The 71328-nt window shown below is 40.2% G+C and overlaps 5 protein-coding genes and 1 long non-coding RNA gene across 6 annotated transcripts; 3 read left to right on the plus strand and 3 right to left on the minus strand.

Annotated features, from left to right (window-relative positions):
• Window positions 1–4326: 4326 nt before the first annotated feature.
• On the plus strand, window positions 4327–6915 carry tbxta (T-box transcription factor Ta). The gene is made up of 8 exons (XM_073463461.1): window positions 4327–4511; window positions 4853–5117; window positions 5531–5665; window positions 5788–5849; window positions 5935–5996; window positions 6153–6326; window positions 6422–6545; window positions 6657–6915. Exons 1-8 carry the CDS (start codon window positions 4327–4329, stop codon window positions 6913–6915), a joined length of 1266 nt encoding a protein of 421 aa, XP_073319562.1.
• An 8592-nt stretch (window positions 6916–15507) lies between these two features.
• Window positions 15508–21970, minus strand: nudc (nudC nuclear distribution protein). The gene is made up of 9 exons (XM_073463483.1): window positions 21799–21970; window positions 20924–21001; window positions 20590–20799; window positions 20424–20498; window positions 20220–20333; window positions 18448–18642; window positions 18248–18331; window positions 18024–18142; window positions 15508–15847 (listed from the first exon to the last, which is right to left on the minus strand). Exons 1-9 carry the CDS (start codon window positions 21871–21873, stop codon window positions 15796–15798), a joined length of 1002 nt encoding a protein of 333 aa, XP_073319584.1. The 5' UTR covers window positions 21874–21970; the 3' UTR covers window positions 15508–15795.
• Window positions 21971–24374: 2404 nt separating this feature from the next.
• LOC140993690 (nuclear receptor subfamily 0 group B member 2-like) lies at window positions 24375–25457 on the plus strand. Its single transcript, XM_073463200.1, has 2 exons — window positions 24375–25010; window positions 25110–25457. The coding sequence occupies exons 1-2, from the start codon at window positions 24461–24463 to the stop codon at window positions 25349–25351; spliced, it is 792 nt and encodes a 263-aa protein (XP_073319301.1). The 5' UTR covers window positions 24375–24460; the 3' UTR covers window positions 25352–25457.
• Window positions 25458–25564: 107 nt separating this feature from the next.
• On the minus strand, window positions 25565–33848 carry LOC140993935 (keratinocyte differentiation factor 1-like). Its single transcript, XM_073463491.1, has 4 exons — window positions 33647–33848; window positions 31615–32564; window positions 31431–31517; window positions 25565–27785 (listed from the first exon to the last, which is right to left on the minus strand). Exons 2-4 carry the CDS (start codon window positions 32543–32545, stop codon window positions 27691–27693), a joined length of 1113 nt encoding a protein of 370 aa, XP_073319592.1. The 5' UTR covers window positions 32546–32564; window positions 33647–33848; the 3' UTR covers window positions 25565–27690.
• A 447-nt stretch (window positions 33849–34295) lies between these two features.
• zdhhc18b (zDHHC palmitoyltransferase 18b) lies at window positions 34296–45036 on the plus strand. The gene is made up of 8 exons (XM_073463388.1): window positions 34296–35141; window positions 35878–36038; window positions 39332–39481; window positions 39709–39846; window positions 41031–41082; window positions 41179–41281; window positions 41596–41705; window positions 42663–45036. Exons 1-8 carry the CDS (start codon window positions 34891–34893, stop codon window positions 42859–42861), a joined length of 1164 nt encoding a protein of 387 aa, XP_073319489.1. The 5' UTR covers window positions 34296–34890; the 3' UTR covers window positions 42862–45036.
• A 9449-nt stretch (window positions 45037–54485) lies between these two features.
• LOC140993434 (uncharacterized) lies at window positions 54486–56779 on the minus strand. Its single transcript, XR_012178666.1, has 3 exons — window positions 56761–56779; window positions 56549–56662; window positions 54486–54945 (listed from the first exon to the last, which is right to left on the minus strand). It is a non-coding gene; the product is annotated as an uncharacterized lncRNA (long non-coding RNA).
• Between the last annotated feature and the right edge of the window lie 14549 nt (window positions 56780–71328).

Genomic DNA, 71328 nt, shown 5'->3' on the forward strand with positions numbered 1-71328 from the left:
TTTATTTCACAGAAAGAAAACAAGGATACAGTTAGGGTAGAGCTTTTATTTTGAAATTGACATTACAATAATTTTTACTCTAATCCAATATTTCTTTTTTCATTGAAACTTTATTTAATCAGGAAAGCCTAATTGACATTAAACATCCTGGCTAAGATGAATACAGAATTCAATATTTCTTTGCTAGAATTTCTTTTCTTTTCTTTTTTATTAGTTTATTTGACAGGGACAATACATGTAGACATTGTTACATCTACATACATACAGGACTTCCAGCCATGGCTAGTTTACAGCCCTTGTCCCTAACTGAAAGAAAAATAGTAAAGAAATGATAACACTGACAACAACAACAACAACAACAACAACAATGAGTTACAGACTAATAATGTAAAAAACAACAACAGATAACAAAATATGTCACAAGATCAGAATTCAACAAAAGAGAATCAGAACCATAGAAGAGATTGTTTATCTCACATCTTGTAAATATAATCCATTACTGATCTTTAATATCACACTCATTATTAGATTATCAGTTTAATTATTATTAAATTTATTTTAGGTCCATAACAGTCAGGTGGAGCCTGAGTGACTCTGTTGTTTTGTTCAGGAACGGACTTATGTCATAAGTCATGAGTAAAATGACTTTGTGACTGTGTTTGTACCTGTGTGTGTGTGTGTGTGTGTGTGCCTGAGTGTTTTTTCTTCCCAGGGCTGACTCATCCGCCTCCCTTGTGTTTACTTATTTAGGCCAGCAAAGTCCTCTGGAAAATATGCATCGTTATAACTGTCCCTTTGTGAAGCACCAGACCTCTGCAATATTTCTCACCTAGGTGAGTGTGTGCCGATGCCAGAGCAGGGCCTGCGTCGGTTAACCCTCAGCTCGCCGGGCAGCGGCAGCAAAGTGTGTGTGCATGGGGAGGAGAAACGGTGTGGGAAACCTCTGCTGGCTCTTCAAGTAAACTTCATATTTCAGAGCAGACGTTCGCTCACCGTGTGGGACTGAGAGGCTCCTCCTTTACCTCCACCTGTGATTCTCCTGACAACCACAACAAGAGAGTGTTTGGTGCTGCAGCTACAGGCAACTCATTCCTGATTTATCAAGCAGGCATGACGGCTGAATAAAATCTTAATTTGGAGGGATGAGGCAGCTTCCTGTGAGTGTTAGTGTGTATCGGGGGTTAGTGGGGCCTGCAGGCCTGGTCTGTGGGGGTGAGGTCCTGTATGCAGCCACTTTTTAACACTCTCTGTCTCTCAGCCGCCAATATTAAAAAACACACTCACACACTCAGGGGGAAAAGGAAGAGGCTGCTGAATGATACGGGATGGAAAGGTGTGAGAGAACCCCTTTACATTTATGGCCTCTGTAGAAGTGGAGGAAGTGGTGCAGTAAAGTGGAGTCACGCTCCAAAGAGCTCACTCAATTCCAAGTACATCACAGACAGTGGAGTCAGAGGCGACGGGAAAAAAACACGAAGGAAACAGGGCAGCGGGGACAATGTGAGCACTGTAAGGAATACTGTAGTCAGCTGACGGCTCGGCAGCAGGGAGATCAGCTTTAATACACACTGTAGTGTCCTGAAGTGGAGGGAGAAGGATTTACATGTTGTCCTGAAACTAAAGCAACACCACTCCATTACAACATTGTACAGATCGTACCTGTCCAATGCAACCAAGTTGGTTGGTTTGTGTATTTGTGATAAAGTGAAGGATTAGGTGTTCTCAAATCATAGGCCTACTTCTGAAACTAAACCATTAAAAACCTTGTGTTATCTGAAAGATGCACTGTAACAAAGCTGAATGCAGCTGTTTTTTCTGACCTCATGTAAAGCTGACATGTTTTTTACAGGACAGTGAAGAGAAGTATAAGCAACAGAGGTTACACTATAAAATTGTCTTCAAAATCCTGTCACTTGTCTACAAATCACACCATGGCTGTCGGCTGAAATCCATCTCTGACATGCTTTTGCTAGGACATCCAGGACCGGTCTACTGGTCTCCCCAAGAGTCCGAACAAAACATGGCAAATCATCATTTTGTTATCAGGCAACCCAGGCCTGGAATAATCTCCCTGTTCACATGAGACAAGCCACAGCTCTGAACTCTTTTAAATCACAGCTAAACACTGTCTTTGTGCACTGCCTACAGTAACCAGTAACTGCTAAAAATTAAATCCTCTTAGCATGGCTTTGAAATTTCCTTTATTTTTAAATATTTTTGAATCACCTAATATCTTTTTAAATGATTTTAATTAGATTTATCAGTGCAACAAAATATAGGCGTCTTTACTGTATTCTTTTATCTCTGATTATCCCTTGATTTCTATGCTTCCTGTATTTCTTACCCGTACTTCTACACTTCTGAATCACAAATCTAACACTGAATTGCTTTAATGCATTAAAAGTGCTATACAAATAAAATTCCCTTTCGTTGCCTTACATTGTGACAGTATTATATCCATTATATTATTGGATTAGTATAATAAATGCATGACTGTGTAAAGCAGAATTCTAATGATAAAGCAGGTCGAGCTGGAGTTAATTTAAACCACGTTACACTGTCAGATAGTTCAGTCTGTAACAACACATCATCATTTATTAACTCATCATAGACTTTGTTTATGAAACCTGATCTGAATATGGTCTATCAATGCTCCAACATTATGTCTTCTCAGGTGTATTTTTCCTCTTTTGACAAGCACACTGTTTTGCTTCTTTTTGTATATGAATAAAATGTTATCATTATTATTTACTGTAACTGTCAAATGAATGCAGTTATTTCTGCGGAATAAAATTATTTCTAAAATTCTTTCTGCTTACGTGCAGTGCTTTTGTCAGACTTATATACAGTAGGTGCACGTTTTTATCAGCGGGTCAGCTACCAAAGAACATTTTAGTTTTTCAATAAAAAAGTTAACGTTACTTAAAAACATTAATATTACCATATCTCTATACAAAATATTGGAAAAGCTAGAGCAGATAATAAACACACAAAATGCTTAAAGACGAAACTTGTGAAGGAAATCCACTCGGGATCAACTACGACTATTACATCTGTCATTTAGTTATTTCAATGCTCTCCTCTTTGACTTTACATTCATTAAGCTTAGGTGGTGCCCAAAACAGCTTATACTGGCAGGGAAAACCATGCTTAATGATATGTTAACTTTAAAAGAAATAATAAGCACAATATTTCCCTCTGGGATGTGGTGGAGTAGAAGTAGTAGTAAAGAAGTAAGTAAATAGAAGCAACTCAAAATGATACATAAGGGCAGTACTTGAGTAAATTCATTCTGTTACTGGTGAGAGAAGACAAAGCAAAAGAGGGGAAATCTGTCTTTAAAATATCACATTCACTGCAGCATTCAGTGCACTAGTCTGATCAAGTTCAGAGACATCAGTTGTTGTGATGTATGACACACTGGATCCTTTTTTTCCAGCCACAAGCTCCGCTTTCTGCCCTGAAGAGTAGCTGATAACATTTTGCTGAAGTATCTCAGACAGAGACATTTCCTCAGCTTGGTTCAGTAAATGAATGTCTTTGTGTAAATAGTAGAAATCGCCTCTCCGGAGCCCCCAGCCTCCAGCTGGCTGAAATATTTAATATCAGAGTCTCAGAGGGAGCCATGCAGGCCCATTATGTAAATCCAGGCATCACTTGTGGGCCGTCCACACTTTGGCACAACAGGAACACAGAGTCTGCCCTAATGGCCCATACTCAGTAAACACAGGCCCTCTCCCATGTGGATTTGAGACAACAAAAGATTAGCACTATTTGCAAATATACAACTGAGTTCAAAGGCACAGCTCTTCCCTTCGCTTCCCTTCTTTTGTTTGAGCGCACAGCTTTGAACATGTAGGGCATCAACTGCAAGAGATAAACAGATTTTTAGGTATCAAATTATAAATCCCCAAATTCACTTCAACAGCATTTTCAACAGCAAAGTCATTCTGTTAACAGCTATACAAGTTGTAAAAATGTCGATTTTTTGAGTGGAGTTTGGTTGAGGAAACCAGACTTCAATTTAAAAGGTAAAAGTTGTTTTCTATAATTTCTAAAAATCTGTTATATTGTAGAGAGAGGTTCAGGATGGTGTGGGGGCGGCGTTTGGAGACGTTGAACCCGGTCAGGGAGGCGAGATGTGTGCGCACAAACCACGCCCCGCATCCCCATGAGGTCCCTGGGGGCCCTTAAATGATGAGGCCTCAGGGTTTAGGAACCCAGAATCACTCGGGCCTACTATCTCTCTGTCAGCGACAATCTCAGAGTCAGTGAGCCCCTACACTAAACCTCTTGGATTTAGGTCTAACTACACTGCTTGGAAATATGACTTCTTCCAACCCCGACCAGCGCCTGGAGCATCTCCTCAGCGCCGTGGAGAGCGAGTTCCAGAAGGGCAGCGAGAAGGGAGACGCGTCCGAGAGGGATATTAAACTGACGCTGGATGATGCAGACTTATGGATCAAGTTCAAAGAGTTAACCAACGAGATGATTGTCACCAAAACTGGGAGGTAAGCAGCGACCTGTCGGGAGGCCGCGGTTGCGTCTTTTGCGCACAGGCCGGGTACATTTTACGCGCTTTTTACGCACGGGGTTTTCGGTGTGAAGAATTAAAGTTTGAAAGATGAATAGATCGTTTTTAAATCCAATTGTTTCACACTCACTTGAGTGCTATGTCAAAAGTGCTGCTCCTCAGGTCTTAAGAGGCCTGAGGTGGTTTTCTAAAAATGGTAACGAAACTTGGTTCTGTCAGTGAGCTAAAATAAAATGATGTTTCAGAACACTCTAAACAAAATCAACTCACAAACTGAATCAAAAACAATTCTAACAAATCATCCTTGTTGTTTTCCAGGAGGATGTTCCCGGTGCTGAGGGCGAGCGTCAGCGGCCTGGACCCCAACGCCATGTACTCGGTGCTGCTGGATTTCGTGGCCGCGGACAACAACCGGTGGAAATACGTGAACGGGGAGTGGGTCCCCGGTGGCAAACCGGAGCCCCAGAGCCCCAGCTGCGTCTACATCCACCCGGACTCCCCCAACTTCGGAGCGCACTGGATGAAAGCGCCGGTGTCCTTCAGCAAAGTGAAACTCTCCAACAAACTCAACGGAGGCGGACAGGTGAGGAGAATAATGATAATGCGCAAAGAGTATCATTAATTATGGGGACTTTACTTTGTATACAATTTAATCTGTAGCACTATTAATTTAGAGAAGTTATTTAATCTTTACATAGCCTATTATTTTTAACATTAAAATATACCACTGGAATATAAAATACACTTGTTTCCAAAACCCGTTCACTTATTTGAATTATTCTGAAACATTTCAAAATAAAATGTATCATTATTATCAAAAAAGTCACTAAGTTCAGCCTATTGCTGTGATATTTACAGGATACCATCGGTTTTGTGTCACTTTACGGCTCTATCCTCACCTGATCTGAGAAAAATACTATACTGGCTGTGAAATAGCATCCCTGCTGTTTTTTTAAAAATAATAAATACTAACATTCATTTATATTTTTCCCACAGATCATGCTGAATTCTCTGCACAAATACGAGCCGAGGATACACATCGTGAAGGTCGGAGGCATCCAGAAGATGATCAGCAGCCAGTCCTTCCCAGAAACACAGTTCATCGCTGTCACCGCTTACCAGAATGAAGAGGTCAGTTGTGCACAGAGCACATGCCAGTCCTGAGACCCTATTGAGACCCTATTAACTCTAACTTATCTTGAATATACAGTATATTGATTGAAATGCTAACAGTTGTCATGTCCTCCTCACAGATTACTGCCCTGAAGATAAAGCACAATCCCTTTGCCAAGGCCTTCTTGGACGCCAAAGAAAGGTAAAGACTCGAACCTAAAATGTTCTCTCAAATGATAAAGTAAATGTTCTGATAGAATGGCATCTAATGTTATTTCTGATTGCAGGAGCGACCATAAAGAAATCACCGATCACAGTGCAGACAGCCAACAGTCTGGATACTCTCAGCGTGAGTTTTTAATTCTACATTTCTGAACAATCACAAGAAAGTTCTTCTACTGTGCATCAGAGAATGTGTATAAAGAGAAGAGCATCTGAACCGGCTTCATGTATTCTCATACAGACATATGTTATATGACTTAATATTGTGTGTTTAATCCCACAGTTGGAGGTTGGTTCCTCCCAAGCCAGAGTCCCATCTGCCCCAGCAGCAGCCCTCCTCAGTTCAGCGGCACGGCGGGCCACTCCTCCGGCTCCTACTGCGAGCGCTACTCCAGCCTGAGGAGCCACAGAGCGGCCCCGTACCCCGGCCACTACGCCCACCGCACCTCCAGCACAAGTAAGACATGCACAGACCTGAAGCTCAACATGTCAGGACTCAAAATAAACAAGAGAACTGATATTAAATTGTGGTGTGTACTTCATTTTTTCCAGACAACTACATGGACAACACTTCAGGGGCTCTGCCCTCTCATGACAGCTGGTCTGCTCTTCAGATCCCCAACTCCACAGGCATGGGCACTCTGTCCCACACCACCAACTCCACATCTAACTCCAGGTAAACATTTCTCAGCTTTCATTTTTGTAGTTTTATCTAAAGAGGCAGAAAAATGGGAACATTAACCAACATGATTGTAATAATAACCCTCTTGTCCCCTCTCGTCCACAGTCAGTACCCCAGCCTATGGTCAGTAGCTGGCACCACCCTCACCCCTTCTGGCTCGGCCTCGGGCTCCATACCTGGAGGTTTGACCTCCCAGTTCCTGAGGGGTTCCTCCTACACGGGCCTGACCTCCTCGCTGCCCGTCTCCTCGCCGTCCTCCATGTACGACCCCAGCCTGGGCGAGGTCGGCGTCGGGGATGCTCAGTTCGAGAGCTCCATCGCCAGGCTGACCGCATCCTGGGCACCTGTGGCTCAGAGCTACTGAGCAGCAGCTGAAACTTGAACATTGTTGAAGGCTTTAGGAGCAGGACTAAAGACATATGAAATAAAAGATCCTGGAGAAGATGTGGAATTATTCGCTCCAGAGCCTCTAATTTAAGAAAGGTGTAAGTTTAGGCTGGAGTCATACTGAACAAAGTTGATGTGCAAAGACAGGACTTGAATGACAATCATCTCCTTCCATGTTGGACAATATCACCCTAGAATATTCAGCCTTAGAACAGCTTCATGGTCAGAACACCTTCTTTGCTCTTAGTAACATGTTTATTTCACCTTTTTAAACTCATTTAGCTCCACACAAAAAAAGAACTGAACAATCCTTCATATTTTTGTTTTTATTCTTAGATATATAAGATGAAAAAAAATGGTTCTGCTAACATAAATGTGTATATGTGTGTAAATAGAATAAATTAACGTCCAGTGTTTTCCGTATAAATGTGCCTTTTCTGATTGCAATAAATGATCCGAGTTCGGACTGAGAGACACAAGTGCCTTCTGTATCTTGGCAGGGTGTTGTTGGGCAAAAAGACCCCTCACCCCTGTGCAAACACCTGTACATAACTATCTATTTGTATTTGAACTCCCTGTGAGTTTTATTTATGTCATTTAATAATAAATTAAAAATGTTTGTTTTCTCAAACTTGGGCTTCATTTTGTCTGTTTGGTGCACGCGTAGTACCTTGTAAAATGACTGAAATACCAGGAATGTATTGTTTCTCAGCTTTAAGGGAGACGCTCATCCAAAAATGAAATTTCAGTCATTATCTACTCACCCTCATGCCAAAAGAAAGCTGGGTGAAGTTTCGTAATCCACAAAACATTTGTGGAGCTTCACAGCAAAACAGCATTGCAGCATTCTCCTCAATAACTGAAGTAGATGGGGACTAAAAACTAAAATATAACAAAAAACAAAAAAACAAACAGAAAATGGCTCCGTACAGCTTTTCTAGTGTAATTCAAGTCTTCAGAAGCCCTGAGATCCCAAATTGATTTGAAAAGATGCTATTTACACCCTCCACGCATGGTCGAGCTCATCAGACGCTAACGCTTTTAGCTCAGGAGTGTTTCATCTTACAGAAAGGTTGTAAATAAGATATTTTTGGATCTAAGGGCTTCTGGAGACTTGATTACTACGGACACGCTGTGTGTAGCCATATTGTAGTTTGTTTTTTGGTTGTTTTTTTTACATTTTAAATTTTTTAATTCCCCATCTACTTCAGCTGTTCAGGAGAAAGCTGCAAGGTTGTTTTACTGTGAAGCTCCAGAAATGTTTTGTGGACTAATAAAACTTTACCTGACTATCCAGCGGCATGAGGGTGTGTAGATAATGACTCAATTTACATTTTTGGGTGAACTTTTCCTTTAGGCACTTTAGGCAATACATTTGTGTCTTTTTTAGTGAAAACATAACTTCTCAATACGCAGAGAAAAACAATAAAGCATAAAACACCATGTACATTAACACTAAAGTCCTATCATCCGTAAGGTCAAAGGTCAAACAAAGTCCACTGTGGTTTTATTAATTAAAATAAGTATCAAGGGTCATGCTGCAGACAACTTAAAAAACATTTCTCATGTTGAACCCGTGGGTTAATACTCGTGGTGTAACTCTGTGTAACCTCAATCACCAAACATTTTCGCCCCGTGTTATGAGCTTTCCTTAAATAACAGCGTCTGCACGGCTACGCTAAGTGAATGTGGCTTCTCTGACATGTAATTGATATGAGGAGGTGATGGAGAAGTGTCCAGTTTAAGAAATCTATTGGGGTACTTTTCCATCACTGGCACCCTTTTGTTACAATCTGCATTATGGTGCGACGTACGGCTGACACATTCAGATCAGCATGTGAGGAGAGTCTAAGGTACTGAATACGGACCCAAAATGGAAACACCTGGGACTGAATATTATAAAGTGAAACATTAACACAGCTTTACATTATTAGTAGGAATGTAGAGGACGCAGACCAAACTCAGATTCTCAACATTTTTATTTTCAAACACGACTTGAACCACCATGTTAGAACAACAATGTCTGTGTGTCACAATGTTTTTATATTATATGAGTAGAAAAAAAATGATAGATGAAAGAAAAATAATTTAGTAATATGTTTTATAGATGTCATAGTTATGATATGATAGTTATTATAAAGTGTTACCAAGGAGGAAGGAAAAATGCATATGGTGAAGGATTTAAAATTATCCATAAAAAGTAATTTGTTTTTGTGTGGCTGATGGTTATATACATTTTGATCATTAAGGACTCGAGGTCACAGCTTACACAACGTTGTATGTAACTCTCAATATGATATAACACAATGCAAATTCACAATAGCATACATGTTAATGGTAAAGTGCATGAACATGTATAAAATTTAAAAAAAAATTTAAAAAAAATCTAATTTGACCAAGTACTAAATCAGATTTGTTTTGGGGCTAATTTTAAAAGTGTCATGAATTTGCATTTGGAAGAAATTAAAATTAAAAATAGCATTTGCAGTACTATGCTCAACTAACAAGGGGAAAAAAATACAGTAAAGATTACAGTTAAAGTAGCCCACGGTTGATTCAGCTCCAGCTCATACCTGAGGCCGCTGGCTCGGCCGTACACTCATGATGTCAGTGGTGTGATGTGTGTGTCAGGCCCACAGAGGCTCGGCCCCTGAGCAGTGATGGAGTGGTCCTCACCGAGGTGCAAATGAAGGCTGGAGGGTCACAGGGCCACAGGCAAACAGTAATGAAGCAGCAATGTGACCTGCAGCTGGCGGGGCCGATCACTCGGACCAAAGGTCTCCTCATGAAACGCTGACATTTCTGAATACCTCCACTTTACTGCCTCCCGAATGTAGGTATTTATCTCCGTTAGCTTGAACAAAATACAGGAGCTGTCTTTGTGTCAACTGTGGACTGTGATACACTTTCACTTCAGGTTATGAATATTATTCAGATGAGAAAATAAACATAAAGCTTTATTTTTTCTTGTCACAACTGTATTAATGGGATACGTCAGGCCAATAATGTATCCACTGTAGCAGTGGTATGCAGATCTCTTACTTACATTACAATAATTTGTATTCAAAATTGTACTGAAGTAAGTATTAAACATACAAGTACTCATTTAGCGAATTCACATATTATTCCATTTACATATTGAATAACTAGTAACTTGAATTTAAAAAACAACAACTTTGAATTGTAGTGAATCAGCAGTATAAAGTTACATGAAAATGAAATACTCAAGTAAAGAACAAGTGTAATTAAGTATAGTAATTGACTAAATGCACTTTTCTATGGCTGCTTTTCACTTGTCGATGAGCACTGAATTAGAGGCTGATATTTAAAGCTGCATCAGTCACTTTTTAACCACTTGGGGGCAGTGAAAAAAAAAGCTGAAAATAAATGATCAGACAATCACTTCAAGTTGTCGTAAATATGTGGACAGCACATCTCGCTGACACAAAGCAATGTTTACATTATTTAGAGTCGATTTGTGATCACTTGATAAAAGTAAATATAGGCTGTCATTTTATGCAGGGGTTTATCAGGGTTGTCTCCCTGCTGCTGTTAGAAACAGGGTTGATGAAAACCAAAACAAAGCTCTAAAAGAAGCTAAAAGGCCTTCTAGAACTAGCGACCCTGGTCACATTTCACATATGACACATTTGATCCAAATTTATACAACAAGAATACATCAAAAACCAAGCTAGTAGCTCTTTGAAGCTGTGGGGTACTTACACACAGTGGTGCTTTGAGCTAAATGCTACCATTAGCATGCTAACATGCATCAGTGATGATAAAGCATGGTATAATGTTTACTATCTCAGTGTGTTAGCAGACTAGCTAAACACAAAGCAGGCCTACAACTAAGGCTGAATCAAATGTCATTAGTATTGTAAGTACTTGGTCATAAAATAAATGGTAAACTTTTGTCCTGACCTACATTAAAGGTTAAGGAATAAGCAAAGTTAATCCACTTCATCCTGAGGGGAATATAAATGACTGTACCAAATTTCACTGCAGCTGCAATTTCATTTCAGTATGGACCAATATGGTGGACTGACCTACAGACAGGCCGAGGTGCAGACAGCGTGGCTCAAAACATGAACGGCATAATGAGTCCATAAGAAAACATGAACAGTACTGAACATATACTATAATTAACATATTGAGTTTCTGCACAGTAATCCAACTGATTTGTATTTAACATGTCTGTATTTCTCCATTTCCATATTGTCATTTCTGTACTATTTGAAAATCTGTGCCACTGGACGATTTACACTTTTGCTGATATTAGCCAGTGTGTGTGAATTATATTGGCCTATCGTTACTATGTAACACGTGTGTGTCTATTATATGGACCAAATACAGTGAGTATAGCCTTGAGGTTCTTCTCATTATTAAATTGGAGTTTGAAGTTGAATGACTTCATTTTGTTCAGTAAACAACAAAAGCCCAAAATAAAAGAGTCAGTGAGCCTGTGTGCTTCATCTTCAGTGTGGTTTGTGTGTGTGTGTGTGTGTGTGTGTGGCTGTTTATGAGCAGTTGTCCAGACTTGGTGAGGAGGATGTTTGCTGATGGTCTTTGCTCAGTCTGGAGCGATAAACAGGTCCTGCTGGGCCCACGGCCATCTCTGCCCTCTCCTGTGTGTGCTTGTGTGTGTTGATCTGAGGACGCTGAGCTGACTGAAGCCTTTGTCCTCCAAGATGGCTGATCTGCTCTGTACACCTCAGCCCGCAGCCTGTGTTGGCCTTCACTAATTGACAATTGGAGTTTGACTTTGCACACCAGCCAACTCTCCACCCCTGGAAGTGTGTGTACCAAATACGCTTTACAGAGTGTGCTCATCACCCAGGTGTGGAGGACGGAGGGCTCTAAACAACAGATGCAGATGTTGGGTCGGGTCACTGTTGCCTCATCAGGGCTGTAGTTATTAGTTTAAGCTGTAGTGTTGGGGAAAACACACCAAAATGGGCTTACAATCAGAGTTTTTTGACAGAATTGGAGTGTATTCATTACATAAACTAAAAGTCATTGAAAGAAACAATGCTGACACAAACAAGGACCAAAGTTAGACTGGTGCTCCCCATCCCATCTCTGTCCTGGTGTCCCCTCACGTATCCCTCCTCCACTTCCAGGAATAAGCCTTATGGAAGAAGACAGAAGGGCGAAGCGGCCTCCACAAACACTACAGATTATGACGGTGAGTCACATTGTGCAGGGCCTTGCGGCTGATTTACGAGGGGGCCGCTGCCAAAAAACAAGTTGTCAAGTCTGGAACAGCGAGTCAGCGCAGCGGCGGGGAGGTGTGTTTGCAGACCGCCCCCTCGTCCGCCCCGAAACCCCAACCCCGTCCCTCTGATGTCTGTGTGTCTTCGTTAATGAAGAAATTCTGGTACCTTGGTGAGACATTGCTCTCAGCTGAGCAGACTCTGCCTCCTCAGTGCCCTCATACAGCCACCCCACCCATCCGCAGTCCCATCAGGCCTCTGGCTTCACCTCCCCTGCAGTTAATGGAACTAACTGGAAGTTGGGCAACTACAATGATCCCCAGTCTGTGACAGAAGCCTTGCATTTCTTATCTTTTGAAATAAATAAATTACTAAAATGTCTAGAAACAACTGATGGCTGACAGCACATTTTCTTTTGTCAGTGTGATTATTAGATGTTGGTTGCTGTGAAGCTTTGAAGCAACTATGGTCTTCAGTGATCCCTGGTTTTACTTTCAGATACATTTCTGTCTAATTCCAATGAATTCCACTGTCAAGATGTTTGCTACAAGATGACATTTTCCAACCCAACATATACTTGGGTTCTGCAATGGCCCAGCCTGACTGGATCTGACTGGTACGACCAAATTTGAGACCCAAAACTGACCGAATCTCTGCAAATCTCTTTAAACACATAACATACATACAGTACATACATGGACACCAACAACTGGCACAGTCAAAAAGAAGAAGGGAGATATTTCTCAATAAATAACACTTGAAATAACCAACCCAAACACAAGCTTTACACAAAAATGCTCCCAAACTGATCTCAAACCTGTTACCTTCTGGAACCTGTCTCTTCAAAGCAGGTTCAAATCATAGTGTGGCAGAAATCCATCAGATACCACAGTGTGTTACATTTTTAAAGAAATTCTTTAAATCTGACATACATTATTTGATGAATGATATGCAGAATTAGTGGACATGAAAAAATAACTGGTACAGTCCTTTAAATCAGTCGTTGCCAACCTGGGGATAAGGACCTCCCAAGGGCCCCAGTGTTAACATCATGGATCACAAGATGAGTAAAGCAATAAGGTAAAAAAAACAAAAACAAAACATAAAAAAATACATCTACACACAATTCTACACAGAACTGCCCTGTAACCTGCCCTCTGTGGTTGTATACCTCACGGTGTATAAATCAAACATGGTGGCTCTCACTCTGTAGCAGGTCAGTCCTTTAAAACACTATTGTCCCGATCAGACAGACGTCCTTAGTGTTTTTGAACTCCATGAGCAATGTCACACATTAGGAGGACTTGCTAGGCAGCATAAGCTAATGTATGTTTCCTCCGGTCGCCACAGTGATGGTGACAGCCTCTCACCATCCTGACAGGCCAGTCCAGTTAGCTGTGGACGGTCACACAAGCAGGAAAGACTTGTAAGCAAACTGGTCCTCACTGAAGTAACATTTAGCAGAGGTGCATGATATCCAGTGTGGTCTGAGTGAGAAAGCGTGTCTTTCACTCATTGGTAGCAGCGTGCTGATTATTCTCAGGGTTCAGACGACGTGTCGGTTACTGCATTCACACAAGTCAGTAACATAACAGCACCGTTTGGAAACAGTAAATAACTGTATATAAATATGTCTGAATGATGTGACAGCCGGTCAGCTTTGATTAAAGTTAATAGCGGCTTGGGTCAATTTCACTCACAAACTTAAAGGGGAAATCTACAAATGTTTACGTCTGTTTACAGCCATTACATTTAAGTGAAGTATGATAAGTTGCCTTTGGTGATGTCACCTGAGTCAGCATCTGTTGGGGCTGAAGGCTCCAAGTTTGAAAATATAAAAAAGTGAATTGAAAAAAGTGCTCTAACCACACTTGCTGTATGTAGCCCGCTCCTCACCTCTGCTTGAGGCTCCAGGCTACCAGCACATCACACCCAAATCCCTGAGTACTGAACTGTTGGCAGTTGAGTTGCATTGTGGGTAACTTAATCAAAGAGTCTCTTTTCAAAACAAAAACTTTTTTTTATTAAATTTCTTTTAATTTAAAACGTTTGAAAATTAAAGTTACAGTCCTTAAATGGTTCATGAAATAAACCCTGTTCTGAAGTTATTGATGGTGAGCATTTTTTAGCAATAGCCATTTAATGTATATACATTCATTATCTCTCTATATATTGGTGGAGTCCGCCATTCACACGCTGGATTCAAACAGCTTATTTTCACTCAATGGAATCAACCAGATACAATGCAAACATGCAATCCAGTGTTACTGTTGTTTTTAATTCCATCTCACTGATATCACCGTCATTATTTTCCCTGCTGGTGCTGCTTCACATTTCAGTGTCTGTACAACAATTTAATGGTCATTACCTGAGGCCACATGTTTAACTCAGAATAGGGTCATTTTAGCTGCTGCTTTCTTCTAAGCTGTTGGCTCATACACACATTTGATAGGTTTTTACACCACATTTTAGCCAAATGTCCACAATTTCATTTGTGTATTAAATCATTATTATTATTTGAACCTGTTTGCTACTGGAAATATTAATGATTTCACACAAATATAACAAACAGTTTCAAACAGCAAAATCGGCAGAATGTCATGAACAAAATGTATGTTTTTAAGAGTGGACCTTGGAGCAGGTAAATCCATGTGTCTGATTGATTAGCCTGACCATCCTGACTATCCAGTACACGATTATTCATATGATGACTGAAGAGCTGCTCTCAGAGATCACTCCAACACTTTACTTTACTCCTAGTAGAACTTCATGTCTTTGTCTCAACTTTAGTTCTCTTGAGCATTTTTAAATGTAATTCTGTATAAAGTTATGAAATGGTCTTTTTTTTCCAATTTCCTCATGAAAGCTTCTTCTAAAGGTTTTCATTTATATTAGTGTTTGTAATCATTGTACATTAACTACACAGGATAGAACCTCTCAAAAGCTTCTTTACACTTGAAGGAAAACACTGCTCCCTAGTGGTTCATTATGCCTTGTCTAAGAATTTCATGGGTACACAAGAAATATACTTTATTGCAAATACTTTGAAAATATCAGCACTTCCTGTATGATGTCATTAACCTGCATGGTGACAGCTCCAGGAAAACCTGTTCTCATTGTCGGCCAGTAGCCTTTGGATGTGATCCAAACAGAATATACTGTGCGAGGGAGTTCAATGACTCTGAGGGCTGTTAAAATAACTACTCTGGGCCTTGAACTCTTCAAGGTTATAAACTTTTACATTCATAGGCTGTAAAAATAGAAAGTGAGCAGGAGAAACGATCATTTCTCATTCAATTTTAGGGTACAGTTACTAAACTGAGTAAAATACACTCCAACCACTCATGCATGACTTTGATTTTAAATTCCTTTATTTAAAAAATTCAGACATCTTTAAATATTGAGACGACATGCACAGTGGGGGTATTACAGTCATCAATCTTCTTATCATGACAAAAAAACCAAACAAAGCAAAGTATGAACTTAAGACAAACAAAGTCAGTCAACAAGTTAGTCAACAAAACCTTGTCCAGTAACGAGAGAACAGATGAGGGGGGTTGTTTGGTGCCTGACGCTGGCTCTGATATGATGGACATGAATCACAATGTAGATTCTACAGGTGAAGCTGACAACAGGAAGTCTCAGCTGAATTTGGCTTTAGAGAAATCCATCTCTGGGTGCTGAGCCATGAACCTGCAGAGAGAGAAGATCTCAGAGTCACAAATGAGACCACGTGTTGTTTCCAAAGCAAGAAATCACAATCATTTCATCATTAACTCAGGACATTTTGACTTTGCACAGGAAATTATCTCTACTCCTTGACTTTAGATATACCTTTCTTTTATTCTTAAATAATGGATGGGTTCTAGTTTATCCATTTCTCCACATTTCTATTTGTGCATGATCAAACTTTTCTCTTGCTGGTATACAGCAGTATACCACCGACCATTTACCTTAAGCTATAGCACCTCCATCTGGCCAGAGAATGAGCTGTTTACAAACTTACAATAGGGAAAAGATGCATGATCCCCCTGAGATGACACCATCAGACAACACATTTGATTGGACGGACACAATGTGAACTTTGTGTCAATAAAAAAACCTCTGAGAGGACCTATAATACGACTACAGTCACCACAGTAGTATTGTTTAACCCGTATAAAACTATACAAGAATCTTAAAGGCAGCTTTACAAGCTTTAAGAGGAAGTGGACGTCGACATGACAGCAGACATGTCTCCTGAGAGCAGCAGAGGAGGAAGAAGGTCATTTACTACCAATTGTGATGAGAGAGTCCTTCACAGCCGACTCACAGCTCTGACGCTAGCTCACATCAGGGTCTTATCAGCAGCTCTGAGGAATATTTAACATGATGCCTCGTGGATGGACCACTGGATCAGCAGAGGTTACTGTTCCTAAAATGACTGACATCACAGTCAGATTGTCGTGATCAGAACAATCATGAGGTGAAAGCACCATTTTATTTCATTATCGATTATTCCTTTTGCCTATAAAATGCCACATAAAAAAAACAAACAAAACATTTTCAGATTTCTTCTTTTGCCCAATCACCATTATACAACCCAAAGACTCTTTATCTAGGTCTAGACTATCACACTTAAGAAGCTGGAAACAGCAAAGGTTTGACATGTTTGCTTGAAAATTATTGAAAAGATTAATCAATTAGCAAAATTGAGAACTAATTTTCTTTTGATTAATCGATGTGCTGATATTTGATATTTCAGAGTCACCTGAACCTTTTAAAATGGGATCACTTATTTCTAACTACACACACTGAGATTCTTTTTTTCATTTTCAAACCTGCAGTCTTCACCCTCAACACAAACTGACTGTGTGTTGGGTGACATCATCAAGTGACATCACTTAAGGATATCACACAGCTCCCTCTGGAGACACTAAAGGCTTTACTGTGCGTTCATGTGCTGTCAGAATTATGGGAAAAATGTTTTTTCCGACTGGAAAATTCACATGAATGCCCCCTTAAGTCTGAAACATGACAAAAGTAAACACTGGGTCGATGGTAACAAACTTTTACCAAAGTCATGTATTGTGTCGTCATTGTATCGTTTCCTTTGCGCTTTGAAAAAGGGTGTCTGGGTGCCTTTATCAGACAGAATAAGGCATTGTGGTGATTAGCCACAGGGTTGTGTGGGAGGGTTTTTCAATGGCTCATTCGAGTGACGTAATGTTGTGAACTCTAGGGCTTTATAACCTTATGAGAAAACACCGACAACAGATTAAGATATCTAGTTGTTATCTGCGATGGATTACATATCTTGGTATTATCACTGAAAATCACCGCGCAGACACCAAAATGAATTAGAAACAATGGCTGTGTAGAGGGAAGGAAATCAATCTCTAAATTTTAAGGAGAACTAAAAAAATGGTTGGGAGGTTGTAGTTAATGGGCCAACACACGCAAAACCACAGTAATACCTTCAAAGTGCACCAAAACCCAAGTGGATCATCTGGAAGAACTGTGGTGCTCTGAGACAGTATCATGGGTGATGTGGAGTGAGAGATTACAGCTTGTTTGTGGTCAGATGTGTCTCCTTGAAGCGGGTCACGTCTGTGCCTGGCAGAAGCTGGTACACACTATCTTTTATTGCTACAGTTAGCGCAGGTGAGCCTGGCCTTGAGCAGAAATATGTAACACTGAAGACAAAACTAGGCAGCTTTCAAATTCACTCTTCTAATAAACTCTTTATACGCCATAAAGCTTCTGTTAAACTGACTATGGATATATTGTCTGCTTTGGAGAGTTAGCCTATAAAACCCCATAGATGTCAGCTGACGGAGGATAAAAAGATCTTTAAAGAAAAACTGAGCGGGCGTATTATCGCACTTACTTTTTAAGAATGTCTTGTTTCTTCTGCTCTTCAGATGTAGGCAGGCCCATTGATTTCTGCCTTTGGTCATACATCATCTTCTCTACCATCCCACGCGTCTCCCCGTCCAGGTCTGACAGCTGTTCGGCAGGAAAAACACACAGTCAGGATGAGGCAGAAGGCTTTTACTACACGTGTATACGGAGGCAGAATACACCTAAAGGCTTAAACTTGACATGGTTTACCTTTGAGTTCTCTGGACACACTTTCTTGGTGTTAATTTCTGGATCTGTAGTAACAATCCTGCTCCACCACTCCATTTTATTTATCTGAAATTAAAGAATGTAATTAGGCTCAGGTTCTTCATTCACTTGGTTGCTGCTAAAGATACACAGAACAATGGTTATAATGTGTCTTCAGCAACCCACAACAACTCTGTTCTTACCTTTTCAAAGTGGACTGTAACAACCTTCCCATCGTCGAGGAGCCAGGAGCTTTCCTCCACCTTTACCTCGTTGTAAAGCTGCCCTTCAATAACAGGAGGGTGTCCCTTCAGGCCCACTTTGATGGAGCGTCGCTGGATGTCCACGACTACATCTCTCCCCTTAATGCGGAACTTGACATCAAAAGGCACCACCAGCTGTAGGAGGATGGTAAAATTGATGATGCGTATTAGATTCTGTTTTATCCGCAGCTATCAAAACTACAAAACACTGAGGGTGGAATCACCTGGTATTACTGACTGCCAGCATTGTTAAGATCAATACACTGGATCTCTGCTGATAGAAGATGCAATCATACCCATGATTCTGCTTTTGGGCGTGAACCAATTTAGGTGTAAAACTTGTTGATCGGTTCATTAATGTACAAACATGGTCAGTGACAAGATGCTCATATGTGGAGAAGTGACAGTTACACTTGCGCAATGATAAGAAAATGATTTATACATTGCAGAAATGAGTGTGATTTGTGCAGTAAGAAGTAACAGTTTTAAGACAGAATGAAATAAATTTGGCCTGTTAAAAAAAAATACAGCCAATAAAAATGCACTGAGCATGCCCAGTTTAGCGAATGGAGTGTACCAGGAACTTCATTTGACAGCAACAGACACATGTTTCCCCTGACTGTCTGTACACACTGTAAATAAAGTGCAAGGCACACACATCAACTGATGTGACACCTGTAGCACAGATCGGACATTACATAGACAGGAGCTGCTTTTCTCGAGGGAAGAAGCTTGTCGACACTATTCCCACGAGATGACATACATCAACCAGCAATGATGTGTGTCAAGACACCTCCAGAGTGTAGGCTGACATAGAAAACAATGGGTGATAGTGCTCTGACACATGTCATATATACTGCTGGTGTGTGTTGGCCGTAAAGCATCTATAATGGATATCTTTATAATAACAGTGTATGAAATGACTATGTGACAATATGAAAGGGGTTTCTCAAAGTGATGACCCTGCAAAGATTTATCACCTGACTCTGCAGCTCACTGCGGCTTACAGAGCTTTATCGTGAGTTTCAGTTCATTGTTTAGCTGACTGGCTGCAACTTTTCTCTTTTGGTTCACTCTCACTACTATCACAGGACCCAGACACACCTCAACACCAAAGAACCAGCGGTGACAAAGCCTGACTGTTTCATTGCCTCTCGTTGCCTGTGTCTCAGTCAAAAAACTGTACTTGAACACTACTATATTATACACAAAATTTTATCTTCACAACTTAATTCTGCTGCCCCCCCCAAAATGTAGGTTTAAGAGTGAGGTGCTTTTACAAATGCTCCACAAATATCCATCCTGTAAGCAACATCTCCGGGCTGCTAATCAATACCAATGTAGACAAAAAAAGCTGCAGCATTAACATAAAATTTTGATTTCACTGTGCAATCTGATCTGAATAACAAGGACTTTCCTACCTAGTAAACGGTGTTAGCAAATAAAACAGATGACGTTCAAGTGAAAACTGCTATCTCTGAATATAAATATGAAAGGTGTGTAATGTTAAAAATGGACATTACTGAGCAAGAGAGGCCCAGGAAAACGAGGTAATGATCTGTCTCGTGATGTCACTGTTGAGAGTTTTTGGCAAAAATCTGGCTGTCTGAGCAGGAAGGTGATCTAAAAACACTTCCTCTGAGAGGCTTAGTAAACACAAATTGGTGACTCTTCCACAGAAATGTCGAGTCACAGCAATATCCTGAACTCACATCAACTTCAGACAGTGTCTGTGTCCACTTGTAGTTTGGCAGGTCAGCTCCATTTCCTGCATTAGGCTTAATTTTATCTTTGTCCTTCTCATCCTGCTCTCCTTCTGAGTCCGACTGGGGAAAAGAAAAATTAAGATGAGTACGTCAGCAGAACCAGATTTTACTGCTAATCAACACTCTAAAACGGTCCAACTGTTAACTCACCCCCTTCTCTTTATCTGCTTTGTCAGAGGACTTTTCATTGATTGTTGCGTCGATTTTCTGTTCTTCTTTCTTTTTCTAAAGTATAGAACAAAATATTAACCAAGTGATATTTGGCAGTGGTTTAGTGGTTCATGTGCGACAGAGCATCACAGGTCCCAGATTTCACCTTGTCGAGTTCGGACTGAAGTTTCTCTGCTTCTTCATCAGTCAGTTCCTGAATTCTGGGACCGTCGTCAGTTTTCTTTTTCCTCTCCTCCTCTGCTAGCTTGGCAGCTCTTTCGGCTTTCTCCTTCTTTTCCTTCTCCTGTTTCATCTGTTTGTCTTTGTTGGCCTTCATTGCTATTTTGTTGTGGTGGGCAAAAGCATCTTTGATAAGCTGAAACAAGAGATGGCGAGAAATGGGGGGAGGGGGTGGGGGGGTTGAGGTGCCACTGTTACTACATCGTACAGTATGCAGTCTCAAATGTCACAGAAGCTACAGATTCAGTAACACTGCTCACCTTCTCTGGAGCACCTGATTCTCCACCGGTGAAGAAATCAGTTTTGCGGCGTAGAAAACTGAAAAATGTGTTTACCAACTGTTGAGAGAAAAATAAGGGGTCACAAATTTCATCCAACAGATCACAGCTTTAATTTTTACTTCAGCATAACTAGACAACAGTAAATAGTCTTCAAGCTGACACCTCTTACACAGCATCAGCTTGATAGTACATATAGATTGATCATATTCATGGTTAGTTTATACATCTATAATATAAAATTCTCATTTCCTTTAGCCATCCTCCATAAAAAAAAAAAAAAACTGTTATTATTCACTGATCAAACTGCAAATATTTGCATCAAATGCAGAAAAACTACTTAACAATATCATCTTCATCCTTCCACTGACTACCTGTCTCAACCTTTAGTTCCTTTATCATAAGCAAAGACGTGCGGAAGGAAGTCTGATTCTTCTAGAAGTCATCTGACACCACCCAGACAGGACCCAGCATCTCAGTGCAACAAACAAATGTTTGCTTGTACGACGAATATTTATAAAACCTAACTTCCAGGAAAGAGGACCCTTAACTAATAAGTTTAAATTAGCTAAAATGAGCTAAAATTAGATTTTACTGACATTTCCTTCTGCATTGTTGGTCACATGTATGCCGAATTCAACTGAACACACAGCTGATAAAAACATAATATTATGGTCTGTCCACCGAGACAGCTTGTTGATAATGATAACGACATGAGTTAAAATCTGTAAAATTCTTGACAACGTTTTCTGCACGTGAATGCTTACAGACGAGGTGTGCCTACTAGCCTACATGCTAACTACATTAGCTTTTATATTAGCACGCTTGCTTAGCATGTCAGCAGCACACTGACTTACCTCTTGTACCCCTCCTTCGTGTTGTTGCGCCATAACAAGCAACATAGAGTCATACTTTTCTTCATCATCACCCATATTGGTGAATTACGAAAAGGTTGGATACAATGTGAGCTGAGAGATGACAAGCAAAAAGTTGTGTTAGCGACAATGTGAGGCCCTTGGTCACGCTACTCACTTCCTGGAAACAAACCCCGCCTACCCTTGATTTGCACCAATCGGAAGAATAGATTTTGAATGACAGTGGAAACATCCAATGAAGGGAGAGAATTGGTTCAGGAAGGAAGTGAGCCGCCCAGGAAGAAATCGAAGTTTCCAGAGAAGCCACCAAAAAAATATGATTTTCTTGCAAATATACTTTTAAACCACTACATTATCTTTTTTTTTTTAAAGTGGACATTTAAAATTATGTATATAAAACATTTGTTGGCATTCATTAACAGCTTTAAATGAACAAAATATATTGATTCCCCCAGTGTCAGATTAACCAATTGCTAGCTAGGTGTAAGGTGGCTAGGCTAGTGGAATAACATTCTGAAATTACAGTTGAATTTATTCAATGTGCTTTATTAGATTAAGGGTAACCATTAGGCTTTTATTTTATCTATCTATTTTTTTTTCAAATTTTAACAACAGACCGTTTCTCTTACCATACCAGGAAATGTAGGCTACAGGTTTCAACCATAATGATGAAACCAACTGAGAGAAAAGCAGCAACTGTGCTCTACCATATCATTTATTATTCATATAGGCTATACTTTAAACTGTTTAAGGAAAGATTGAGCATCCAAAAGTTTAATTTGGATGCAATTAATTAATTTTGCTGTTGGCCCCAATGTTTTGTGAAGTCAATGTCAACACTCTTCTCTTTCTGAGCTAATCAGGTACTTTGTTTGTTCATTGACAGAAAATAACCCTGCAAAATAATTACAATAATTATAATTATTATAATAATTAAAGTTGGTTTTTTTTCACACTTTTTTTAATATCATTTTAAAGGTTTGAGCTTTTGACTCTGGATAAAACAAGTAATTTGAAGATGTCACAGCTGTCTTTCTAATAAGCATTTATGATTCCTCTTTTGGCATTTTTATAGGCTTAACAAATCCACAATTAATCAGAAGCATAATCCACAAATCAATTGATACAAACGTTTCATAGTTGCAGCACTATTCAGTAAAATTTGCTGTAATTTGGGGTTAATTTCTCGCTAGCTAGGCTGGATTGAGAGCTTTGAATAGCTGCTCAGCATCAAAGAGTCCATGTTAGCATTGTTAGCTAGCTCCTGTTGGCTTGAGCACCCAGAAAGTATTTTTGTTCTTAACACAGTCGTATGTCATTGTAACTCTGAACAACCCAGCTAATGTTAGCTGCTGCCGTTAACAGTTTACTTACTTTGATGCTAAGCAATAAAACAAGGTCACAAACCATCCTAGCTAGTTAGCCAGCTAGGGAGCATGTGCAGGCTTGTTAAGATAGATAAACAAAAGAAGCTGTCAGTTTCTGTCTCAGCAACAGCAGGACCTATGCTTTAGATTAATAATGATGAAATAAAACAGACTTTTGATTGTTAAAATGTACATTTGTTTTCATTTGTATCCTATATTTATCTAAGCCTATTTCATATTGAACACTTTGGGGCTCAGTTGATAGCTCTGGTTCTTAATAAGTGGTACATCATTAGTAAAGTTTGTAGGCCTATCAGATGAGTTTCAATTGACTACTGCATTTATATAATTAAAATATTTTATATTTGAGATGTTGAAGTTGTACAGTTCATTTCTCTAAAGGCATCACAAACCATTAGTATTTTCACAATGTTTGTAGGCTAATTTATGAGATCCGAATATATTTTGTTGCATAAATTACAATTAATGATGCAATCAACAAAGGCAGATGAACAGTTTATAGCACTTTAAGCCAGCTACCAAGTATTATGTCTTCAGAGTGATCATCCAGGTGCTACTGGATGATAGTTCACTCTCTGTCTGTGACCCAGATTACATATATGTGAGCTGCCAAAAAATGAACTGACTCCACCTCATTTAAGCTTGTTAATTTTTGAGGATTTCCACAAGTTTGTTACCTCTATTGATATGTACAAGATGCTCATAACAGAAAATCTTTAGTTATTACAGTCAGATAAACCTGATGGAGTCAGCGGATTAAACGACATAGAAATAAATAAACCGGCAGCACAGTTGTAATCCTCAAAGCTATAAAAAAATCATTGGGTCCTTTCATGCAGGTCCAAGGTGTAAGTGGGGCACAGGTCAGCTGGCAGCCTGTGCGTTGACCCCGTCAGTCCTTGGTAGACTGGTACAGACGGAGTTAATGACTGAGGTAAACATGATAAATGTCATTCACCCCACCGGCTTCTGTGTTTCACTTTCCTGTGCTGCTGCTGAGTTTAACTAGCCTTATCGCCGCCACGTGGATGGAACCTAGATCCCTCGACATGGGAAGTCCATGGTCACTGTTTTTTTTTTTTTCCTCAGATGCAATGGTTTAAAAAAGGAGGGTCAAGGCTGAGCTTGTCGTGGGCAGGTCACATCCTGGATAAATAGGGCTGGAGCCTGTGGAGCGACACTGTTAGTGCTTTCTGGAGCTTACAGGCCTGCTATTTTTCCTTTGAAGGCATTCTACAGATATTTCTTCCTTCATAATGTTTCCTCTGGAGGAGATCACACCCAACACTTGCTCTGGTTACCGGGATCAGCATCCTCACACTATTCTTTACAACATCTTGAGCGGGAGGGAGAGTGGCTACCTCAACACCAAACTGAACCACAACACCACAGCGCACAACTGCCGCTGTGAGCAGAGGAGGACGGTTTGCCTGAAGGACCCAAAGGCCACCTGCCAGGTTGCCTCCAGCGTGCTGGTCAAAACCATCCACTTTGTAAGAAGTTTACCCTCCTTCAGTCAGCTTCCATCAGGAGATCAGTCATTATTGTTAAGACACTGCTGGGTTCCTTTATTTGTTCTGGGGCTTGCCCAAGAAAAGATAGTGTTTGAAGTGACTGATGCACCGAATTCAAGTATCCTGAGACAGATTTTGCTGGGACCAGGACCAGGACTCACTGAAAAGGTAGCTGAAAGACCAACTTTTGCTGGAGTGCACAAACTCAGAACTTGCTTGCATTATCTGTGGAATCTGGATCTCAGTCCGAAGGAATACGCTTACCTGAAGGGTGCTTTGTTGTTTAACCCAGGTAGGACACATTTTCATTAACTGTTTCATCATCATTCTAATTATTTTGTTGGATAATGTCATATGAGCTTAAACAGAAACTTCTCTTTATCTGTTCCAGCTGTTCAAGGATTGAGTGCCTTGCTGTCCATTGAAGGTCTCCAACAGGAAGCTCAGAGAGCTCTCCACGAAGTCATCCACCTCCTGCACCCAGAGGACACCCTTCGCTTCAGCAATGTCCTTCAAGCCGCCTCTGCCGTCCAGACCGTCAGCCACAGCCTGGTCACGGAGCTCTTCTTCAAGCCAGTTATTGGCAACACAAATATGTTACATTTATTAACAGAGATGTTGTTTGTGCAATAAGATCACAGTTAGTAAGACTTGAATGTTTGAATGTTGTAATATGGATTTTTTATACAGTGAACATAGTTGAAAAGCACACGAAATAAAGCTTTTAATACCTTCCTCAGCTTTATGAAGTTATGACCTGATCCTTAAAAGAAAATGCATACTTTGACTCCCTCATGTGGTCACACGTGGCAAACAACAGGCAAACAGTTTCCTTTTTTTGTTTCACTTCATTTACTTTATTGTTTTTACAATGAGACAGCAGTTAAAAGATGGCCACACAGTACCCTGGTGAAAGGCCCAGGCATTACTCTTTGAAATCTGAGAAGAAAATCTAATGAGCAAATGGAAAGAAATTGCTTTAGCAGACAATTCAACACGTTGATTGGAATAAGAAGTGTACAGTAGGATAGTTACAGTTAACAAATTATATGACACAGATACATTCATCACTTCCTAAATAGTCTGGTTGCTTATCTGCTTCTTGCACAAAACCAGAGCAACCAACTTTCACACCACTTCATTATAACCACCCTGGTGTTGCAGCCACATTCTTGACACACAAACATAGATCCTGGGAGAGTAAGAGAGAGTGCAATCTGGACAATTATACCACGTTTACAATATGTGTATTAACTGAAGTCATTACAATAGGGTCCTTGACCAACAGTACCCATAATCTAATGCTGATAAGAAAAACACAGGGCTGAATAAATTCCACTGAGTCACCTGGCCAAATTCCCATCAGCACCCAGAAGCAAACACATTAAGGTAAGAAACCAGACCAGACATTCACTTCATGAGTCAGCTTGAATTAATGTCACTAATAAGTTATAGTCATAGTACAGGATACAACCTAAAGTCTAGCTGCAGTTCACACCAGCTTTTGAAGCATCTTTCAATTACAGACAGGACGGCCACAAACAGTACCCAGAATGCATCAAACACCTGGTTAACCTAAAACTTAAGAGCTATCTGCTTCATATGAGCTTCATGTTACTGTGTAGCTCTAAAAATAATCATATCTGGAAAAACAATCACACTCTACCTACATTGTATGAAAATCACAGAAGTCACAACAGAAAAATCCCCTGAATTTTGACATTAAGAAAAACAAACAAAAAAACTCAAGGTTCACTCACAAGAAGTAGCTTGTGCAGCTCTGTAGCTTTCAACCTGTTTTTTCTCAGTGGAAAAAACATTATTTACTTACTAAACTTTTCTTATGTTGAAAAATCGCTGGTTAGCTTAACTTAGCATAAAGATTGGAAACAAATTTGAAACAGCTAACCTGGCACCTCTACAGCTCACTCATCAACATGTTTTATCTCATTTTTACGTACAGAAACAGAAACAGAACCGTAAAAACAACTGATTGTTGCCAAGAAATAGTTAGATGCATAACTGGCCATAAAACCATTTTATCGTTTATACACTTTGGTTATTGTACGGAATAGACTAATAAAACATAACATGTTAATTCATGAGCAAGAGAGATATTCCTTGGCAGATTTTGTTGCCTTCGGACTGAACCAGGCTAGCCATTTCCAGTGTATATGCTAAGCTACGCTAACTGGCTATAACCTGTAACCCTCCGCAAGAGAGCAAATAAATGTTTTTCCCAAAATGTACAGCCAGGCACACACAAAAGATTCCACCCAATGTTATTATAACAGGATTTTGAACCATCACATAAAACTGGCTTTTTCTTTCTGCCAGTTATCGTTACTTCATTCTTTTAAACTATTGCCACTTTTAGGTTCTCTTACAGTAAATATGTCAAACTATCAGAAGTTAATTTCTGATCATTAATCTATAATCACTCATGTTCAAAACCACTAAATTAAAAGCACTAAATACACATAAACTTCTTAAAAATCTAATCTATGATGATGAAATGTGCCAAAAAACCTCTGTATTTTATTTTTACAGAACTGAATCCAAATATGTTTTGAATTACAGCAGAATAATCTGACCAGGTCAGGTTTCATGAACATAACTCAGTTCTCCTTCAAGGACGAGGGGACGGTTAACCGTGATACAATATCTAAGAGTTATCGAGAGCTGCGTGATATCTGCTTGCAATAAAGCAATCCTTCAAATATACAAATAATATTTATCAACCATAAATATCTACACACAGAGCCCTGAGTTCACTGACGTCCTTCAGACAATGTGAATTTTCACATTTTCACGGCTCAGCTTCAGAAACAGCAAAGCCACGTCTCTACAAACAGCTTGGCTCAGCCACAGACTCCTGTGCAAGTAGTGTCGCCTTTCAACGTCCCACATGTGACCTTGTGGACACAGCATGACAAACAATTCAAGCATACATCGCCAGTGTGGAGCAGGAATCATGTTCTCACAGAGGTGCGAATTAGTGGGACACCTGAAGAGTTGGTTCCTGTGTGAGAGGGCGAGTAGGCTGTTGGAGAACTAGAAGTATGACCTGTAAGAACAACAAAAGACAGAAAAAGCATGGTCATTCCTCAGCACGTATCTGTAGAGGAGACAGAGTATTAACTCTGCTCGCTGCCATTGCTATTCAAAGTACCCTGCAACTAGAAATCATGTTGCACTCACACCTAGGACATACAATTTTAAAAGGGGAAACAGTACATCAGATGGATTAAAAAAATTTATAATACTGTAGGTGAAAAAATAGGGGAGACTTTTTTTCAGACTCAGGGCAAAAATCCCACCTGCTTGAGTTTTTAGTTTTTAATTACTAGCAGCACTTTGGAGCTTTGGTTTTGTGGACCATTGTTTTGCTTCTTCTATTGCACGAACATGCAGCAAATGCAGCAATGGGCGATCAAATGCAGGGGAAAGGAGGACTAAGTAAACATGGATCTGAGCCATAAAAGACTGAATCCAGACGTCCAGACTTCACCACACTTGCAGACTTGTGGACTTTACTCACATTCTCTGAGTGAAGTCAAACCGAAACTCTGCTTACAAGAAAAGTGCAAGGGGCACATTTTAATACGTTAGTCTTAGTGAATTCAATTGTTTAAATATGATGCTGAAATCAACCGTAATAGACTTATTGTCAGAACTATCATATTTATTATAGAGATGTTGAACAATATTTTTTCCACAATTCTTTTTAGTATATACTATTTTAGCATGGAAACCCATATTTTATAGTTTAGTAATGGTTAAAACATTTCTCTCACTCACAGCTTAATGCAGGTTGCTGTGAACATTTTGTCTTGCAGCTGACTGACTACTGTAAAATATCCTCTTGTTACAGTACAGCACAGCTCCGATGACACACTGCAGTAGCAGGTGAACGGGTTGCATTCATTGAATCAAACCATTCATGACAAGTTTGTGCAGTTAAAAGAGTTCGGTGAATACCATTTTAATATTTATGTGAGCAAGCGTCACAGAAAAATGTTGAAGTGATTTAGGATAAAATCACAAAAATGTTCTTGCATGAGGCCCATTATTGTTTACTTATATTCTTATCATTCCATCTACTTTCTCAGATAAAATCTTGCACACAGATGAATCAATTGAGACTTGCACTACAGGATCCAGTCATTAAATGAACACCCTGCAGTACAGGACCTCTTGGCTTTAGCTCCTATTACTGACAAAAATGATTTACATCTTTGTATGTCATGGCTGCAGCCCTATGAAAAGGCTCTGGGTATGTTTTATCTTTACCTCTATGTTCATTTGCTTGGAAGTCAGTCCACATACAGTATGAATATTTATCACCTGTCCCACAAAGCCTTCTGCTGTTAGTGTCGTTTCCCATATGCTTGAGCCATTAAATGTCAACCCAATCACACAACAGTTTACATGGAAGAAGTACAAGACCTCAGATAATTATTCTACTATCTTCGTTAATTTGTGTTGACTCACTGTTCTCAGAAAAATAAAGGTTAAAAATGTTTACGTTTAATTGCATAACTCATCTTAACTAATGTGTAAATTCTTCAAATTATAAGACATACGTGTACTTCAATTTTCTGCTATTTTTTGCATCCTTCAAAGATGCATTATTACATGTGTTGTTTAGTGCAATATTTCACTGAACCACTAGTTATAGCCACACAAAAGCAAACTGTAAAGCAACACCAGTAATCAAACACCTGCACCAGGCCATTGCTGCCATAAAGGATGCAGAGGTCATATCCTCTGTGTTTATTCTGGGGAATAAAGGTGTTTAAGAAAACGCCTGACAGGGGGGAGTATTCAGAATTAATATACAGTCCTTAAAACCTAAATACTTTAAGGCTTTGATACAGCATTTAGGCAAACTGGGGGGGTGCATGCATGGCCAGGGGGAATAATGGTGAAAATATGTTATAGCAAATCTGATTCCTGAGGGAACAATAGCCATACAAGTGTGCTCTGAGGCTTGACAGGCAATCAAAACTCAAGTGTGCATTTGTGCACTATGACAGGTTTTTGACAGGGAAGCTAAACGGGTGATGCCCAGCACACAACACATCAGTCAAATATGACATATAATAATAAAATAATAATATGAGTCATGTGCTTTCAACTTCCCCATCAAAGCAGTAAGAGACATCTGTGTCTTTTGGGTCCAACTCTGACACCTTTGGACAGTTCGATTTGATTTATGTGCTGGGACAGAGCTGGATAATATATCTATATTGTGAAATGAGACTACATATTTTCTTATATATTGTTTATCGTTATATTGTGGAATGTCATAACTCTTGTCTTTTCCTGGTTTTAAAGGCTGCATGACAGTAAAGTGATGTCATTTTCTAAACTTACCAGACTGTTATTTTTGTCTCCATATACTTGCCTTTACCCACTTAGTCATTATATCCACATTACTGATGATAACTTAACATAAATGTTGTTAAAGCGTTATGTTAAAGGAACTGTTCATCCCCCCCAAAAATTACAAACTATTGCAGGAGCTTATACAGTGAAACACTGTTGCAGCATTCTCCTAAAAATCTGAAGTAGATGGGGACTTGTTAAAAACAAACAAACATAAAATGTCTCCATACAGCTTGTCCAGGGTAATCCAATACTCTAGAAGCCTTGCAATCCAGAATTGATTTCAAAAGACATTATTTACACCCTCGATAAGCGATCAAGTTTTTCCACCACTTCAGACGGGATGCATGCTAACATTTTTAGCTTAGCAGATACTGCAAAGATTCTGGCTTTAAAATTGGTGTAAATAACGTCTTTTATAATCAGTTTGGGATCTCAGGGCATTTAAAGACTTGGATTACACCAGACAAGCTGTAAACAGCCATCTTATGTTCTGTTTTCATTTCTTGTTACGCTTTAAAACAAGCCCACATCTACTTCGGTTGTTTAGGAGAATGCTGCAACACTGTTTTGCTGTGAAGCTTCAGAAATGTTTTGTGGACTACAAAACTTCACACGACTCTCCATCAGTGTGGGGGTGAGGAGATAATGACTGAATTTCCATTTCTGGGTGAATCTATCCTTTAACATTTTGTGTACAATTGTCATCCCAACAAAAATTTCACAATATGAGAGGAATTTGGTCAAAAATGCTGTGATATTTGATTTGATTTATGAAGTGCATTTGAGGAGATTTCAAAATATCGAGATATATATTGTGTATCACTATATAGCCTAAAGATATTGCAGTGTTTTTTTTTTTTTTTGCATGACAGAAAATGTTTGAGATTTAGAGTTTACAGAAATCTTAAAATTATTAGTTTAAATGATGAAAAATCAATTTCTACAGTAGAAAAAAACAATCTAAACTATCCAAGAGAGACATGCCATCTGTTCCCAGCTGTAGTATTTTATTTTCAAAAAAGCAAAAAGACTCTTTGTCTAGTCAGAAATAAAAGTGTAAGTAAAAGTTGGAACAGATCTTATCAGGAAGTTAAACCAGTGTTATCAGGCTGTGTGTGATGACTGCTGGATGGATTTCCCCTTTTATACAAGCCACGTTATGTAAAACAAAACGTGTACTTTATTCAAAGTCACTGACCAAATTACTGGGAAAAGCTGGTGAGTGACACACTATTCAAGCTACAATCTGAATGAAAAACAAGAGTACACATTACAGTACACTGTGCATGGAATAATATAATAAAGACCTATTTCTTACCTCCATTGTTCCTCCACATGTCTCTGGCACACTTGTCAGAGGAGGTCAGTTCAGAGATTTGGATGTTTGGATTTGATTTGTAGTCATCTTAAGCAAACAGAGAAAATGAGAGTGACGGTTACTTGGTGGTAGAAAAGCAGTTGTAGGGCAAAATAGAGTTAAGAAGCGCAAAACTACAACTTACTGTTGTTGCTGAATGAAAAGGAATCGCTCTCTCGCATCGTCTCGTTCCCGCTGTCTGACAGCGTCCTCTCCCTCCTTGAGATGTGCGGCCTCTTCTTCGTACTCTTCCTTGTGCTGATGCGGATGATGCCACGCACCAGCCGACACTCGGCCTCCTGCTCATCCATTTTGTGTTCTTCTGCCAGTGAGTTGATGAGGTGGTTGATGTCCTTGCTCTTCCTCAGAAAAACAGAGTCGGAGGTGCACCTGGCCAACTCCTCGATCTGATATTCAGAGTACAGCTCCAGCAGCTTCTTTGCAATCAGTGAGTCCACATCCTCCTCGCCATCCTCCCAGTCATCAAACCTCATGGACTCATGCAGGGACGGATGTCTGGGCTGTGTCCGACCACCAGGCGGAGGCACGTATGATGGTTGTTTGCTTTCAACTTCTAAATACTCTCTTGGACTGTCGACTTTGACTCCAGCGATGTGGACGTCCCCAAACAAGTCTACGGCGTCCTCCTCTTTGTTGTCTCCTGGGTTCACACCTTGGAGGCTGACCTTCTCTGGTTCGTCTGTGGAGGTCTCGTTTGGCGCCAGGCACGGAGCGAGGATGGAACGCTGGCACACCCTATACAGGCCGCAGGTGAGCACACTGCAGATAAAGGTCCTGCAGTTCCTTGGAGAAGCGCAGGGATTGCAGGTTTGTGTGGCAGAGGAAGGATCAGCTGAGCCAGGAATGAAGCCAATGGTCTCAGACTCCTTCCCATTAGCATCTTTCAGTTGAGCTTTGTGGACTGTCTTTGGCTCTGGCGTCGGGAGCCTCTCTTCCACTGGGTCCACACAGCGCTCCTCATATGATGACCTCTGGCTGCTGCTCCTGCTGGGCCCATGCCTGTAGCTGCCAGGCCCCGCGCTGCGTCTCAGACTGCCAGTGCTGCCTGCAGACATGACGTGCTGGCTCCAAGGTCTGGATGAACATCAGAGAGAAAACAAGGTGCACGGTGTTGAAATGGCATCACTAAACATTATGCTTGTTATCAACCCAATCTTCTCGGCAAAACCTAAAAATCACTTGCAGGTACCTGAGGGCATCTGTCTTCACAACAAATGTGAAACTGCTATCCCCAGGTGGCACGTAAAGTCACCCAACTGGTTCTTTTGAGGATGTGTAACCACACAGTCAGAGACAATAACATCTCAAATTCACTGAATGATGTCATGGGGATTTCAAGAAATGGACTACACCTGTTACATGAAAAATATTAATATTTAGCCTATTACTTTATATAAAGGTCAAAATTATATAGAACAAATGTATGGGTCAATAAATAATTCCATTCATCCACAACTACACACAGCGTTGGGTTTACGCTGTGACGCAGAATCAACGTAGACCAATTTCAATTTAAAAGTCTTGGAATTGAATGTTCCTTGATCTCGAGAAAAGGTTCAAAAGACCCGGACAATAACTAACCTGCGAACTTCTTATGCATCTGTTTATCATAATTAATTCCGCACCCCTTTAAGCAAACAACGAGGAGTACAACGCCATCATTAAAACTGTTTCGGTCAGCTGGCTGCTAGCTACAACTGTTGACTTTTTTTTTTGATTGACAAACAATATTACATTAGAATAAACAAGCACTGTTTTGGAGGTGCATGAATGCCGAATTGAAGAACAAGCCTTATTGAATCTGAATTTGTCTTCGGTTATGTTTTGTTGGGACTACATATCATTAAATACAAAAATAATCTTTAAATGGTCAGATTCTAAGATTTAGTCCGTCGTTCCGTGTCACGACGGCAGGTGTTGGGACGATGTTTACAGTAGTCATTCCATGTAGTTAGCTAGTTAATTAAAACACAAGTGAAATTAAATCATTATTTTGCTATTTTGCACACATTTAACCGCCACCATTAATTAAAGGTATTGTTTGACACAATAATCTCTTTCGTTTATAAAAATGATTTTCACTTTCATGGCGACTTGTCACTGCGGCTCTTTCCTCCATTAGAGGACTCAGGAACTTCTCACTAAACATTACTCACAGTGTACACGGTGCGTCCACCAAACGACTCCCGAATTAATGATGTCTTCTCAGCCTTTCACCACACATGTCTGTTTTAATCCATTTTGAACGTCCCCAGTAGGAACTCCGCGACAGAATGTCAGTTTCAGTAAAGTTTTCGACCAAATCCGTGTACCTGAGCGTCAAGGTGGAGGAAACGCACCAGGTGGCTACAGCGAGTGGATGGACTTCCGGTAATGACATAAAAAAATAAAACGCAAGTGTAATCGCCTCTGTGGTTTTAGCTCGGAGTTATGAATTCACCGTGGTAATAACAGATCAGAATGCATTTAAATCACGTAGCAATCCTTAGAGAGTCCACCCCACCCCCGGACACATATTGCTGATAACTTCCCAAATGTCCTGTTTGATAAACCTGCGGCAAGTCACCCACAGTGGCCTCTGATTTACCGGATATTGTAATGTTTAAAAACTGGTGACATTGGCAGGTTCGTAAACATTTTACATTTATAGAGAAAAATATTATAATGAAAGTGTGCGTGGTATTCCACTAGATTAAGTGGCTATTCAGTGTTTATGGCTGCCACTTTAATCATACCTAAAATCTAATATTTCAGTAGGATATTTATTTTGAAATAGAATTAACCGGAAATACACGTTTTCTTTGTGTGGAAGTTGACGACAGCCAGTTTTCCCGGATGCCTCGTCTAATGGCAACGTAGCTAACCAACACTAGTCACGAATGTGTCAGGACTCTTGGATGGAGAGTGATAGGAATTAAAAATTGCGAAGTTTTAGTGCTCATTTTAATTCATGAATATATGAACTCTGGAGATTAGCAAAACGGTTAGCTGGTATGCGCAAGACGAGCAAGCTAACAAGCTAGCAGTAGTAACGGTACTTTGGTTTTACTGATGTTAGTCTGCAGCTGGCTGAGTTGGCTAACAGCTAGTCTGAATGCCACAGCTAACACGCTAAGGATGGGACATCGTCTAGATTGGTCTTTCTGTGGACAGACTTTAAGAGGAATAAATTAAGAGACATGGAAAGTAACAAGGGTGTCCTTTCGAGCACGGGGTCTTCGGGTTATTTACAACTGGATACCCACAGTAACGATATAGGATTAGCTTGTTTTCTACGTGGAATGACGACATTTGCACCGTTCAGCTGCCTCAAACACGAGCGTCGGTGATGCTGGTGAACGCCGGCCAAATGCCCTGGTTGTCCGGATTGGGACAGAGCACCCAAACTACATTATAAATCATGAAAAACTGCGAGTATCAGCAAATCGACCCGCAGGCACTTCCGACACCAACACCGACGCCTCCAGCTGATCATGGGAACGACAGTGACAAGAGAGAGGAGCCGAAAAGACCGAAGAGAAAGTGGGAAGTTTTCCCCGGAAAGAATCGCTTCTACTGCGATGGACGGATCATAGTGGCCCGACAGAGTGGGGTCCTGCCCCTCACTCTGGGCCTTATTCTCGTCACAAGTGGATTATTCTTTATATTTGAGTGAGTTCATGTTTCATATTCAGGCTATTAATGTGTCATGTCACCTGCGAGTTCAGTCGTTGTCCTCGTGACAAAGATATTTAATTATATGTATATGTTAAAGGACGAAATTTCAGTACTTAACAGTTTCCATAACAGTACAGCAATATGACGCTAATCAGCTCTTAAATGGACATTTTATTGAACTGAATTCTGTCTGGTGTATTAGATCAACGCCGAAGCTTAAAGCCGATCCCAGTGATCAATAAAATGTTCTTCTGCGTGTTGTACAGGTGTAATTTCTTTCTCTAACACACAATTCATCTAAAAAAGGTCAGATTTTATGATGCAGTCTGGCAAGGTTTACTAAAATGCAGCTACCAGACCTCTTTTTGTCCCCTCATTTGGTTTTACAACGTCTGAATATCTTTTAATGTTGTACATTAGAATTTAAGTTTATTCTTTCAGCTGTTATAATATGATATGTGCTATAATATTGAATTGTGCTTGAATATGAAAGTATCTTCCTTTCTGTCACTGTGTAGGGGAAAATGTGTTCTGTCTCCAGAGATTCAGATGGTGATTAAGTGCACTGGATGTTAATTAAAATAGATCCCCTGGTGGGCGAGAAAAGTAGGCTCAGTTGTATGAGACAGGGCTCTTTTTAAGATCCTTTACCAGCCTTTGATACTGTCATTGTTTCTTGTTAATCCATCCTCTCTCTCTCTCTGTGTCTGTGGCTGTCCCCCCCTCACAGCTGTCCCTTCCTGGTCAAACACCTGACCAGCTGCATACCTGTTATTGGAGGAGGCCTCTTTGTCTTTGTGGTCATCACCCTGCTCCAGACCAGCTTCACTGACCCCGGCATCCTGCCCAGAGCAACACCAGATGAGGCTGCAGACATTGAAAAACAGATCGGTAAGAGCCAACTGGAGTCAGAACTATACGATTATCTCAAGTGCCTTTGAGTTTGATATCCACTGTCATAACATCTTATTTTTAAAGTGTTTTCCCCCAGAGTGGTACTCTGCCAGTTTATGGCACTCCTGGCACTATAGAAGTCTCCATGTGGCGATGTGCTTAAACTCAGCTCATTTCTTTATAAGTTATCCTCTGCTCAGTGGCATTCAATCATGTCAGACTTCAAGTACGTACTCTTTGTGGCACTGTCATAAGAGCATTCACAAAGTTTATTTAGTTTTGGAGCACAGTTCACAGTCGAGACTGGAGGCATTGTTCTGCTAGCGTCTGCTATTTTCCTCTGAAACTGAAACATAAGGCAGGTTCTAATAGAAGACTCATTCACCATATGTGTAATGAATGTCAGTTGGCAGCCACTAGGGCAATTTTTCTGGAAGAGATGTGCCTTGTTGACTTCTAAAGTTTGGACTGGAAGATACGATATCTCTCTGACAAGGTTCAGTACAGATTCCTTTACCCCAGTCTGTCCTGTTTTCACCACAGTCCTGTTCCCCGTGCTCCATCAGCTATATTTACTGCCAGTTTTAAGTCTTGCCAAAAGTATCTTTATTTTTTCACGTGGCATGCTTCAATATAATGACCTTGTCTAAAGTTGGCTTCATGTGCACCTTGTTAACTCCTACTCATGACCAAAGTTTAGGCAGTGGTGATGTAAGCTGTTCATATTACCCAACTGTGCTGCTGTTGTTCCAGCTATTTTTGAAACAAAGACTCTGACATAAGTATTGCATATTTACCTACTGCTTTGGACATTTAGTTAAACTCAAGATTATCTGAATAGGTGTCTTAGGCTGAATTTAATTACCGATCCTATATAACATTTTATTTACAAGGCAATTAATGAGGAATAATTTCAATCTGTAGCTTAAACTGGAGTAAACTGTGTCCTGAGTCATCTAAACAGGTTTTGAGAACATAATGTTCACACTGGAAAAGTGACAAATAAAGTGAACTCAGATAAATTAGTGTGCTTCAATGCGCTGCTGTTGATGTAGTATTTTCCCACAAGGTGGATCGTGGTAAAACAGATCCAGGAACATCTCAGGCAACATTCCAAAGTAGCTTGGATTGTTGTGTCAGTGCAGTTCTGTCATTTCCTGTAAGTACAAAATGGTACATAAGTACATATTGTATACAGTTAGTATGTAGTAAGGAATGGCAACATAGTATAAACCTTTTTTTACCAAAGCCATTTAATTTCAGAAAAAGTCACAGATATAATTACAACCCTGCTTCCAAAAAAGTTGGGACACTGTGTAAAATATAAATAAAACAGAATGTGATCATTTGATTGTCCCTTTTTTATATATACTCAGTTGGAAAAACAGTACAGAGACAATTTAATGTTATGCCTCATCAACTTCATAGACTTTTTCTATATATCAGCTTATTCTGAATTTGATGTCAGCAACACGTTTCAAACAAGTTGGGACAGGAGCAACAACAGACTGGGGAAGCTGTGGAATGCTCCAAAAACACCTGTTTGGAACATTTTACAGGTCAACAGGTTCACTGGCAGTGTGAGAAAAAGTACCCAAAAGTCATATATTAACATGAATGTATATACTCTACTATGGGTTGACCAATGATCAGCCTGGCTGTCAAATCTGATATTCTTTTTTCTGATAATCTGAATCAAGGTTTTTTTCTCTTTTTTTCAAAAATCCAATTGCCGATAAAATAAATACATTTAAAAATGCACTACTTTGGCTCCGATGCAGCCCGCAATCTTTAAGGTAGCCAGTTTAAAGTTGTCAGATTAATGTAGTGGAGTAAAAAGTACAATATTTGCCTCCAACTTGTGGTGGAGTGGAAGTATAAAGTAGCAGAAAATGGAAATATTCAAGTTAAGCACAAGTGCACATAAATACAGTACTCAAGTAGCTGTACTTAGTTACATTCAATCACTGTTATTTGATAATAGATTATAGTATCATTGTTTGGTATGAGAGCGGCACCCTTGAAAGGCTGAGTCATTCACAGGCAAGGATGGGGCGAGGTTCACCCCTTTGTGAAGCACATGATTGTAGGAAGGATATTACCACATGGGCTGAGGAACATGTAATTGAAGTCTGCCATCGTTAATGTTATTAGATGCACCTGTGCAAAAGGTCAAATGTTTCCCATAAAAAGCGGTCTTTAAAGTAGAAAAGTTTTCTGGTTAGAACCCACAAACATTGAGGAGTTTTGTTGGAATGTTGTTGTGTTTGTTATCAGACTGTTGAAATGGCTGCTTAGTTGGATAAATATTGTGCAGATGAATCAGAAATTCGATAAAGTACATGTCACAACTGTTTTGACTTTAATCACAGAGGCTGTGAGATTGTTAATGGTGCAAGGAACAAATCTACCCCAGCCTCTTTAAAGCATATGCAATAATAATTTCAACCTGCTGGTCAGAAAGCAGCAAAATAAAAACAAGTTTTATGTTGCATTCCAGAAAACAAAGACACTTGAGCGCCATCCAAAGTGTCCCAAACTGGGAACAAATCAGTCTACCCCGACTTTATGTAGAAGCAGTTGTTTGACGTTACACAACAATGGCAGCACCTATGGGGATGGATAGGGATGTTTTGGTAGACTATAATATTTCTATTTGGCTAGTGAGTGAAATATTTAGCTACTTGTCCAAGTATCAGTGCTGTAAAATAAAATCTATAATGATATCTGTAACCTCATGCATGGCTTTTCTTCTCTGTTTCATTTATATATGCAAGGAGGCTTCACTGCTAAGAGTTCAGTGTGTGTACACTTGCCAAAGGAACATCTGTTTGGTGTGGTCTGCAATGTCTTTTGTTTGTTTTAAGAATGCTTGGAAGTTGGAAATTTTCACGAGTAAATTGCGACCTTCCGACTTTGAATGGAAAGCAGCATTAAAGACCATCCAAATGGCACAGGTGCTTTCACTTAGTCTGGCGTTTTGAGACTAGATGCTCAGGTTGCCATTGGGATGAAACTATGTTGGGAATTATGTTTGCTCACCACAGATGCTGGACCAATAAGAATGCCTGGAGAGCATTACAATTTCACACATCAAAGTCATTGTAGTCATTTGAATTACAGACGATTTCTTTAATAAACAGCTGTTACAGTAGTTTATAGTACATGTTAAATGGCTAGTGTTTAGGTGATAATAATCAAAGGACAGACCATTATCACTTGACGAGTTGATCAGTTGAATGTAATGAATGTTGTCCTGTTGTTTCTCTTCACTGTCCTCTCCTCTGTAGACAACACAGGAAACACCAGCTATCGACCTCCACCGCGCACAAAGGAAGTCCTCATCAACCAGCAGGTGGTAAAGCTCAAGTACTGCTTCACCTGCAAGATGTTCCGGCCTCCGCGCACCTCCCACTGCAGCCTGTGTGACAACTGTGTGGGTGAGCTGCGGACACACACCGACACTCTGACATTTACCACTGATAAATAATGAATAGAGGTTTTCACAGGGCTACAGTGAACATCGATGCATTACACTAGCTCAGGCTGGACTGACTTCAATGACGTATTAGCATATTTCCCAAACTTCTAGAAGTTTTAAATTAAAACCAAAATGTCAGTGGTTCCACTCATTGTGAATTCTCTTTTGGTGCACTTCTCTTTTTAGAGCGATTCGACCATCACTGTCCTTGGGTGGGGAACTGCGTGGGGAAACGCAACTACCGTTTCTTCTACACCTTCATCGTGTCACTCTCCTTCCTGACGGCATTCATCTTTGGCTGTGTGACCACACATCTAGCATTGAGTATGTGTTTCTGCTCTGGTTTACATGTGTTGAAAAACAGTCATGATATTACTGATAACAACTGCTAACACACCTGGCTCAAACAGCACCTGCCAGTAAGTGTTGGTGTTTGTTTTGTCTGGCTTTGACTACTAGATAGGCAAGGTTTACCACATCAGAGCAGTTTATGTATGGAGGACCGAAACTGCCAATATCAAAAATAAATAAATGAATAACTGAAATATTATTAAATAAATAACAATTCTAACATATACATAATATTCTACTAACCAACTAAAAATTTTAAAGTTGACCCCATGAAACACGGTGAATGACACCCCCCTCATTTGCACAAAGAAGCAGAAATGCATAAAGAAATATAAAAAGAAACTAGAACAAAAAGGATTGGGGAAATAAATAGGGGGAAAATGCAAAGGGAAACTAACACAAATGTTAATGCATAAATACATTTAAAAATGAATAAATAACTAGAATTAAATAAGTAAAGAAAGTTACAAAGGTAAATACAATGGAAGCAAATTAAAACAGAAATGTAAATGTATGATAGATTTTGTTATTTAAATAATGCTTACATTTATTTTTAATTTAATTACATTTTTAATAAAAAAAAATAATGTAGTTTATTTTGAACATGTAAATAAAAAAAGAGAAAAACATTATCAGACAAAATTAAAAGACATGCACCAGTCAAGGACAAATGAAGGAATGAAAGAAAAGCGAGAGAAAAGAAAAAAACAAAACAAATCAAAAACATGATTCCTCTATTCCCATTCATCATCCCAATTATTAGACATAATTATAGTAGTCATGATACATAGATACATGTTTTGTGCATTTAATGTCATATTCATATATTTGTTAAGTCATTTATTATTTTATTTTGATTTGGCAGTTTTGGTCCTGCATATTTAATTGTCTGATAAGAAAAAGTTAATGAATGTTTTTTAAATTAAAAAAAAAAAATTTGTTCAATTTCAGTTTCATCAAAGGGCTCAGTTCACTGACAGGTTAGAATGAATTGAACATGTTTGAGTTCTGACTTTGGTTTTACGGCTCCCACATCAAGAAAATTAAGTGAACTTGTTGGCTTAGGAACCCTAAAGCGACCATACACTTTTTCTCCTCAATACACTTTGAAACACACTTGGAGCCTCGTGTCAGTGTTCTTCTTTCCTCTCTTTCAGGGGCTCAGGGAGGAAAAGGCTTGGTGTTCGCTCTGCAGGAGAGTCCAGGCAGATATCCTTTAACCACAAACATGTAAAGACTTCTTGAGCAAGTGAACAATCTCCTCCAATATCCTGATCTACTGTAATCCTTAACCCAATGTTTCACTGCAGTGGAGCTGGTGATATGCTTCTTCTCAGTCTGGTCCATCCTTGGCCTCTCAGGCTTCCATACATACCTGGTTGCTTCTAACCTGACCACTAATGAAGATGTGAGTACTGCATTGAGTTGTATACATTACAACTACAACTGTGAAAGTTTGTTGCTGTCTTGTGGTACAATATTAATTCAAAAACAATTTTTTAAGTAAAAGTAATATTAAATTAAGTTAATTTTTAATTGAAATAAGAAATGCACAAGAAAAATGTGTCAAATGATAATAATGATGGATAATTGCAGTGTAAAACATCTCTTGGCAAATATTCATTGAGATTTTGTGGAGTTAATAAATACTCAAAATAATGTTGAAATGAAAAACGAAATGTTGCATTGAAAATAATTATAAATATACCTTGTCTGTTCCAGATTAAAGGCTCATGGTCAGGGAAGAGTGGAGAAGGTGTCACCAACCCATACAGTCACAGAAACATCTTTATCAACTGCTGCACTATGCTCTGTGGACCCATGCCACCCAGGTTAGTTCAGATCTCACATACTGGATGAAGTAATGAAAGTAATCCATGCATGATTAAGATCGAGAGACAAGGTCAGTTAGCATTAGCATGTCTCTCCCAGATATCTTTTTTTCCCCCTTGAATGTTGCATCACATCAAAATATTTTTAGATCCTTTATTATCAGTTGATCTGTCAGCTATTTCTGTGACTAAATAGATATGTTTTTTTTAAAAATGTATCAAAGATTCAATTCTCGTTTTTAAGTTTTGAACACACAATTAGACCCAACTCTGCTCTATGGCAGTGATGTAAAAATGTATAGACTGTGGTTTTATCAGGCCTGTACAGTGAGTGAGTTAGGCTGGAGTACATATCGAGACAGATTCAATCACTAGCTGTCATGACTGTGATGCAACAATGAGCTCCATGTATTGACATTGTCTGACTCTAAATATAACTCACTCATAACTGCCTGCAGTGGACAGCACGCAAATGAAGGAGTAACCACAATAATTCTGTATGCTGTTGCCAAACACCATAGCTCATTACAACAGTGCATCTGTAAATAAGGAGGTCGAGCCAAGTTCTCGATCGAGGAAAAGTTTCAACCAAACAGTGTTTGACAATTTTTGACAATGAATCCATTATTAGAATGGTTGTTTTTGTTGGGTTTCAGCACTCGGCTTATTCATTTAAATTCTCCAAAATTAACAGTAAATACTCAATTTATACTCAACCAATGTCAGGACCCTGTTGGATGTGCAGGAAAAAATGTAGTTCTGCAGCTTCTGAATGAAATAAAGACTCGTTACATGAACATCTCGTTGTTCAAAATGCCACTTAGACCAGCTTTGGAGTCTATTTGCATGATGGAAAGTTTGCATCCTTCACTGAATGTACATGAGATGTCAAGATGAGATGAGGAAGGTGAACACGTCATGACTTGGATCTTCCTCCCTTCTGTCTTTTTTTTTCAGCTTGATCGACAGACGAGGTTTCCTGCCCGCGGATGAATCCGTCCAGACAGCCGGCGCGGACATTGAGCTGCCAACTCTGACCAATAAAAGCGAAATAAATGTGGTAGGAGGATCTTCTCAGCTGCCTTATGGCTTGCAGGATGCCCCCTCTCCTGTGCCTGCACCCCCCAACTTCCTTCAAAACTCTTCCTCTGCCTGACAGACGCCTTGTTGCCTGCTGTAGCCCCGAGCCAGCATCTGTCTGCTGCCTGTTGTTGACAGTTGTGTACAGGTCAGGTCAGCGGTTCACATATCATTGAAGAAGGTTGAGTACTTAGTGTATGCTGGCATAATTTAAATTAGTTAAAATCAAATAAGAAGCAGGTTAAGGGAATAATTTAGGTTTTGGGGAATGTGTCTATTGGTTGTCTGTTCATAGCGTGAGATGAGATCAGTGTCAGTCTCGTGTCTGTATGAACAGCAGCCACTGGGGCCACAAGTGGTAATCCTGCTGTAATGCTAACTACTAAAACATTGTGTAACAGTAGCACAAGTATAGAAAGCTTAAAAATTCACCAAACTGACTCAGTAACATCAGTTATGCAGCAATATCCATTTAGGTTTGCTAACATTAGCCATCACAAGCTACTGGTCAGACCAGACCAAGTCAGGCTGTAGCAGCAACTCTCCTGAGTGTGTTGAAGTGAGCCGGGGTGCCATTTATTGCTTATAATTTAAACTTGTTATGTGTGGAAGATGATTGTGTTATTTCCTCTTTCAAAAGTTACACTTTTGTTTCAAGTACAGAGTTACAGTGAGGACGTATTTAGCCTAACTTAATGTAAGACTGCAGGAAGACTGCCACTGTTTCAAAGTGGGAAAAATCTATCTGCAGCACAAACACCTCTGAAGCTGTCAAATCAACACATTTAGTCTCCTTTATGATTTTATGCAGAGCTAACATGCTGGAACTATTCTCTTTTCCAGTTTCCACACTTAATAATGCCCCTCATTAATAAATGGAAATTTAATAACCCTAACCCCAACTATAAATTTACCATTTATTCATGTTCTATTAACCTAGTTATTTTCCTTGCTTTGTTTTTTATTTGTTTGTTTTTTAATGTACTTTTTGTAAAAAAACAAAAACAAAAACACAAAAAGCTTTAACGTGAAACTCACCCTAAAATCAGAAAGTATAGTTCTGTAACATTTCTGTACGGGTTGATGAACAATTCGTCATGTAAATCAGACAGATTTAGAAGTGGTGGTAGGTGCGTTTACATTTTGGACAGAGCAATACTCGCAGTTTCCCTTTGTTTTCAGTCTTAGTGCGAATCTAACTTTGGAAGTTGAGAATGAGAGTGGTATCGGTCAAAGATGAAAACCTTTCGTTTCTTTCTGGGGGTAAAAACAAACAAACAAATAAGCCGGTTGTACAGAGAGTTAAAGTATTCTTTAAACTTAGGACACCTCCTCCAGGCTGTTCATGCACTTCTCAACTACCCAGTCATGTTTACCTCATGGAAATGAAAAGAATCAGGTTTACTGACATTTTTCTTTTGATACAAGCCACAGAGATATTACTCACTATATTTTTTTTATGTCTATTTTCTCACATTTTGTATCACAGTGTACACCTCAGTATTTTATTCCTGTGCAGTATGTCGACTCAGGGTCTTTTTAAGGTAGGAGGAGGGCAGGAGTTGTAAGAAGTGAACGCTCAGATGTTGTTTCCAGCTCGTCCTCCTCACAGAGCGCCTCTCTTGTTCTCCGTGACAGCCAGGGATATAAAAGGATGCCTGGAGAGACGTACAGCAACTTTTGTTTACAAGACGTATCTGCGGTTCAGATAGAGTTGCAGTCTGAGCCACAGTACTCTCATATCAAGTCGTAGAGTAGCTGCTGTTTGGCATTTTGGCAGACAAACAGCTCTTTTTTTTTGTTTACACCGAAATAACAAGACAGCTATAACCCCTGTATTTGTGTGTGTGGAACAGACTGAAAGCCAGTCGAAGCTGTAGTGTTTCTCGTCTGAAATTTATTTTGTGCATATAAACTGTGTGTAAAAATAGTCTTTTGATTTCAGTTCATACACCGACTTCATACAGGGAAGCTTTTTCTGCACCAACAGTTCTGCAGAGTTTTTTCCTGTGTGGGTTCACTTTCTCCTGTCTCATGTTAATAGCCATATTTGTCTGCATATAAAAGGTCAAAGTGCCAAATTATTTATGATACATCAAGCCAATCACCATAATTTCCCTTGTTTGCCTTCATGCCTTTTATTCCATGTTTTTTGTTTGATTTGTCCATCCTATTTTATACATATTTCTATTTCTATCAGTATTTGAAATGTAAAAATGTAATAAAACATTCATTTTTGTCCATGAATTCATCATCTTTGTGTTGTTTTTCATTGTTTTCTCTTTGTCCATCCTCTCAATTATATAATTTTGTCTTCCAAGAGAAGGAAAGCCTATAAATAGTCCCCCATGTCTATTCATCCAGTCCTAACTTGTTGTTGTGTATGTGGTCTGTCTCTGTGCCTGTGTTCTGCCACCAACACTAGGAGGAGAAATGTCTAGACTTTGCTGTGATCTGCACTGGCTGATTAGCCACTGTTAGTGCAGGAAAAGCGATGCTTGAGCTTGGTAAGCCTGTTTAGAGGAAAGGAAGACGAGTGCAGAGTCTCTGTGCCTGCTGCTGTGTTTGCATGTCCTCCTGGCCTTGTTTATGCATGGCTTTATTCATATGCTGCCATGTTGAATACACTGCAGAGTGCATAATTTAACAATACAGAGTGTACTGTATGTAAAATTCATACACGATTTACAGACGTGTAGTCGTTGCTCAAACATTTCCAATGTACTTTGTCAGTATTGTATTTAAATTGGACCTTTTTCATGCCACAGATCACTAGAATTCAGTTTCACTGCAATAAGTTCTTGTCAAAGTGGAAATATATTTGAAACAGCATTAAGCCATGATGGGAGGGTAAAAATATATACTTATATATATAATATAAGTCATGAATAAAATTCTTAAAAGTGTGTTGGATGTATTACACCAACATTTTATTTCCTGCTCGACTAAGAAGGATAAAGGATAACTCCAGGAGGAAGCTCATTCAAAGGTGGACAATACAGTCATCAAAGCCCAGCATCACTGATAACCTATCAAGACGAACTGTAGTGAGTAAAGCACCCAGAGATGAAAATTCAGTCATTATCTCCTCCCCCCCGTGCTGACGGAAAGTCAGGTTAAGTTTCGTAGTCCACAAAACATTTCTGGAGCTTCACAGCAAAACAGTGTTGCATTATTCTCCCAAACTATTGAAGTATATGGGGACGTATTTGAAAAGGTTAAAAAAAAAAAAACGAACATAAAATGGCTCCATACATTTAGTCCGGTGTCATCCAAATCTCCGAAAGACCAGCGATCCCAAATTGAAAAGATGTTATTTATACCATTTATCAGCTGAAATCTTCACTGTAGCTCCTGAGCTAAAAACGTTAGCATGCACCCCGTCTGAAGTGGGTGCAGGAGCTCGACCGTGAGCTGTATGGGCCAATCTAATGTTTACTTTATTTTGTTGGTTGCCATTTTTTTTTTTTACATTTTAAAACAAGTCCCCATCTACTTCAGTTGTTTAAGAGACTGATGCAATGCTTCTTTGCTGTGAAGCTCCAGAAATGTTTTGTGGACTACAAAACTTTACCTGACTTTCCATCGACATGAAGGTGAGTAGATTATTACTGAATTTTCATTTTTGGGTGCATTTAACCTTTAATGACATCCGATTGGTACATTATTAAGTTTATGGAGAGCAGCTCCATATAGGCAAACACAAATTAGAAAGTCTTGCTGTGATTAGTTGCTGGATTGACCTAAAACTTTAGATTGTTGCCTTCTGAACTGAGAGGTTACACAGCTTTTGACTCAGCGAATAGTGAACTGAACTTTTTGAACCTCCATTAACAGTTAATGCTTTAAATTTGAATAAAAAATGACTCCCACAGCTCTTTGCTCTTGAAGTTCATCCATTATTCACACTTTTGAGTGTATTATGGCTTCAAGGCTGAGGGCATTTTAATTTGAACTCAAATGAAAAAGCAGTGTTTAAAGCTACACTAATCAATATTTTTATGTTAACATTTAAAAGAATAACTGTTACAGTTGTAACATTGGAACATTTTGCTTTCTTTCAGCTCACTGTTGCTTTTTAGGCCCACAGCTTTATTGTTTTGGTTCAGTCTCAGCACTGACAGACACAAGCGTACCTCTTATGTTGTGTTTACACAGAAAGCCAAGCTGATTTTGGCCTTGCACAAGTTTGACTGCAAGATCATTTCTGTTTATTCAGCCCAAACAGCCAGATTATTGTGCATTAGTTGTAGGCTAGTGAGCAGTGACACACACCGAGGTTGTGTGTGTTCTTGTGTTTGAATTCAGGTCAATCACTAATCTTAGCACTCACCAGGGACTGGTTCTCTTTCCTCTTTCCCCCCTTTCCTCTCTGTAACATTTGGGTACAATACCAGAATTTCTGTTTTAGTCTTTGAAACAATTTTGTACCATCTTACTAAACACTGCTCTGATACCCCAAAGCGTTTGCCCAAAGTGAGCCCAAGTGCTGGTTCTAGGTTGGTGCTGGTACTGTTTTTTTAGTCGGTTCAACCTACAAACCTTCTACAACCGATGTGCTTTTCCACTGGTTGGAGAGCCTCCGCAGAGTCACATCATTGCATCACTGTATATGTGGCAGATTTCCCAGCACCACTAGGAACAACTCTGGTGGACTACGTTGTCTCTTTACAAGTGTTGCTCCTGGCTTTGCATGCCTACATTGGCATCCAAACATGACTGGTCCTCAGACCACTGCTGTTTCGATTTGCCATCCATATTAAAAGTCTTTTGTCTATTCTCCTGTGGATAAGTTACACTTCATGTTACACTAGCTCTGGCAGTCATAGGGTTTCAGTTAATCCCTGTTCATTATAACCCTGCCCCTAGACACTGAAGGAAGCAGTACTTTGTTCTAGACGAGCTGCTCTTGAACCACTTTTCCTTGGCTTTTGAAATGCAAACAACTGGTTCGAGAATAGGCACTGTTTTCAAACTGGCACTCGAACTGCCTTGGTTCAGAAAGGGGTATCGGATGTCCCTTGAGCTAATCATGTACCAAATAAAATTCCATAAGCCCAATATGAATCTCCGTGCTGATCTATGGCATGAAACATTTGTGATCTCTTGCGTCGGACCACTTGTGTGGCCTTGCTTGCACTCCCAGCTTGGAGCTTTGATCCATCCTGCACAGCTGTTGCTGAATTCACTGAAGTGATGTAACACTGCTGTTTGCCTTGTTAACTTCACCGCCTCATGCTTTCTTCCCCTTCTCTTTCTTCTGCCTCCCCAGTGTACACAGGGAACTAAAGGTCTGCTGGAGTCGGCCACTCGCCCCCCGCTCCTGTCCACCTCGTGTCCTCAGGGGAAACCCCAGACAGCTCATACCTGCCCAGACAACAGCCCCGCGGTGAACTCTGAACCCTCCCCGGAGCTCTCCACGAGCTGCGGAGCCCGTCATACCGTCAGCTCCCAAGGCCATACCTCTCCACCACGTCACTCCAAGAGTCGGTCAAAGAAAAGTAAACGAGCGGCTTTGCATATTCCCAACCCTGCATTCGATGCCCCTGTTTCCCCTACCTCTCCGGATGCTGGTCCCAAATCCAAATCCAGGGGCCACGAAGGTGCCAGCTTCTCCCCTTTGCACTGACTGACTTGAATGACGGCTTTCTCAAGTGAAAACACACATTGTTTGAAGCTTGCATGCTGTAACACAGTCAGATACAAGTGGTATGAATTCAAAATTGTCTTTGTTGGTTTTCTGATAGTCCTGGCTCATGTCATTGTGTATGAGGACGACAATCACAAGGATGTGTAACTGTGTGATCAATCTGCAGCGGAAACAGGAATATGAGAGCAGATTGGAAGATTATTCCGCCTGTAGAGGATGCAACTTAGCCTCTGGTGTAGAATGACAAGCACATGGCAAGATGAGATTTGTAAGATGGAGGAACTGGTGTACTGATAGAGCACTTTGTCTTTCTGATGATTCTCATGTAAAACATGAATTTTACCAGCATGTCAGATCCATCAAATATTGTGAAACAGTGGTGTTGATGTATCAGGTGGACAAACTCTGGGAGCTTAAGAGCTAAAGCTCAGAGTTTGTGTGTAACTTTGAGGAGAAAAGTTGTCCTTAAAGACAAAGTCCATCCCAAATGTAGAATTCACATATGTCACTTCTATAGCACTGTGCAGCACAGCTTATTGCATGAACTTGAGCCAGTTTCTCTTCAAGCTGAATAGCAGAGGGACAGTTTGTACTGATGATGTCATGTTGGGACATATAGGCAGTGAATAATGGAACAAGTCATGCATGACAGCAGCTGTGGAGCGCTTTCAAGGTTATGGGGACATTTTAACATTCATATCTGAGAGCTCTGCCTTCAAATCAAACTCCTTTGGATGTACAGATGGGTGACAAATGAAGGAAAAACCTGACATTAATAGTTTTAGTAAGAACACCTCTCCTTACATTCTCCACCTCTGTGGAACCCTACTGTAGGGAGGAACATCATTTGGTGTTTTGATGATGGTGGTGGAAACCAAGCTAGATTACCGAGTGGTCCTCAGACTTTCAGGAACCCCTCATCAACCAAATGACACCTAGTTTAAGGGGATTTGATTAACTGTAAATTTGTTAGGTAATATGAACTGCACGGTTTGTAGCCTGACGTGCCAGATGGCTTGAACCATCTGGAAAGGCGTTAGAAGCTGTTTGGAAAAGGGCGGGCACTTTCAGAAAATATCTGGCAGGTGATTGGAGTAAACTACCACAAAACATCCTCATATCTAAACGCCTAAATAGGTCGGTTGCCGTTGACTCCTTAAAACAACAGCTGTGCACCAGTGACAAGTGTACTCGACCTTGGTTGTATGCTCGCAGCTTTGTCAGGTTTAGACAAAAAATCAACTTGATTAGGTTTAGGAAAACATTGAGGTTTGGGTTAAAATAACTATGTTACATATGGAACTTCAGTTATGTTACAGATGTGATGTAACTACGGTCGTAAGGTAGTTCAAACGTTTGTCAAGCCAGTCAGAGAAAGAGCAAACTGCTTTCAATCGAGAAAAACCTTCGGTGCTTCTTTGCTCTTCTTTCAATAAAATATACTCTCCAGTTCTGAACTAACCACTTCAGAAGCTGCCATTGTTGTTGTCAAACGAGCAGTTGCTTCTCTCGCTGGTCATCACACCTAAACCACACCTGTAGCTGCCAGTAGTTGCTCATAAGACACTGATTGGTCTGAACCACGTGTTTTAGATACAAGCACACAGGCTTGAGGCCTGGCAAGACTGATTCTTGAGATCGTGCGATCGCGTCATCTCTCGGATCAAGCTGCCTGGCAAGCTACCATGATTTGGGCCTCAAAGAAAAGAGCAAAGTGCTTGTCAGACATTGTCTGAAACTCTCTTCCCCTACACCTAACTGACATTGTAATTGGGCTGGTTTTCACTGATTTTCTGAAAACTATCTAATAAGCATGCCCACTTGACACAATGATTACACTCTCATCCCTTTGTTGGACAATTAATCGTTTCTCACCCCACTCTATATAACAGCAGGTTTTGACCCCATTTTCAAGTGTGCCTTTCAAAAACAGCTGGAAACATTTCTGTCTTTCGGAGTGTTTAGACGCGATTTCATATGAACTAGTTAGTTTCAACCATACTCTAACCTTTGGCTTCTGATTTGCACTTTTATCTAATTTTATTTTGTTTAATCTAACTTTTATCTAATCTCCAAGATTCAAGATTCAGTACATTATTGCTGTTGAACATGGTTGTTACAAAGTTATTCTACTATAGTTTTTCACTCATTAAGTTACCATAAACTAATTGAAACACAGCAAACCTGGAGACATGTCAGATTTGAGCGATGTACTTGATGGGCTTTTAAAAACAACAGCATGCAAACAAAATGTGAAGAAACTGGGATGCCCGCAGCTCACTTTTGCCCTGGGGCCCTTGAGCAGTTTAAATCCAGCCCTGGATAGAGAGCACTATCCGACATGTTGCTCCAAAATTTTCAACACTTCTCAGTTGGGTTGAGACCTAGTGACTGTGAAGGTCAAAGCATGAAACTCACATCATGTACAAACCTCTGCATTTGTCTGTTTGTACACACATTTATTCAGGTTTTCCTTTGCTGCCCATCTGTAACATCTCAAACAAAGGTATTCGGGCTCATTGAACATGCAAAAATGTCAATGTGATGTCATTATCACAGCTAACTTTGTTTAAAAGTGCTGACTTTACTATCCAATAGTAAATATCCAATAGTCCTATATGTTAAAATTGCACATGTGAATTCAGTTTTTGTGTGGATTTTCTCTTTAACTTGGCACAAACAGCACAGTGAGTTAAGCGTGTATCAGTCGTATCGGTGTGTGTTGGTGTTCAGATTTCTTTGCTGTATAATTGGCAGCGAATGCAACTGCATGACAGTGACTAAAGATGTATTTTATGGTACTTTTTTGTTTATTTTTACATCTATTCAAACATCACATCACGCACCTCTGAGGTCCTGTACCACTGTTTGTAGGAAGCTGTGACTTGGATTCCTGAATATAGTTGTGTACCTGAGCTGAAGTGGTATCGTTCATTGCGTGTGCCTCCTCCTGCTTATGTTATCACGCACATGACACAATGATTTAAGGCTTCCATTCAAACTTCCACTCCCTGCACACTTTGTATCATCGATACCTGTTCTCTCCTCCTCAGAGCTCTTTTACTTTGTGCACTCATAGACAAATCTAAGAAGATCTATGTGAATGTGGATGTGTTGGTCTGTTCTCAGGTGGTAAGCTGTAGGGGTTAGGTGTTCAATATGCAAGTTCTATGTGACACGCATCATGTTTATCCACATTGTAACCTGATGGCAATAGCTGCACAAAAATGCAATGATCCCAACAATCATCTCCATGCACTAAAACGTAGGCACACACACACACACACACACACACACACACACACACACACACACACACAAACACTGTTTGTCTGTAGTTCACCTAAAGCGTGAGTAGAGCAGCATCACTGTATTTTCTGTGTCCAAAGTCATCCCAACACCTTCTGGATGTGGCTGAGAGTGAATGCAAGCAATGCATTTCTGAGGAGAAGACTGTTGTACTGCATTTGTACAGACTGTAAGGTTGTTTAAGCCAACACTCCTGTCAAAATAAAGGAAAAAGGAAAATAAAGTTCAGTGAAATAAAGAGGCTCTCTTTGTTTTGGTTTTTTGTGCCACTGAAATGCTGCAATTCACCACTAGATGGCAGCGATGGTCTATAAACATGGAGCAGATGCTGCGTTCACACTCCACCAGTGTACAGTATGTAGTGTGTACATATTGAGTTGCAGGCTTTCTCTTTCTTTCCTCTTCTCGCTCCACCTCAGAATCCTTCTCTAATTACTTCTCTTTGTGTTCCTCTCCACCTTTGTAATTACTTTTTTGTTAAATAAGAGAATTCTATATAATGTCTTTCCCCTTATAGCAGATCAGAAAATGAAAAGAAAACACTGAGCGCTTTTAACATTTTGTGATGTTATTGTGAAGTCTCTCTGGGTTTATTCAGTCAACCGTATGCTGAAATACAATGAAACAATGCATGAAAGCCAAACTGTACTCTGGGAGCAGACAGGTGTTTTAAAATGGAGTGCAGAGGAAGTGTTGAGGCTGGAGAGGTGGAGCGGACACGTGACGGTTCAGTTTCTGCTCTGAATTCCACAGCTGACTGTGAGACTGTAGGTGGAGGAAGTGAATAAATAACTGACTTTCTCTCCATCGTTAGCAGCTTTTATTAATCAACATCACCAGACTGTAGTTGGGTGGGGTGATTCATTTTGTTAAAGCCCTGAAAATGTCGTTTAAAATCACCATATATATATATTTTTTTTAGAGAAACAGGACACCATGAAGCAAAGGGGGCAAAGGTTGGAATACTGGGGCATCCCATTTGTTTGACAACTTAGAGAGATGTTTCTCTGACTTTAAACAGTCAAGAGTAAATAAGCAAAACTTAAAGTTAAAGAAAACTTCATTACACGTGTATTTACCATATTATCTACTCATTTTCGTAGTAAAACAAACAAACAAAAAAGTTCCTTAAAGCTCTTCTGATGTAGTCCAATTCTCCAGAAGCCCTGATTCCCAAATTGATTTAAAAAGACAGCATTTACACCCTCAACTGGTGGTTGAGCTCATGCACCCACTTCAGACAGTACGCATGCTCTTAGCACTCTTAGCTTAGTAGCTACAGCAAAGACTTTGGTCAACATAAAGCAACATAAAGAAATCCATCAACTGTCACCAGTTTATATAACACAATGACAAATAATAACTGAGCAGAAGAGAATAAAAGAAATAAATGATAAAAAACAAAAATAACACATTAATATTTTGGGAACTTTTATCACATTTTGACGCTGATGTTGCTCAATCCTGATTGGTCCATGGAAATTCATAACAACTGCTTTGCTCAACAGAGCCCTACCAGACACATTACAGAGCATTTCTCAAAGGTACGTGTTGATTCAGGGTTATGATTTGCTCTTTGACCACCAATTGTTTGGTGACGTTGCTTTTAGTTTGACTCACATTTGATTCCTCTTTCCTAGACAAGGTCTGCATTATATAAAGAGGCTTGTTACCTTGGTTCAAACCATACACAGCCATTCATCTGCCAATTTTGAAACCTGCTTATCCTCTGCAGGGTTGCAGGAGGGCTGGAGCCTATCTCAGTCCAGTTAGCACACAGTAGATGGAAGGCAGGCTACACAAAGGGCATGTTGCCATGTTGTCTATCACCAGTAACACATGCTGGGGCCATCAACATTTGAATGTGAGAAAATGTATATGGCAGGCTGTGCCTTTTACAGTGCAGTTCATTTTTTAAATGCAGTTTCCTTCTACAGCCATTGCACGTCCCGTTGCCCTTGGGAATGTTTTATACAAATTGATTCTCAAATTGCACCCTATAATTTTATTATAAATTGCTTGCCAAGAGCAGAAACCAAAAAAGGTTTATGCATTCTGGTTTTACTTTACTGCCGTGGGTATCACCGCTCAGTAAACAAGGCTGTCTTTGTTGGCTTTGCTATCGCAACGTGGAGAATCATAACACTAAACAATCTGAGATATACATCAATGTGTGGGAGCATTTTGGACAGCACAGATGGGAAATCAATCGTCAATTCTCGTCAAACCTGACTTTTTTCTGTTTTTCTGACTGTTAAAGGTGCAATATGTAGGATATGGGCAGAATTTTAGCTTGAACATTCAAAAAATGAACTAATATGATCATCAGAATGTGCAGAAACAACACTGGGTAATGTTATGTCAGAGAATTTCTATGTACTGTGTTGCAGAGACGTCTACTGAATTAAGCATGCTAACAAGCTAGTCCTGGCCCTTCCTGTCTGGTTATACTATTTTGTATAAATATTTTTGGATTTATTTTCCTTACTAAACAGAAAAATACAACTGTAACATATCATTTGTGTGAAATGGCCAGAATTGGCCAAAACTACCAACTATGGGGCGGCAAAACCGCTAATGCTCACAACACTCTGCTGTATTTTTTGTATAGCTTTTTTTCTGTTTAACGAGGAAAAGAGGTGAAAAAGTATTTCCTTGCTTGACATTTTGTGAGTTTTTGTTTGTTGCTCATTTATTACGCTCATAGGAAAAATGCACAACGCATGAAAACTCGCCTTTAGGTACGTTCAAGAACGCTTGTGGGACTTGTGTAGCCTTCCAGCAGTAAAAATGCTGTCTAAAAGTTGTGAAACCAGTTACAACGTAGTGTCTTATGTGAACATAAAGGTCGACTATCAGGTTACGCACAACCAAGGCACATTCTGTCACTCACTGCACGCCATCTTTACATGATTGCCTTTAACTCCGCAGTACAAATGAAGAATGACAAGATTTGTATTGCACCTTTCACTTCAGGTTATCTGTCAGGCTTGCTATTGGAAAAAAAAAGTGGTGTTTCTGGTCTGTGTCTGCTGTTCACAACGTGAGGGGAAAATGTTTCAGTGTCAGAGGTAAACACACATCGTCCCATCACTGTCATCACAAGATGTGTTGCCTTTGTCGATGTTATGTCCCTGAAGCAACAAGAGTTTTCCTTAGCAGCAGGTTGTTCTTCAGCCATCCTGCTGCTCACAGAGTCAACTGTTGAGAAAGAAAATAAGCTCTTAGATAGTATATCAGTGTACTTCCTGCTTCCTTACTCATTTTCCTTAAAGTACCCACGTTCCTAAAAGTCTCTTTTTGATATCACAAAAGTTGTATCACCAGTGCGTTCCATTAATGTTGTACAAACTAAAGTTGTCTCTTCAATGTGCTGGGTGTTCTGAAATAATATTATGGGAGTATTTTTCTGGCAAACCTTTAAGCTGCACTTATCAATATCTAACTATAAAGCAAAGAATCTGTCTGTCTGTCTGTTATTCATTTATCTCAAGAACCATTCATCCAATCTACGTCACACTTCGCAGGTTTGTTGCTGAGGACCAAAGAAAGTGCAGTCTCGAATTTGGTGCAATTTGGACACCTGACATGTTCAATATTCATACATTTTGAAATAACAGGGAGTACTGCTCTGGGCAGCTTCAGTGCTCTGGCTTCTTGGCTCTACAGGCTGAAGTTGGGCTCACATGTGATCCCTCTCATGTGATCTCATGAGGAAGCAGACGTTAAAAAGTTAGAGATTAGCGTGATGCAACAACTTAGCAGTGACACAGACGGAGCGTCATACCTTCCTGATGTTGTTGACTTGCTCTGATTGTGTTTTTTGTAATTTATCCCTGATTTTTGTGCTCCTACCATGGGTGGATAAGCTGTGTTGTTAAAATGTTATTTGTCTGTTTTAAGTGTGTTTATTGTTAATTTTCCTAACTTTGTTGTGCTGTAGACTTCAAGTCTGTACAGGGTGTTTTATTTTGAAAATGGGCCAGATGCACTCAGCCGTTCCACTGTCTGACTGTCTGTCTGGCTAGATCTGCTTCGTGCAGCTTGATGCAGCTTCTGTCCGTTGCCCTCAAAAAGAGACTCTGGACGTATTCTCCGTGGAGCAGAGCGGAGAGCCAATTCTTGAAACGTGTTATGGCCTAGCTAGTGCAACCAGCATTGTCTAAAACAGCTGCAATCAGCGGATGCAGACATGCCTTCTCGAATTGGCGTACTAATGCACCTCATAGACTGCATTTTCCGTTTGCAGTAGCCAGCTGTTAAATGCACAGTAAGCTACTAGCTTGTGAGGTCAGTGCCAGGGTGAAGTATTTCCCTTAAGAGTTGGTGGAGAACAAAATAGAGGTAGAAAGACAGTGAATATTATATTCGTAATCTTGCTGCCAGATATTAAAAAAGACACTTCAGCAATAACAACTTTATGAGGTGACAGTACATCAGATGTTTTAAAACTTGTTCTGCTGCCTCTGAAGTGGCCCAAAAATCCATTACACATTAATGATGAGGTCACTGTATATTTTCTAATGGCTAATTTATCATCTGACCAAAGACCAACAGTTAAAAAAGTTAAAAGCCTTTTGGCTTGAACTGACACAGATTCAGTGATGATCAGTGTGTTTTAGCCTGAAAATAAATAAATAAAATGACCTCTGACCTTTAATTAACTTATTAATTAATCATCTTTGATTTGTCTGAGGCAAGATTTTAATAATCAGTCATTAATGTCAAATGCATCCCGATAATTCATATTGGTCAATTGCTTACAATCTGTCATTATTAAAATGAACACACAATTCAGACCTACAAGGTTTACGCAGGAGGCAGGCTCAGGCAGTAGAGGTTGTGAGGGGTGGCAGAGGTGCGGGAGGCTGGGTGGCGAGTGGTAGAGCAGCTGGTTCACAGGTATGAGTCAGTCACACTGGAAGAGGAGGAAAGCAGGGTTAAAACGCTGGTGAGTGAACGAAAGAAAGCTTTCTAAATACATAAACTCTAGAGATACAGGGAGTGATCAAGTACCACTGGAGCTGGCGACAATAATCTGGCACCGTGCAGAGGAAGGTCTGGGTATAAGAGCCGACGCTGATTATACTCAATGCGCTGCAGGTGTGTGGACCGGCACAGCTCCGAGCAGCAGCAAAGCCACGCCCAGCCTTACTAAGCACCTCTGAAACAAAAAGCACAAAACACAGACCACAAACAGGCCACCACAAAGACCAAATCATAACACTTTAACTAAAAGATTATCATACTGTAAAGAAGCCAACAATCTAGATACTATCCATGTGAAACACTGCACATCAGCAGGTAAATAAAGTTTTTTCTTTCCAGCTGTCTAGATGGTAGTTTACCTGTCTACATGTGTGCAGCTTACGAGGGAAGCCGGGCTCCCCCTCTCTCCATGTGCTCCTCGGAATGTCAAGACAAATTAGGTCGCTCCGGGCCAAGAAATGTTTAATGAGTTTCCCTCGGAAGAACAAATAAATGTTTATGGAGAACAGCCGCTTAACATCGTTGATCTCCCCTTCCTTGTCTGCTGTGTATGGCTATCTCATGAAAACACAGCACCGTTGCCAAGGAGATCCCCCCTTCTCTGCTTAATGAGTGGGGTCTTTGTCTGTGCGTGAGGCTTCAGGTTAAATCTTTTCATCACCCTTTACTATGCATTCACTTCTTGGCACCGATAACATCTCATCAGACGCCATAACCTAATCTCATTTAGTGTAGGTCTTCTGCGACAGCCAGAGTCAAAGTCAAGATCAAGGGCAAGAATGGGAATGTTTCCAGAACTTTATCATGTCATCATTACTGGCTTCAGCTAACGTTCGACTGACATGAGTTTTAAAGGCTACTGTTGAAAGCCTATAATCAATGCTATGTGATTTATGTGTAGGTCTTATGTATATTAAAAGCTTTCACCAGAATTCTTTCAGTCTATAAAAGTAGCTTGAAGAGCAAGTTAAGAACACTGAAAAGTCTTTTTTATGACCTCCAGTTGTTTAATTTCTTCTTAACCTTGCTGCAGTTAAGTAGAAGTGTTCTCGACGGTGTGGTCAGCACACTGTGATGTCACTACTGGCTGGGGTCACAGGTGCAACAGAGCACACATGACCACATCTCACCCCCTCAGTCTGAATAAGCCTATCGAATAGGTAGATAGGTGAAAACAGACCGGACCTTTGTTGTCACCTAGTGAACTTGGTGATTGGTTGCAGATGCAGGCACAATAACTCCTTGGTCAGGTTAAGGAAAGGATGATGGTGGGATGAAGGGTTAAGGGTTTGGGTTTGAAACAGACAAGCGAAACAGGACTGTACCTTCGTTGCCACATGGATCATGTTGTGAATGGTTTAAGTACATTGCGCAGGTTAAAAGAACTCACCGATGAATTTTGGTTATGCATGGGGAAGGAACAGCAGTCTTCTGGATGAAAATCCTGTGCTTGTTGGCACCAAAACTACAACATTTGATCGTTGGAAAGTACCAGAGGCAAACTGAAATGGACCTTCACCGTCACGTGGTTAACGCTGGGAAACATTTGCAGTTAGGTGAGGTTAGGTTTAGGCACAAAAACTGCTCGGTTAGGTTTAATAAAAGATCATGGTTTGCGTTGAAACAAGTAAGCCTTCGTACGTCAGTGACCTCAAAGACATGTTAGGTATGTGAAGTAGTTTATGCAAGTTAAAAGAATTCAACGATGACATGAAAACTACGACATTTGCGACCCAGCCTGAGTCTATATCTGACACTGGATAGCCTTCGTATTAATGTGTCAACATGCATTTCAGAAATAACTTTAATAGTATATGGTTATTCTCCAAGTAGCTGCTCTTATGACCAAAGATGAAAAGAAGGTTAATTAATGTTCCAGCTCTTACCAAATGTTTGGAGGTTGGGGTAGTGACTAAAAGAATGAGATTGTAAGCAGTGGGGGAGATTTGATACTCAAAACAGATTTCAGTGTTCCTTCCCACAATGTAAACTCTTCTGTGGTGTCTTCAGTTTCCAAGTTCCTGCTGTTCTCCAGCTGTGCACCAGGGGTGAAAATGACTGATCTATCCATGGGGATGGTGTCATGTTGGATCAGATTCAACATATTTCTGTGCAAAAGCCTAATACAGTCCCTCTACAAATTACATTCATATGCAACTAATTTGCTTTGTCTTCTGGAGGACATTTTCTGTTGTAATGGTGCCTGAATCACTTTCACATTTAGTGTGACGCTCTTACACTGCAGCGAAAGGTCATAGAGAGGGCGTACAAAGCACAAGGCCGACACCGGAGACTCTCATTTTTCTCTCACTCAACCAAGTGCTTCAGGTGCATAATCTTGGCCATTTTCCAGCTTTTATGTTGAGACCAAATGTTATAAAAAATAGTTACATTCAATAAAATATTGTTATGCCAAAGATGTTATTTTGGAAAAGGCTGTCATTTTAAACCTTTAACTTGGAAGAAGTTAATCTCTATCTTCTAATAGAATCTTGAGACGAGTGGTGAGAATCTGTAATCACAAGGCTTCAGCTGAAGATCTATATTGAGAGCTGGATTCCTGATGATGGATATCCAAAGGTTGGGCGAGAGGTGCTGCCCCAAGCAAAGGAGTCTGGTTCTTGAGTGAGGGTGACATTAAGTGTGAGATCGACAGACATGTTCGTCAAACAGTCAAAATGAGTCTTCTCCCTGGGTTGGCTGGGCTCACCCTTACCAATAGGGTGAGGAGCTAAGAAATCCAGAGGGAGCTCGGACTACAGTACAACCACCGCTCTTTCGCATTGAAAGGAGGCAGTTGAGGTGATTTAGAGATCTGATCATGGTGCCTTCCTTGGGAGGTTTTTGGGGCACACCCAACTTAAGGAGACCCCATGGGAGACCAAGAACATGCCAGACAGATCATCTCACTTGCTGGGGAGAGGGACAGCTCAATTACCTAGCTTAGCCTGCTGTCATCAAGATCTGGATAAGCAGCAGAAAATGGGTGGATGGCAAAAAGAATTGACAAAGGGAAACACTAAAAGCAGGAAAATGAAAGTTTAAATAAGAAAGGGCCAGTTTAAAAAAAATCAATTTGATTGAAGTTTTGCTGAGTTTCATACATGTTTGATGGTTGAGGAAACTTTAGAGGTTGTATCCAGGTAAAAGTAAGTTACTATGGTATATATTTTTTTAGCTATTTTTAGCTTTTTAGCTATGCTAGAAGTGCAACTTCACTGGTGGTAATGTTGGTGAGTCACACAGTCCACCACTTTGGTGCATAAATGTGACTTTTGTCAGAAAATGGAGTGTTAAGAAACGTTAATGCTAATCTGAAGCATGCTAACACCAATATAAAAGCCTATTTATGAATCAATAAGATCCAGTCCACGCCAGACATGTTCATCTGGCCCACATACCATGTAGAATGATGGCACCTGGGCGGTCCACTCCTGTTTGCCAGATCTGAGCCATAAGCAGGCCATACCATTGCTATGTGTCAGCCAAGAGCGAACCGAATACACCAGAACTGGCCCAAATCTGGGCCACAGTTAATTTCTATTCTGGTGGACTGGATCTGGCCCAGACATGGGGCAGTTCTGGTTTATTTGGTTCACTGTGGCCTGCTTGTGGCTCAGATCTGGAAGACTGGAGTGGGCCGCCCAAGTGCTTTCATTACATGCGGTATGTTGGCCGATGTACAATTTTGCTATCTGGGTTGGCGCCATTAACAGTATGCCAAATTGGCTATTAGCATTTCCTGTGTGCAGTGTTCCCATGGATGTACACACAACTATCACTGGTTTACTTTCATACTGATGAAAACTTTAAAATGTGATGACTCTCAGGTGAGTTCTGAATTGTCTTGTTTTCTGTGATTTCTCAGTAGATTTATGGACAAATTTGTGATGGACATCCTACGACAATGATGTCCTCGGGAAGTGTAAGTCACACTTAATGATGAAATATCTTTGTTTTAACATTTGACTGACTTATCACTCCGAGGAGTACAACTTTCACTCAAATTCACCTCATACAGTATCTTCGCCTCACATCTGTCCCTCCTTACCTCCCCTTCAACTCTCCCATGCTCACCTGGTGTGGTTTTTGGCTTTCTCCTTTGGCTTTGCCCTGTGGAATGTCTATGTCTATTACAGACCATATCTTATAGTATCCCAAATGTAAAAATGCCGCCCAGAACAATAACTTAAATTGCAGTGGACGACAGCGAATCTGTCATTCCCCACCTCCACCTGTGAAGTTAATCCCATCCGAATGGGGCTGTACTCCTGTTTTTATAATGTCAGCAATGGCGACACAACACAAGCACAAATCAGTTTTAATGATCCTGATTCTGAAAATAACTTAAGTTTTGAATTAAAATGTAAACCTCAGCAGAGACAGCTTCCCCTCCTGCTTGTTCAGGTTTTATATCCATCCTGTGCTTTTCAATCAAAGCACAGATTCTTTTAGTCAACACCTGTAGCAGCTGTTTCGTGAGGTCTAATCTTTTTTATATTTCACTGTATGTATTTACTAGACTGTGTGATTCAGACAGGTTCAGTCCAATTCTGAAATTCCTTCAGTCAGCAGAAGGAAATGGTTGATTTGGCACATGTCCAAAGCATCAACACAGATGCTGGAGCGCTTCATCTGCTTTGAGGAGATTCATGCTTTTCAACTTCGGTTTACAAATCCACTCCTGACTTAAATCCATTACATACTTGCTGACTTTTGTATTTTTAATCTGTGAATCCCAAAACAGTGTTTGATCGTGCTGCGTTGGTTGGTATTCAGCTGTCCGACAGATGGAAGATGGAAATAGTGATGGAGCACCAGGAGGCCATGTGTTGACTGGATAGGAGCTTGAAAGAGTGTTTGTTGGATAATTTGTGACACTGCAACCAGATAGATGAGGGAAAAAATTGCTTTATTTCTCAATTTGTATTTCAGGCTCGGTTGCTACCGGATAACCTCTCTTTCCTTTTTCGTCAACTCGCTGATCCCCGACTCCTCCCTTAGAGTCACAGAATCACTGTGTCAGGATTTTGGTGGTACAATTAGTATAAACTGGGGGCAGTTTTACAGTGTGGGCTGGCACTGCCTCACCCACCTCACCACCAACTGTTCAGCTTCTGACGCCGTGTGGGGTCCGCCAGCGTGAAACTCGGCTGAATGAATGGGGGGTTGAACGTGCAGGTGAAAGAATACTTTCCTTCCTGCAGTGAGATATCACATGCAACCACTTGACTTGTGCAGGAAAATTAATTGACTTTGTTTTACAAGCGAGATGTGAGAGATTGCTTGTGCAATTTCCTGGAACAACACCAGCAAAATAAGCTTTCAGCCCCAAATCACCAGCTCAAAGCAGTTCTGTGTTTAATGTGGAAATAATTTGGATGATGGAAAGATGAGATAAAACATTACTATTACTCTAAATATTATGACTACTATTTATATGAAAGTGATGCAATCATAATTCCCAGGCCTTAACGGAAACTGATTTGATGTTAATGCTGCTGCTTTAACTGCTGACATGCAGTGAAAGGGGCAGCCGTCCATCATGCCGCCACCTGAACTAAAGAATGAATGAAAAAAGTTTCACCCGTGTCTTCTATGCAGTGGTGATTTACAATCACATTTACACACAGTGACAATGAAGGAGGGCAGGAAGTAGCATGAGTTTCAGGGGCTAGATAAGCTCTCCTGAAAGGGTGTGCACAGCCCATTTACCCATTTACCCTTGCCCTCTTGGGCTTAGCTGCCCCTGTGGAGGGAAAAGAAATTGGTTTATTTTTGTTGTTGTGGCTGTAAAGCCCATTGTTGCTGAAGTGAGTCCCATAGATTTTAAACAGAACTAGATAGTGAACCCAAAGATGGCAACCATTCAGTCCTATTAGAATTGCCCGCCTGGTGCTGTATGCCAACATAGTTCATAATAGAGTCATTATTTACAGTTTGAGGTGTCCTGCCTACAGTTTTACAGATATCTCTTTTATAATGGTGCTCTATGGGGAAAATGGCCCACAGCAGAGTTTTTAGCTGCGATGTCGCTAGTGGCCACGAGGCAAAATTGGAAGCAAGGCTGAGCAGCAATCTAGTGTCCAGGTCTTTTATTCATTCATAATGTTGGACCAAACATAAATTGCCAAATAAGCTAAATCTTTTCTAAAAAATTAAAGCCAAGTGACACCCTTTGCCCCTGTCGTGACACTGTGGCATCCAAACTTCCTGTAAATGATTAATGACAAATGGTAGAACCTATGGGATGCTCTCAGAACAGAAATCTCCACATATGCTTCCAAACACTGTGCAGTTATGAAGATAAAATGGAACTGGATTGCAGAAGAATGATAATAATTTGCTTGGCACTGTCTTAACATTATTGTCTCTGGAAAGTGACTCTTGAAAATAATGTTTATTATTGTAATCAAGGCAATCTGCTGTATTCATTTATGGAGATATGAGGTATGATAACAATCATATCTGGGAGAGGTAAGTTGAATGTTGGACCTGGATTGAAATTAAAAAAAGCTTTCAGTCAGTCACCTGTCTGAACCCATGCTGAGTCTGATCCTGATGTTTGAAAAAGGAAGCAGAGAACTCAAAATAAACCAATGGCATCACTGCTGCAGTTAGCCAAGGCTTGATGGTAAACCAGCTCTTCGAAAAAGGCTGAGTCTTCCTCTGTCTTGATGTTCAGCCAGTCAGGTCCAAGTTACCATGACAAGCCGCTTGCTGTCCTCTGCCACTGGTTGGGTGGTGGTGTATAACTCAGCCAGATGTGGTGTGGCCGGTGGAAAACTGCGGCCAAGATCTCATATCTCTAGTGTTGAGGAGGCGCGAACTACATGTGAACAACTCATAACGAGTCAGTGGGGAAAGATTTTTGCACCCTAGGCAAGAAATACGTCACATATCACTAACTTCACCATGTTAACTGACAATATCAGGAATTCTCTGTCCTGATTGGATAATGTGGGCAGGGATACCAGACATTTCTTTTCTTTTTTACTGCACAAGCAGGGGGAGGAGAGACATGGGTTGCTCACCAGACACACTGCAACTGTCACTGTTGGCATATAGAGCTATTTAACACTTAATTCAAAAGAAATATAGCACTCACAGCAGCTTTAATGAAGATCTATTTGATTCCTCTTCTTACGTGGTGAGGTGAGACGCCCTCTTTTGACTGGCAACCACTTCAAGTATTACAGTTCCAGTAACTCGAATTTATACTTATTATGATGCCTACAGTATCAACACATTATCATCTGAGCTGAAAGGGTTTATGTTTAAAGTTTGAAAATTATAGTTTTCACTTCTTTGGGTTTTGAAATGTGTTGTGTAGTATATTTTTATTAATTTCATCAAAGATGTGAATAAAAAACATTCACACACTAAATGTGACATCTGTCCATCTCCCCCATCATTGCATCCACGGCACAACACTCAAATCATCTGCCCCCTCAAGTGGCTGCCAGTTTGTTTTAGCTAACGTTGCTAATGGTAGCCAATAATAATGCCGCCAACACTAGCTAATGTTAACATTGCTAACGCTACCTGACTTTACAGGGCAGTATGCTGAGCGCATACTGTAGAAATCAGCCATTTTTAGGTAGGCAACTGCCAAGAGTCTTGATGCTAACAAAACACAGATACCACGTGATTCCAACAGCGTTATACTATCGGCTCACAAACCTTGTTAGAGGCTGGAACGAACTGTCAGAATTATTACACAGAGATTAACAAAAACATCATTTTGGACCTGAGCATTGTAAAAGTGTGAATTCACAATCGTAATAATGTTTTTAAGGGAAAGAGATACTTTTAGTCTGCACCTTTCTACAAGCTCTGTAGATGTTTTATTTTGAAAAAATGATTTGTCTGCATTAAAATGCAATCAATATAACATTTAAAACTATGTAAAAATATAAATGTATTTGTGGTTATTTAAATTACCATGTTTCACATCATTTAGGTGCATTTTGATGGGTTACACCTAAAATCGAGGTGGTGGGGTTGCCCTTTTCTCAGGGTAGAGTAACAGTCCTTCAAAATGTCTGTGCGTGTCCCTGCTCTCCTGTGTCATCTTGCATGAAGTGGATCACTAAGCTTATGTGAATAGATCAGAGAGGATTATTTTTATTATGGAGGATGGGTAGTTAGGAGAAAACCAGCAGGTATGGAGGAGAACACACCGTGAAGCAACAATGAAGACTTTGGCTTTTCTCTGGTACCATTTTCCTCCTTTTTAATGGTTTGTGTGTATTGTTTGACATTTCAACTGCTGAAAAATAAAAGATAATTATGAATGTACTATGAGGAAAGTGGTCATACTGCTGAGCTTGTTTTTGACCTTGGGAGGTTTGCTGGCTATGACGGCTACAAATGGACCTGAGCTTTGGTCGGGCCTGCCGTGCAAGCCCGACCAAGAACCAGAAAATAAGAGGCCTAAAATAGGGCAAAGGACTGCAATTCTGTCAATGAGCCGTGTTGTGCGAGTAAAAATAATCCAGTGGGAAAATATAATCAAAGGACTCTCCACTACTTATCCGTATTTGACTCCATTCAAGTCAAAATTAAACAACTGTGAGAGGAACGCAGTGGATTTCTCACAGCATTGCAAACTATTATATATAATGCCGTGGCTCAGAACACACAGCTGGCATACTGCTGGACATGGAGGAACTGTTTCAGGCCAAACTGAGAGCTGAAGCAGAAAAAAAGAAGAATGTGAAGGTGACATCAGTTTTAAGAACTAACTTAACTTTTCAAATTTAGCTTTTAAACCTAATAAATCTAATTTTGTAAAACAAAACCTCACAAAGTATCTCTTTTGCTTTTACTTGCTGCTTTTAAAGTTTTTTAAAATATACGAGGGCGTCACAGGAAGCAGAACGACATCGAAATGGCAGGACACAAAGTACAGTAAGGGTGCTGTGGTCGAGGTGGTGTAGGGGCAGAAACATCGGCCTTTAATCACGACCTTTACCGAGAACACACTGTGAGTCAAGTTTTAATTTCTAGCTAAATGTTCTGTCGTTTCACCATAACCGAAGCCTCTCCCTAACCTTAGCCAAAATTGTTTTAGTTGCCTAAGCATAACCATAGCCTCGCCTGAGCCATAAATATAGTTGTTTTAGGTGCCCAACCTTAACCCAAACCTTAGACAGAGTTATTTTACTTGTCTTTAACTTTGGATTTAAATGTTGGGCATTCTACTTTGGGCAGAAAGTGTTTTTTATACTACCACCTACCAGACTAACTGGTTTATTGTGAGCTAGGCTTATTCGTCAGCATCAAAGTGAAGAGACTTGAGTGTTAACAGCAGGAAGCAGGTACGGTGCAATACGTGGACGACGTGCATGTCCACAGCACGATCATGGACACCAGATCAACTGATTACTTTGAGTACACCTTGCACAACTAGATAAATAACCACACACTTTTCTGTGGCTTCATTGCAGAACACCCATTGATAATACTTGCCATCTTTCATGCTCCCGTTGACATCTCTCTGCCGCTCCCTCACTGTGTGCACATGAGATGACTTTGAGCCCACTCCCTGAGTCACGGCATCAACATACACGTGTTGTAAAACCAAACTACGGTATAAGCCTGGCACATGTCACACAGATAAAATGTCTACACATGACTTTAGTAATATGTGCTCTTGAGCTAAGCTGAGCTGGCAAAGCAATACACAATGTTATGACTAAAAAAATTGTAATATACAGTGTAACTAGATAAACTCAATTTCCTTATGTAGCTATTTTGAAAATCATATAGCTAGCTTGCTACCATAGACCGTGCACATCATGAGACTAAGCAGCTGGCTAGCTAGCATTAGCTGAACTGCAGCAGGTACACATACGGTGTAACTATGTAATAAACTGCTAAAAGCTAAAAGCGTTAGCACACACCCCGCCTGAGTTGCATGAGCTCGACTGAACATTGAGGGTGTGAATAACGTATTTTGGGATCTCGAGGCTTCTCGAGACCTGGATTACCCCAGATGAGCTGTATGGAGTCCCATCTACTTCAGTTGTTTAGGAGAAAGCTGCACCGTTTTGCTGTGAAGCTCCCGAAATGTTTTGTGGACTACTAAACTTTCCATCGCATGAGGGTGAGCAGATAATGACTGCGTTTTCATATTTGGTTGAACTTATCTTTTCAGTAATTTGAAAGCAGGAATTGAAATGTGGGCATATATTTTCCCATGACACCTGCAGGGCTCAGTAAGAAGGATCCCAAGGCGGTCTTTATTCAGCATTTTCACAGTTTTTTCCAGGCGCCCTCTGTGCTACTTTGAACAATGTGACATGGTCCATATCATCTGCCCACAAGGTTTGAGAGAGTGTACTAACTCTGTGTGGAGCTCTAATGAGGGAAGACCACCCCTGAAAGATCCTGCTATGCCATTAAGTTACTTTCCATATGTAAAAGCACACAAAGGTGTATTGTTGCAGTGTATTACACAAGGACCTGTATCACAATTACTGCATCCGCTTGTCCCAGATTCTCTGATTAAAACCTTATCGCATCTACTGTATTGCAATAGCTAATGAATTTTTCACAGCTGATTACATTAATTGCACTTAACAGTGAACACATGTGCTACAATTTAGTTGTATTTCTGCAAAAAAAGGAATTGTGAATGTTGTGTTTCATCATTTACTAATTGGTAAGATGATGTAAAGCAGGCCGAGTGAGAACATTTGTCTCTGCACAGACTTGTAGGAGACGTGATGTAGGTGTGGTGGCAATGATTTCAGCCAATAACCTTTACAAAATACCTGGATTATCACTGCAAGACTTCAAAGACCTATACTTTGTCAATCCTGTGACGTATACTGCTCTCTGCTAACATCAAACGAATGGACTCTGATGAATTTATGTGGCTATAAAGGAGGGTTTTGGGCTGAGCATAAACGGCCTCACATCTGTGCTCAATCTTCACTGTGGCGTGTAATGAGGATCACAGGGCCTTTGTTCTCTCCCAGAGGAGAGAGGGAGCCAGGTAGGGGGCCTGAAGCTCAGGTAAGCCTGTGTGTGTGCCGCACGGCTAATGGAAAACATTAGTGGAGGGCTGTGGTACTGACCTGGGGGTCTTACTGGCGGCCTTTAAACCATGCGGCTGACCAAAGGTTTGGGATCTCCCACAAATAAAAGCAAGGGGTGCAGCTCGAGCCTCAACCTGAGTCTGACACACTCTCACATATACACCTCACCTTTGACCTGTTCACAGCTAAAACTGTAGCATGCAACAAGGTGAGGGTCGGTGGGTCAGCCCTCGAGTATACATATCACAATGAGATGAGCCTCAGATATTTGCTTTCTCTTTAGAGTACAAATGAGAGGACCAAGATGTTGAATATTCAAGATTTGATATATCGGAAGGTGATGTGCATGATGTGTTTTTTTGTATTTTTGAATATTTTAACTCAAATCCTTCATTAACAAGAAGAAAGTTAGCTAAATTTAGTATCTACCTTAATTTTGATGAAAAAGTTATAAAGAACATCAGAATTCCAAGTGTAAAGGCCAATAGTTCGTTATTTAGCACAATACAACACCCTGTAAATATGCTGTTGTGACTTGACCAGAGGAAAAGTGTAAGTAAAATCACACTTAGCATTTTAACATTTTATTTCTGTAAGAACTAAACAACCAGGCATGTTGTGTTAAAGTTGTGAGCTTTAGAGGTCTGTTTCCCCTGCCTGCCCTCCCCTTGTTGTCCCCAACGTTTTTTTGGAGATTGCCGACGAAAAGCCCCAGATCAGAGGCAGAATGGTGCTGTTCAAAGACCCGATCCAGGAGCTCGAGGGCAGCTTGCCTGCTTGTCGCCCACGCTTGCTGGATATCAGTTGTGGATTGGTCCACAGGTGCCCACTGCTCCCTCGGGATGGGTGAAATGCAGAGTACCAGTTTCACTATGTTGTACACGGTGTGATATGTGATCAAATAAAGATTCTTCTTCTTCTTCTCCTCCTCAGTTAGGTTCATACTGTTAGCGACCAGGTTGGATTATGAATAATTTGCCATTTTCAGCCAGTAGGATTCTTGCTTGGAGGTTGTTGCTGTTGTTTTCTGAAGCTTTAGTAGGAAGTTTGGAAATGGTAACGAACAAACAGCTGAAGGGAGGAGAATGTCTAAAGAAGCAGGAGGCTAATGTCAGGCTTATACCCAGAGTATACATCCAGTGAGTCAGACTGTTACGTTATAGATAAGGGAGTGGTGTCATTCTTTATTTTTTTAAATATAAAACATGTTGCATTTGACAGTAAGAGTATAATTAATTTAATTATTATGTGCGTGCTGTCCTCTTTTTTTTATTTCATTTTATTCACTATTCAATTGTGCATTTACAAACAAGGTGTTGCCACTCCAGGAAAAAGACAAAGTGTAATTAGACCTCTACCTCTAACAGATACTTACAATAAATGTGTTTTCTAATTTAAGATTGGCTTGAGGAACAGTTCAAGCTGCCAGTTTGACCAGGTTCCAAAAGGAAGCAGCAACATTTTTCAGGTTATTATCTAATCATGTCTTCCTGGTTCAAGTCAGAGACGTCAGGCAACTAGGTATAGCACGTATTTTGTTTTGGCGTTGTACAGTAAATGAAACTAGGTTAGAACAGGTTGTGATTAATGGTTTTTCCCAGAATAAAATGAAAGTTATCATTCCAGTTAGACCGAAGGGAGGGAGAAGCAAGATGTTTCTTCTGAGCACCAAATAGACATCCCAATCACCTGAATATCGACAACGCTGTATGTTGTGGCAAACCACAGATCCTTGGTTAGGGTTAGGGAAAGATCATGTTTTGACTTAAAATACTGTCACCACAAACATGGCTGGAAAATGTCCCGACGTCTTGTTTAGAACATTGAGTGATTCACTGCTCACAAATGTTGAAATGCAGTCTGGAGCAGTGGTTTCTTACATGGTACCTATATTGCCACCACCAACCCGACCACCTCATAACGCGAAAGTGGGCTCATATACATGTAATGTGAACGTGACATATTTATAGAAATAATGGTGATGGCGAAGATGGCTTTTAAAGGAACCAGAAAGAGAAAAGTGCCATGACATATTTACAACAAACCACAAGAAGCCATTTAAAAGGATCTGACGTTTTCTCAAAAGTATGTAGAGTGTCTTTTGAGCTGACTGATAGTTGTGATTCAGCCAAACTAAAACTTTTTACATTTAAAGTTCTTCATACCCAGTGACCTGGTGAAAAAGAAGCATTAACCATCATATCTGTTTAAAGCTGTACTTTTCATACATCACTTTCTTCATTCACAATGAGTCAAATGACTTAATGTATGTGTAATGTGAATGGAGTCGCTCAGAGCACAAACCCACAATTATCACCTGACTCTGGAGTTTCCCTCAGCTCTGCGGAGCGTTTGAGCTGTTCTGGTTTTACGGCCGGCAACTGTTTTGTACGGTGGCACTGAAGGCCAAAACAGAAGGACATTTCAGAAAACAAAACCACATTTACATTGTGTTTTCTATAATGTTGTTGTGTTTTCTGAAATGTTGTTGTATTGTGAACCTAGACTTCTCGCTCAGCACCGCTCATTATCTCTTTGGCCTACATAAACTATTACTATTACTACTATTATCTTTGTTTCCAAACAGCTGTTTGATGCAAACAAAGCTCGGACAAACTGTACTACCTGCCCAGCAGCAAATGACTTGTAAAGATAATGACTAGCTGGCAAACACAGTCCAGCATTTGGCTGCTAAATAAAATATTGGACTCACTATCGGGAGGCCTGCACTTTTATGTTAGCCACAACAACTTAATGAGGTGATAATACGTCAATATGGTGTCAGCTTGCTCCACTTCCCCTAATGGACCAAAAACAAATATTTTACTGCTCCTTCAAAGTCATTTCATTCAATTTTTACAACTCACACATTAAACAGTATATTCAAAGACACCATGAATTCACAAAGGGCAAATCAGACCAAACTGTCCATGTTTTATATGGACAATTTTATTTTGTAGTAGCATTCGTAGTGTGGTTAGTTGACTCTGAGTCAGTATTCTTGCCTGTCTTTAAGTATGTAAAGAGCTTGCTGTCTAAGCTGCAGGTTATCAGGTTAAACTCTACCTTCAAGCAATTCTGTAAAGAAGCTGTTTCATGTATTTAAAGGTTGAGCTGTGACACCAGCGCCTATTATACACCTGAAGTGGACCAAAGGAATCCTTTTCTTTTTATTTATAATTGATTTTCTTCCAGGCAGCATGACTAAGCTTTAGGACAGTAAATCTTACAGGATAATGGCCAAGTTGAATTGTCATCCATGGCATTGTCTACCAGATAAACAAGGTGTTCTTTTACTGGCTTGGGTATACTGGACGACGTTAAAAATCACAGACACCACAGCCTTGCTTTGTTAATTATTACATGACTCCACCTGACATTATAAAACTAATCCCTTCTGAATGGGGCTGTAATCTGATCGCAAATCCACAAAGCCAGTGGCTGGGGAGTTGCTATAATCCAAACCCCACAGGTGGATACAATATCAAACCCCAGGAGGTGTTTTTTTGTAACATTGTAGAAATCCTGACACAAGCCACATCTTAAC

The sequence above is a fragment of the Pagrus major genome, chromosome 3, assembly GCF_040436345.1.
Source record: "Pagrus major chromosome 3, Pma_NU_1.0".
NCBI classification, from domain to species: domain Eukaryota; kingdom Metazoa; phylum Chordata; class Actinopteri; order Spariformes; family Sparidae; genus Pagrus; species Pagrus major.

Coding starts and splice junctions, on each gene's coding strand:
- nudc (XM_073463483.1), bottom strand. CDS start 21,873: ATGGGTGATGATGAAGAAAAGTATGACTCTATGTTGCTTGTTATGGCG. Junction 18,643..20,219: donor AGACACTGTCTGAAGTTGAT/GTGAGTTCAGGA, acceptor ATCCTCCTACAG/CTGGTGGTGCCTTTTGATGT. Junction 15,848..18,023: donor AAACAAGACATTCTTAAAAA/GTAAGTGCGATA, acceptor CTCTCTCTGCAG/GTTCATGGCTCAGCACCCAG.
- LOC140993935 (XM_073463491.1), bottom strand. CDS start 32,545: ATGTCTGCAGGCAGCACTGGCAGTCTGAGACGCAGCGCGGGGCCTGGC. Junction 31,518..31,614: donor CTTTTCATTCAGCAACAACA/GTAAGTTGTAGT, acceptor TGTTTGCTTAAG/ATGACTACAAATCAAATCCA. Junction 27,786..31,430: donor CATGTGGAGGAACAATGGAG/GTAAGAAATAGG, acceptor TTGTTCTTACAG/GTCATACTTCTAGTTCTCCA.
- LOC140993690 (XM_073463200.1), top strand. CDS start 24,461: ATGTTTCCTCTGGAGGAGATCACACCCAACACTTGCTCTGGTTACCGG. Junction 25,011..25,109: donor TGCTTTGTTGTTTAACCCAG/GTAGGACACATT, acceptor TATCTGTTCCAG/CTGTTCAAGGATTGAGTGCC.
- zdhhc18b (XM_073463388.1), top strand. CDS start 34,891: ATGAAAAACTGCGAGTATCAGCAAATCGACCCGCAGGCACTTCCGACA. Junction 35,142..35,877: donor GGATTATTCTTTATATTTGA/GTGAGTTCATGT, acceptor CCCCCCTCACAG/CTGTCCCTTCCTGGTCAAAC. Junction 39,482..39,708: donor CCTGTGTGACAACTGTGTGG/GTGAGCTGCGGA, acceptor TTCTCTTTTTAG/AGCGATTCGACCATCACTGT.
- tbxta (XM_073463461.1), top strand. CDS start 4,327: ATGACTTCTTCCAACCCCGACCAGCGCCTGGAGCATCTCCTCAGCGCC. Junction 5,997..6,152: donor ACAGTCTGGATACTCTCAGC/GTGAGTTTTTAA, acceptor TTAATCCCACAG/TTGGAGGTTGGTTCCTCCCA. Junction 6,327..6,421: donor CCACCGCACCTCCAGCACAA/GTAAGACATGCA, acceptor CATTTTTTCCAG/ACAACTACATGGACAACACT.